Raw genomic sequence first — 72,089 nt, 5'->3', positions numbered from 1 at the left:
TATAAGGGTTAGAATTAGGGTAAAGACTTGATCAAAAAGTAACTTGATTGATTGAAAATTTTTTTGAAAGAGATTTAATTAAAATTGTATTCAAATAATTCTATTTTGGTCCCAATCTCTCTCCAATCAATATATTTGATTTACTTGAGCCCCAAGAGTGATCTTGTGACTGAAAAAATCAAATTATGCACCAATTTTATTTTATTTTATTTTCCTTGATTTAAATTGAATAAAATAAAAAAATAAAAAAATAAAAATCCAAATCATAAACCAACGAACTTCCTCGGCTCTCAAGGTGTTTCTTGGGCCTTTATATGATCCAAAACAAAGCCCCATAATTTAATTCATTATTTTTGGTATTTTACCTAATTTATTTTGAATTTAAATGAATAAACTTCAAATAAATATAAATAAAAAATCCAAAAATATGGGAGTGGTTTCATAGGTCCTTATTTGGGTCATATATATGTTTGAAGTCCAAATCCTAGGCCCATGTTCATGTACCACTCTTTGAGAAAAAGTGTCTTTTTGTTGACTTTTAAAAGGACCTGTATTGCTTTAGCTCATATCTCTCAAATGATACATTTTAGGCCAAGTCTTTAGAGATACAAAGTTCTAGAGAATTGCATTTCCTTAAAAATTAGCTTTGGTTGGACAATTTCTGATGAACCATGTGAAAGTTATGGCGTGTCAAAGTTTAGTAGATTTTAGTTCAAAAACCCTAATTTAGAAACTTTGACTTTTGATGACTTTGGAACTTTTCTTGATGAGTCATGATTAACCCTTGATCAAATGATGAATATAAATTCAAATCCTAGATGTTGACCAAAAATATTGAGTTTTGATTGTAAGTTGACCACAGTTGACTTTCAGGTAAATATAGTCGACTGTTGATCATCTGAGTAATTGACTGGGAAATCTCGTGAATCAAAGCTTGAAAATTGGTATGAGGATTATTTGAAGCATATGGGAAGCCATGAAGTCCACTTGAGGCCTTGGAAGTTCCATATCCTTGATGAAAAGCAAAACCCTAATTTAGAGGCCCTTGTTTAGGAGAGGCTTTGCCTAATGAAACTTTGAGCACTCTTGAGTAACTGAGAAATCTTTGACCATGAGGAGATCATCTTGATACCAGATATCTTGAAATGTGGAGGGAAATTTTCGGAGTATGACAGTGTCTCCAACGAAGAAAGGGTTTTCTTTTCGAAATGAACAAAGAAGGTTGATTTGGATAGTGCTCTCTTCCCTAGCAAGATTTTCACACCTAAATAGTGGATGTTATCGACAATTCGTCGAGTATATACTCCGGTGTTGTCATTCCCACCATGGTCATCTGTAGTACATGTCTGTTTGGTCTGCATGCACATAACACTCATTCATGCATTCATACATTCATATATTTATGCACATCATATGCATCTTGATTAATGAGATAAGATTATTATTCCCCAAGCAATGTCTTTACTCCTTCCATTTAAGTGTCAACTTTAGGCAGAAAGACCCTTAAATCTTGTGTTTCCCCAGAGAGTTTATTCCTCCTGGGAAGATCTCACTTTAGCTTATTCCTCTATCTATAGATAGAATGATTCCCCATTTTGAGCTTATTCCTCAGTAGGAAGTGTCTTGTTTGGTGTCTCTTTCCAACTTCGCCTTGGATTGAATTTCGTCTGCAGCAGATATAATCGTTTGGATCACCAAATCCCATAGTGCATTTATTTTTCATAAACTAAAAACTTGGGACCTGTTCATAGTTCCCTGGAGAGTTGGATTTATATCCCCAGGAGTTTCTACCTGACAACAAGTAATGGTCTCTTTATTTGAGTAGCTTGTATGTCCCTGATTTCCTTCTTAAACAAAGATGACAGTCTCTACGGAGAAATTGATAATCATTACGAATGGTTGGTCTCTCCAACGTCGAGACAGTTCATGTTAAAGATTATTATGAATGGTTGGTCTCTCCAGCGTCAAGACAGTTCGTGTTAAACATTATTATGAATGGTTGGTATCTCCAGCGTCAACGCAGTTCATATTGAAGTTTACTACCCTTTTGTGAATGGTTAGTCTCTCCAGCGTCTAGACAGTTCATATTAAAGTTGGTTCTTTCCTTTGTGAATGGTGAGTCTCCCCAGCGTATGAGACAGTTCGTTGATAAAGCCCATTGAATTCCTCCCCAAGCATGTGAAAGCAGCCCTCGGAGAAGATTGACCTTGTTATGTGAGAAACCATAACTTGGTGATGTGTTGTGTGCGAATCCATAACATATCTTTGTCATTGCGAGAGAATACGTAATTGACCCCTTTTTCTGAGAGAATCTAGAACCCCTTTTAAACCTTGTTGTGTGAGAATCCATAGCTTGGTGTTGTGTTATGTGTGAATCCATAACCTTTTCTTTGTGTCAGGAAAACTAATGTTTGCACCTGGTTCATTCTGTGAGAATATTGAATTTGCCAAAGTCTGTTGCATTGTTCTTCTCCTTAATAGTCAGAGACTGTATATCGTATATCCCTAGTGGATCTGTTTCCATTCTCCTAGTCCAAAGGAGGGGGTGTTGTTTGTCTGTTTATTCCATATAGAATTAAAAAAAATATATATCTGCATTCATATGATATCATGCATGTGGGCTCTCAGGGTCCAAAATTGTGCTATCATTTTATATTTAAGTCTCTCCTACCGTGCCGAGACGAAGATTCCATCTTCCCCTCATCAGGTATCAGGAACTTAAATAGGGGCAGTTGTTGCACCCCAATTTTTTACCACCAAGATCCCACCATATTCTGAATAGTAGGTCATCATTATTATCATTATTGTAACACCCTTCTAAATCCCACGGAAATTAATAAAATAACTCAGAGTAAAACATGAAAACAAGGGTGCCACAATTCCAATTATAACAAATTTATCATAAATTCATTGTCATGCTTTCACTAAGGAACAATTTGTCATAATACATAAACATCTCATGTTTACACAGCGGAAAATTCATCATACGGATAAGCATAACATCATCTATGCAATATCCCACATAATTTAATACAATAACAACACGATAGAGTATCATCATAAACTCTAATCTAACGTTTCCCCAGTGTTACAATATCAGAGCATGACACCGACACTATACTTAAACAAACTGGCCTATGAGCTATCCTCACCAGAGCCAAAAGCCGCTAGTCGCCAATCTGAAATCATCAAAGTAAGGGTGAGTCTCATTCACAATTAACAAATGTTATCGAATCATAAACAATAACACATCATAGTCACATTATTCATCCAATTTCATTATATTCAGATTGTCAGGGAGTACTTATCAACACACAACAACAATAGAATACATTATAAAAAGACATCACCATAACAATTACACCATCATCAAATATTATAACATTGGACAATCTTCCATTCATGTTATAATTATACACAACAACCTAATGCAAATGCAACTATATGCATGTGGTACCAAACATGGGATAACCCATCTCACCGATCCACCACCATAAAGATTCGGCTACTTCTCTCACCAATTCCACACAATGGGAATTAGCTACCGCTGTCCCACCACCATAAGGGATACAGCCCACAACATGATTATGAAATGCATGTATCAACCATAACATGCTCATCATCAACATTAATCAACCAGATATCATAATCATCAACCACCATAATAATCAACAGCCACACACAGTTATGTTGTTTCTCAACCATAATAAAATACATATTTTACATCAACAATATATGTATAACAAACACCAATTACAACCACAGCATCATAGCAGGTAAATCATTCATTATACAGTGCACAACAATAGCACCCCTCACAATCGCGTACCAAGTACAACAAAGCAACTCATCCACGATAGAGTATTTACCCCATCATTCATCAAAATACATGATAACCATATTTACCATGAACAACATCCATTTGTATAACAAACAGGAGCAATCATATTATACCAACACCATCATTGCACACATTCAATTATGCAAACAACAACCCATTGCACCTCATCATTTATGCAAAACAAGAGTAAACCAGATTTGAAGAAAACGATACTTTTCAAAATAAAATCAAGTTATTGTTGTTATATTTATTTTATGTGGTAGAACATTCAATTTAAGGAACAACGTCCAAAACGGCGTCTAAAACGGACTTACAGTTTGAAAGTTACACATTTTTACATTTTTCAAAGAAAATAATTATCGCTACAGCACGCGGCGCCACACACAGTTCGCGGCGCGTAACAAATAGAAAACACGCCTTCGCGGCGCAAACACAGGTTCGCGGCGCGGAACGAGAAAAGTTACGCCTTCGCGGCGCGCACCCACCTTCGCGGCGCGAACTGGCAAAAACCAGAGATCTCACATCGATTGACAGCATTACGGGATTCTTCCCAAAATCCCCAAAACCCAAATCAAGTTATATCATGAACCTCAAATACCACCATATCAGCCACATACATGTTATAACACAAATATAACACACAAAGAGGATCATTCAATCATCATAACAGCCATATAATTATACAATTCATCACGTCAAACAATTCCCATCAAAATCATCCCAAAACCCCAACCTAACATATAACCAATTGACACAAACAATGCATCTAAATCAGTCCCATCATCTATAATACGATAAAAGATGTTAACCGGAAGAGTCCCCCCTTACCTTAGCCAAAGATCTTGATTAGCCCTCTTCCTCTTCTGTTCCTCTTTCACGTATCAGCTTTCCAATCTCTCATCTCCTCTGCTCTGCTTTTCACGTTCCTTTTTCCTTTTTCCCAATTTTCCTTATTTCCTTTATTTTATGAAAACATAAAATAATTAGTAACGGGCTTACTCACTTAGCACCCCCATACTACTTATCTCACCATTCCAGCCCAATGGCCCTTAATCCATAATTCTCCAATAATTCAACAAAATACTAAATAATTCTAAATAATAATTTAATTTCCGATTAAATTAAAATTAGAAAATATGGGGTGTTACAACTCTCCCCCACTAAAAGAGTTTTCGTCCTCGAAAACATACCTCAAGTAACCAGCTCGTATAAGAGTCCTTTACCTGAGTCTCCAGCTCTCAATTAATATTACCATCAGTCAATCCCCAAAAATCCATCTGACATAATCAACAAGAAACATGTTTCATACATTCAAATCCCAGTTCTTACGTCGCATTTGGCTATCCAAAAATATACCACTCGCTATATCTCCCAAAGGTTAACAACAACAGAACATTGAGGTACAACCTATACAATACGCTCAACAACCGAGTAATGCAATTACACAATGTATAGTATGATCACACTTGATCAACAATACAGTAATGGATCCCTTCTACCGAACCTACCAACCTTAGACACGCTTTTCCATCTGAGCGATAAGGTAATACTTACACTTTTCACCAACCGCTTCCTTCAAGAAACCCAATACTCATATTCCTATACCATTGAATTCCAGTTATCTGACTCCTCTTAAGTCACACCAGTAATTATCCAACACGTTACATTCCGTTTTTCCGCACTACTCTGATTACTGATTACAATCATCTATACCAAATAGATTTCTGAGTTTCACCCGAATCCGACTCTCTTTACTCATTCGTCCAAGAATCATTCATCATCATTCATGGTACCATTTTACCACTCAGTAATACTTACTCGCACTCAAAAACAAATTCCTGCGTTACTACATCTATTAAACATTCCGGCCATCGGAACGAGTACGCACAAGTAGTTATAATCACACTCATCAGCCTCGATATACCATTGCTTACATACTAGTTCAAACCGAATCCCACTCTTCTTTAAGAATTAAATCCACTTCGTCCTTCATAGAGTGTAATTACTCATTATATCTGGAATTTACAATATCACCTTAATAACAACACAAAATTATTACAGCATCATATAGTATCAACTCTTCGTTTTAATTTCGCCGAATACATACTCGTTAACTACGTACAACCGTAATAACATTTTCATCATCTCGACAATTTTTCAAAAGAGTTATAATCCCTCGACACGACATCCTTACATCCACTGGATTCTAAATCCAACATATAGATCAATACATATTCTCTATGTAGGCTTCCGACATATTAATTCCTTGCTTCCCGCGAGTAGTACTCATAACACTACTCCACATCGCACTTTCGCTGCGCGACTCTGATTACCCGTTTTAAGTCATTTTCCCATCATGTTGCACTCTTCCATATTCACTTCTTCATAATTTCACACACATAGCGAGTGATTATTCTTCACGGCTTAGTATTCATCACATCTTATACCATTAAGGTAACAAAACAAGTTCATCTCATTTATATGATTTCCGTCTACTACCAACAAGAGATTAAGGGTGATCAAGTCCTCAATTTGTCAATAGATAGTCGTCATCCATATTTAAGCATAAACTGTCGTTACTACATAATAGTGTCCTTTCCGAGTTTGCACCCAACTCATTAACATCGTCGTAGTTCAATAATCCACTACGGTGTCCTTCTTCTAGAATATTCTTCCGAAGCTCAAAAACATCAGGAACACAATCCAATCATTAACCTCATTATATTATTCTCGTCGATTCTGAATTCACCGCCTTTACCTTGGTAATTCAAAGTCAACTTATCGATCAACTCACATCATCTTGCTGACCTTCTCTAATCTCGTCAAGAATGCCATTAGTCATCTTTAGCATACCCAATCTAACACTATTAGGAGTGCCTTCACATACCAACTCAAGTCTCAAAATTGTCCAATCAAATCCAACTCATTCACCATTAGCACCGACATATTTAAAGACTTCCTACTCAAGCAGTAACTCAACATTCATAACTCGTGGTTTTGCTCCAAATTCTATGACATCTTTCATGCCCAAATATCATCCCACTCAACATCTCAACAAGGTCTTCCTTACATTCAATAAGTGTCAGAAATTCTCTAAAATTCTTCTTTTATACTTATCGTTACATGGCCATCACAAATACGATTCCAATAGTTCTAAAGTTTATCCCATCTTTACTACTAATTCGCTTCTCACTAAAATCCATCGGTACTCAAATCATCTTTATTACCGAATATCTCATCGACTTATTCATCAACAACATGTCTTACTCAACTCCGTTCGAATGATCACGGTAGTAGGCATTCCTATTCAACAAATTTCACGCTTCCTTAACTGAATTCAGAATATCTTTTCATAGGATCACCTCTACTGTATTTATAACTCTCCCATAATGTAGAACATAATCCCCCCTCTTCATAGGTTCAAACGGCACGTTAATCCGACACTCGGAACTCAAGATATGAATTTTCCAATCGTTGTCCGAAAATCCAACACCGACATCATGCCCCGACACTCTCTATACGGTATTCTCAAATCTCTTCAAATGGCATATTCAATTCTTAAAATCACTTCTCAACAACCTTCTAATCGTTCCTTCAATCCGTTCAACACTGACACTGACATCCCGTGCAGTACCAATAAACAAGTCTAGTTATAAGAACAAGAGTAACCGTAACTTCGCCTCCTTCCAACGTCATCCTGTCACAATTAATTATGTTACAGCTGCTGCAACCATTTTTATAACAAATTTCATCTCGTTAGCTTTCCGACGCTTCAAACGGAACTCCATTCGGATGTCCAGAACTCCAGTTATGAATTTTTGAAGTTCCGCAGCTATTCAGCAATTTTCCTGCGTTTTGCTTACGAAAATCTCTCTCCAAAACTCATTCTCTTCAACTCTATCACATTCCAAACAGCCCCTTATCGTATCTCTTCACTTTCAAATATTCTTATGACTTGAGCAACACATCCTATCGCCGAAGTGCGATTTCTGAAACATTACAACATCAATCCTCTTTGCAACTTGCAGCTGACTCTCTTCCGAGGTGTAAGGCTACACAACTGACAACTTCGCAGCACACCAGCAGAGCTGATACATTGCAACTTTCTAATTTTCCTCTCCTACAAATAATCATCAATTGCATATAATCCTCCTCCTTCAAGATGCTCCAACTTAATTACCAGCCAAGTCTTAATTCCAAGTCACCTTCGATTCGGAAAACAACAACTCCAACAATGCTTGCATTGTTGCCAACAACAGCCGACTGAATCAATCATCTTACAACTGAAACATAACTGAGAAGTGAAACTTCTCCCCCACTTGTTTCAAACCAACTTCCACAACAAACAACAAAGTACCGACACTGATTCACTCACATGTCGCGTACCAAGGGATAATATGCCGACAGTATTCAACCGTCGTGCAACTCAACTGACTCGACAATTGGCCGGACGGACCGACCTGCTCTGATACCACTATTTTAACACCCTTCTAAATCCCACGGAAATTAATAAAATAACTCAGAGTAAAACATGAAAACAAGGGTGCCACAATTCCAATTATAACAAATTTATCATAAATTCATTGTCATGCTTTCACTAAGGAACAATTTGTCATAATACATAAACATCTCATGTTTACACAGCGGAAAATTCATCATACGGATAAGCATAACATCATCTATGCAATATCCCACATAATTTAATACAATAACAACACAATAGAGTATCATCATAAACTCTAATCTAATGTTTCCCCAGTGTTACAATATCAGAGCATGACACCGACACTATACTTAAACAAACTGGCCTATGAGCTATCCTCACCAGAGCCAAAAGCCGCTAGTCGCCAATCTGAAATCATCAAAGTAAGGGTGAGTCTCATTCACAATTAACAAATGTTATCGAATCATAAACAATAACACATCATAGTCACATTATTCATCCAATTTCATTATATTCAGATTGTCAGGGAGTACTTATCAACACACAACAACAATAGAATACATTATAAAACGACATCACCATAACAATTACACCATCATCAAATATTATAACATTGGACAATCTTCCATTCATGTTATAATTATACACAACAACCTAATGCAAATGCAACTATATGCATATGGTACCAAACATGGGATAACCCATCTCACCGATCCACCACCATAAAGATTTGGCTACTTCTCTCACCAATTCCACACAATGGGAATTAGCTACCGCTGTCCCACCACCATAAGGGATACAGCCCACAACATGATTATGAAATGCATGTATCAACCATAACATGCTCATCATCAACATTAATCAACCAGATATCATAATCATCAACCACCACAATAATCAACAGCCACACACAGTTATGTTGTTTCTCAACCATAATAAAATACATATTTTACATCAACAATATATGTATAACAAACACCAATTACAACCACAGCATCATAGCAGGTAAATCATTCATTATACAGTGCACAACAATAGCACCCCTCACAATCGCGTACCAAGTACAACAAAGCAACTCATCCACGATAGAGTATTTACCCCATCATTCATCAAAATACATGATAACCATATTTACCATGAACAACATCCATTTGTATAACAAACAGGAGCAATCATATTATACAAACACCATCATTGCACACATTCAATTATGCAAACAACAACCCATTGCACCTCATCATTTATGCAAAACAAGAGTAAACCAGATTTGAAGAAAACGATACTTTTCAAAATAAAATCAAGTTATTGTTGTTATATTTATTTTATGTGGTAGAACATTCAATTTAAGGAACAACGTCCAAAACGGCGTCTAAAACGGACATACGGTTTGAAAGTTACACATTTTTACATTTTTCAAAGAAAATAATTATCGCTACAGCACGCGGCGCCACACACAGTTCGCGGCGCGTAACGAATAGAAAACACGCCTTCGCGGCGCAAACACAGGTTCGCGGCACGGAACGAGAAAAGTTACGCCTTTGCGGCGCGCACCCACCTTCGCGGCGCGAACTGGCAAAAACCAGAGATCTCACATCGATTGACAGCATTACGGGATTCTTCCCAAAATCCCCAAAACCCAAATCAAGTTATATCATGAACCTCAAATACCACCATATCAGCCACATACATGTTATAACACAAATATAACACACAAAGAGGATCATTCAATCATCATAACAGCCATATAATTATACAATTCATCACGTCAAACAATTCCCATCAAAATCATCCCAAAACCCCAACCTAACATATAACCAATTGACACAAACAATGCATCTAAATCAGTCCCATCATCTATAATACGATAAAAGATGTTAACCGGAAGAGTCCCCCCTTACCTTAGCCAAAGATCTTGATTAGCCCTCTTCCTCTTCTGTTCCTCTTTCACGTATCAGCTTTCCAATCTCTCATCTCCTCTGCTCTGCTTTTCACGTTCCTTTTTCCTTTTTCCCAATTTTCCTTATTTCCTTTATTTTATGAAAACATAAAATAATTAGTAACGGGCTTACTCACTTAGCACCCCCATACTACTTATCTCACCATTCCAGCCCAATGGCCCTTAATCCATAATTCTCCAATAATTCAACAAAATACTAAATAATTCTAAATAATAATTTAATTTCCGATTAAATTAAAATTAGAAAATATGGGGTGTTACAATTATCATCATGCATATATCATTTGTTAACCCAAAAATGCAAAAAAATTGTTGTTTGTTACTTGTGTCCTAAGACAGGAGACTGATCAAGAGGAGACTAAGAAAAATTATGGTTTTGATGCCCACGGGGAAGTTCAACATTCTCCCATGACTCAAAGGGTTCTATCATCAATATAAGTCCAAGAATAGCCCAATTTAAGATCAACAACTCTCAAGATCACTTAGGGCCCCAAATTAGGGTTTTTCCACTAAAGGATTGACTTTTAATCAGGACATGGCTCCAATGCTCAAACCATGATTCAAGTGCATCCAAATCAACATTATAGTCCATTCATAACATTCATTTGAAGAGTAGAGCTTGATTCATGTGGAAATCACAAAACTGCAGTTCATTTGGAAAAAGTCAATTGTATAGGTCAACCTTTGACTTTTGAGAAAAATGGTCAACTATGAACTTTTGAGGATTCAAATCATCATCATATGATTATTGAAGACATTTGACCAAAGAAAATCAAGAAAATTCATCAAGAATAAAAAAGTCAACAAAAGTCAAAATTAGCGTTTTAAGTGAATTTGACTTAATTTTAGGAACTCCAAATTTTACCTACAAACTCAAAAATCTCCAAACATGAAAGTTGTAGATATTGATCAAACAAAAAACTCATCACATTCAACATTTCTTCAAAAAATGATTATTTTGAGAGATATGGAATTTTGAAGATTATGTTCAAAAACTTGGAAATTTTTAAGTGTTTTCACTTAGATTTTTCTTAACTTTATGGTCATTTTTCTCCATGATCCCAATGGAGTTGGAGAAAACTTTTAACAAGGGACTTGAAGTATGTAGAAAGGGATTTCCAAAGAGACCAATAGCATGAAATTCCATGGCTTGAGCTAGGAGATATGATTTTGTCAATATGGCTCCATGGACACTTGAAAATGAAGAAGAACATGAAGAAGTTATGAACCAAACTGGTTCAAATCTGCAAGATTCCTTGCTTACAGCCTATATAACTTGTTCAAGGCACCCAAATCAGAAGATTTAAATTGATTTTGAGCTATGGTCAAAGTGTTTTATGCATTATCCAAATTTCATTCCATTTATGTACAAAAGCTAAGACTTCCATTCTTGAAAAGTAAGCTTTATGCACAAAGTCAATGCATTGAGCTCCCAACTTGTTTTAATCTAATCACAAGCAACCCTAAAGCTCAGACACAACATGTTTAAAGTGTCTAACAACTCCAAACATGCTTGTACCACCCATTGGAACTATGGAATTCACATAACTTCATGAAGAAGCAAAAGTACATAACTTTCACATGTGATCTCCAAGTTCTGAGATTTTTCCCTCCACAAACCACAAATTATACCTATAAATAGAGGCCTTTGATTCTGAAAACAAACACACAAAAATTCTCAAAGTCATCCTTGATTCCAAATCCTCGTTTTTGTGTCATTTTCATTTTTATAGCCATTTTGAGTTAGAGAGTTTCTGGAAGTAAACCAACCCTTCCAACAACTTCCATACATCATTTGGAAGCTGTTGATCACCTCCAAACACTTCCCAAACACCCTAACCAAAAATCACTCTTCAACCTCCATTAAAGGTCCATTTAAGGTCTTAACCTACCAAAATCTAAACCAAACACATACCAACCAAACAAACACTTCAAACAGCTTCTAATCGTCATATAGAATCTATACAAAACCTTCAAACACTTGCTAAACACAAAATCACCATTTGTATTTTACCAAAAATTCACTCTTACGCCATGACTGAGATTTCACATTTGGCTCGTGCGTTTTCAGGCCTTTCACTTCAGATACCTTCTATATCATATATAGAAACTATCCAAGTCCCTGATCAAGATCTGTAACACATAGAACATTGAGTTCTAGCCATAACTTTTCTGTTTTGTAGGTGGTATCATGTTTGAATTTCCAAGCATTTCCTGGTCAGTCTAAGCATTCTAAAATCTTCCTTGAAGGTCCCTGAATGTGTCCAGATAGGTGCAGCACTTCCAAAATCCCTCCAAGCAAGAATTTGATCCTCACTTTTAGAGGTATTTTTCTGGAAATCGAGCATACTATTTTGAGCATTGTTTATTGCGTTTCTTGATACCATTGTGCTTAGAATCATGTAGGGAATAAAAGCCCTAAGCTTTTAGGGCCTGATTGTTTAATTTGAGCATTTAATTTAAAATTGATTTTTTAGGGTTCATACTTTTTTCCCTGAAACTCATGAGTTTAAGTGTGAATTAATAATTGTTAATCATTTGGTTGAATTTGTGATAAAATTTCAATAACTTAGTGTTTTACATTTTTAAATTTGGTGAAGATTTGAGTAAAATCAAAATCAACCATGGAGGTTGTTGTTGTTATTCTTCACGAAGAAGAAGAAGTTGGCCATGGCACCATCTTCAATTTTCAAAAAATAAGTTTATTTTATATTTAGTGGTTTGCGTTCATTTACGACTTCATCGTAATATCTCACTTGGTAACAATGCTTGTACTTAGCGCATCCCATAGGTCTGGGGTTCGAATCTCCCTCGCCCCAGACCTTTTGCTTTTATTTTTTTTATATTTTTAGCACTTGTTTTGATATTTTATGAACTTAAGGCATTATTATATCACCAAGCGCGTGTTGGCCTGATGTTCCATGTTTTTCGAAGAGTGTTAAAGGGCGTGGGTTCAAGCCCAAGTGACCACCAAACCCTTTTTTTAGCACTTGATTATTTTAGATTTTACTTAAACTTTGAAAAATCATTAAAAAAAAATAGTAAAATAAGTCTTTTAACTCCTTTTCTGTGTAATTTATTTATCTTTCATATTTTCATGCCATGTTAAAAAATCCCAAAATTATTTGATATTTTATCATTTAAAAATTATTCAAAAAACATGTCTTTTATATTGAAAAATCAACTAAAAATCCCTTTGTTTTGATTATTTCTTTGAAGTAACTTAGTATACTTTTGTATATATTTGTTTATGGTTAGAGTAGGATGTCTTTGACTTCTTCATGTACCCTTAGACCATTTCTCCTAAAGAATTTGGTATTTAATCATTAAAATTAATTAGGTTTAGGTGTTTATTTTAAAACCCTAATTCAAATCCCTAATTAAAAAAACTTTAGGTCTAAAACCCTAATCCAAAAACATGTTGATCTTTGTTTATCCATGATTAATTAGGCTTGTCACCTTGTACTTGGTTGTTGGTTTTAATCCTTGTCTTGCATTTAATTGTTTACCTTAATCATTATCTTGTTGATTTCTTATCACTTGTTATGCACATATGTTGTTTATCTAACCCCATGTTTAATCATCATATCAATCAATCATCATTCATACATGAGCTTGAAACAAAGGGTTTAGATATATCCATCTCTCTTATTTATTGATTATCATACTCACTTGTTTGTTTGTGGCACGTGATATCACACCCACACTTGAGGTATCCATTGTTGAATGCTTAAGTTTGTTGCTTTTGTCCAAAAAGATGAGAATGATATTGACTATAATTGTCAAGGTACTCAAACTCCCTTTCCAATATCTTTTATCTTGTGTTTAAAGTATTATTAAAGCTTTTTACCTTGTCTTTTAATGGTTTAGTATTGTTAAAGCTTAACTCAATCCTTTTGTTTTTGAAACCTTGGTACTAAGAATACAATTATTCCCCTTGAAACTATTCTTAGTCCATTGACCTTGTATTTTAAAGCTTGGTCCTCTTATTTTGAAACCTTGGTATTAAGAGTAGAATTATTCCCGGTGAAACTATTCTTAATCCATTGACCTTGTATTTTAAAGCTTGGTCCCCTTTTTTCGTGTGTTTTAAAAATTGTTAAGTATTTTAAAGCTTAACCTTTTAAAACTTGTTAGGTATTTTAAAGCCTAATCCTTTTTTAAAACATTTTGTTAAGTATTGTTAAAGCTTAACACCAAAAATATTTTGGCCACTTTGGCCCCCTTTTATTTTCCTTTTAAGAGGAACTACAAAAGCTCTCACTTCCCTTTTCTTTAAAAGGGGTATGTAGGCCTAAGATGCGATGTCTTATCGAGCTCACTTTTAAAAACTTCTTTTCCCATCCCCACCCTCTATTTAAACAAGTTCACATATGATTTTCAAAATGCATGTACAAACAAAAACAATACAATTTACAAAGAGGTTCCCATGGAGTACCATGGATAAGAGGGGTGCTTAAAACCTTCCCCTTGTATAAAAAACCCCCTTACCCAAATCTCTGATAAGTTTATTAGTTTTGATTTTAAAAACTTCTGTGGGTTTAATTTCGCTCTTTCTCCCATTCCTTTTGAAAATAATAAAGCGCGGTGGCGACTCTGTTTAAAATAAATGAGCTAAGTCCTTCCCATGACTTTAGTCTCACCAAATTCACTGCTACATACGTGAATGCTATTGAGTGAAATCATAAGAGTTGAATATAGTGTTAAGGAGAGGTTTGTGAGGGATGTCGAGAGTGTGGGGTTATTGTGCAGAGTTTTGGTTATTGGTGTTGAGAGGCTTAACGTTGAAGGTGGGTAGAAATTAGCAAAGGTATTTGAGGAGTGTTTTATGGTGATGATTTATGCAGAGTTTTGAGGTGAAAATTATCAGTTTCCTCCTCCCCTTCCTTGTGTTGTGAACCTGTTCTTTTATAGAGTAGAAGATCATAAATAATACTTGTTTGCTAAGTTTTCTCATGGCCATTTTCGTATGCTCTGCCTTTTCTTTTTCGTTGCAGCAGGTGTGGTATGAATAAGAATGGAGAAACTTTTGTCTGGTATGTGCATCAAGTAGGTGGTCTTGTGTAGGATTTTGTGCAGATGGGAGCAGGGAAACGTGAAGACCATTTTTTTTTGTTTTATTCTGATGTAATAAAACAATGTAAAATGGGATAAACATGTAACTTGGGCCTTATCAAAAATAACTCAAACTCTATTTTATTTGTAAATCTAAAATAAATTTCAATAAAAAAAACATTAATTCTAATGAACAAAATTAAATTAGAAATTAAGACACAAATTTCTTTATATCTTAAAAAAGAGATAATAATAACAACGACAAACAACCATTCTAAGAAAATATGAAACTTAGATAAATAAGCAAAGATGTGGATGTAAAAGCTATTTTTGTTGACCTTAAGTAGAAGTCAAGTTTTCTTTTCAAAATATGTAAAAATGTGAAGGCTAAAATGCGCTTGAAATACGAACGCGACATGATCACATGAATGAAATTTGTAGGACAAAAATTTGAGTACGACAAAATGCAACTGCAATAGCGCGTATTGCCTGATAACAATAAAAGGGTTTTAATGGCTTTTTAAGAAACAATTATGGTGATTTTCTGATGACTTTTGCAGACAACTTACATGACTCTTCCTCTCTTGTGGCCGAGTTCTCTGGAGTTATTCAGGCGATTGTCTTAGCAAAAGCTCGTGGTTGGAGTAAGCTTTGGGTTGAGATTGATTGCTTAATGGTTGTTAAAGCTTTCTCTAACCATTTTTTGCTTCCGAGTTGTTTAAGGAATAGGTGGATTGAAACCACCTCTCCGTGCAATTTCCATATTATTTTTTTATTCTATTCCTCTCGGAATTAGAGGGGATTTTGTAAATAATAGGTTAGAAATACCTTTAGGTTTTCTATTTTTTATGGAGTTTGGGTTTTCTCTCCTCCTGGATCGTGGAAGCTTGTAACACCTTTTGTTTTTAATATATAAGATATTATTAAAAAATCATTCTAATAAAAAATAAATATTATATCTTTTAATTTAAAAAAAAATTATTAAAGTAATCATTAAAATAAAATAATAAGTATTATTTTTTATTTTAAAAAAATCATTTTAAAATCATTTAAATTTAAATAATTATTTAATATAGTATGAATTGGCGAGTAAATAGTGTATTTTATGTACTATCATGAAGAATTGATACTCTATTCATCCATATTTTCCTTAAAAACAGGTTTAAACAAATATATATATATATATATATATATATATATATATATATATATATATATATATATATATATATATATATATATATATATATATATATATATATATATATATATATATATATATTACTTTTATTATCTATCTATATAACTCATAACTAATGCAATGTTTACAATATCTAAACTAGAGTTTATTCAAAAATATGGTTAATAGAATTGCTTTTCAAATATTAAAAATTTCCAAATAATAAATATTTTTTTCAGAAATAAAAAGTTTGAAAATTTTATTTTTGAAAAAGATAATTACTTTTTTTTTCATATGATTCTTTTTATAAAATTAAATAACTGGTTTTAAAGAAGTTTAAAATTACAAATTAGTTTATAAATATGACTGGTTCTAATCTAAGCAATGAATCTAATATTAAAACAAGTGATTTTTTTAATTTTCTATCTCTACGGTCTTAACAAATTATAGTCTATATCATGAATACAAATTCTAAAGAGGTAATCAAACGATTTAAAGAATTTTTCTTATTTTATTTTTCTATTTATATAATAATTAACCATACATTGTATATACATGTAAACAATGTATCAAACTTTTACAGCATAAGCTTAATCTCATCCACCAATACAAAGTTTTAAAACACATGTACAATGTATTTGATTTAAATTTTAAGAAATTCTGATATGAGTAAAAGAAATATATATTTTTAGAAAAATAATAAAGGCTTAATTGTAATTTTGGTCTCCTGTTTTTTTTTTTTTTGGGTTTTGGTCCTCCTATTTTAAAGTCCCAAAATTTTAGTCCCTATATTTTAGTTTTTTGAGGATTTTGGTCTCCTTACAAATTCAAAGGCAATTTTAAATAAGATGACGCTCATATTGATGATGTGTAAGTTCCAGTTCAGATGTGAAATATTAAAAAAAACTAATTTTATTTAAGATTTATGTTGAACATGTCATCAATGTAAGTTTCATTTCTTTAAAAATTACCTTCGGATTTGCAAGGAGACCAAAATCCTTAAAAAACTAAACTAAATAAACTAAAATACCGGATTTTAAAATTGGGGACCAAAACAAAAAATAATAATAATAATAATAATAATAATAATAGGGGGACCACTGCAACTAAGGCAATGATAAAAGATAAGTTCATTCACAATTAATGCACCTTAACAATGACAACATAAATTTAAAATAAAAATGTTGAAAATATAGTATATATAAGAAGCATAAAGTGCACTACAAATCATCATTTACATTCACATTTACCCACTAGCAAGAATCATGGAACCTTTGATTGTCTCTGATCAAATGTCACCAACATTTTGGTGTCTCATAGTCACATTACTTGCTTTTACACTCTTCATGAAACATCGCAGTAACAAAAGTTCTGAAAAACCAAAACTCCCTCCAGGTCCTTCACCTTGGCCTATAGTAGGCAACATTCCTGAAATGCTTGCAAATAGGCCAACGTTTAGATGGATACAAAAAATGATGAATGACATGAACACGGATATCGCATGCGTCCGTTTAGGTAGTGTTCATGTCATTCTAGTGAGTGATTCTACAATTGCACGTGAGCTATGTGTGAAACAAGATGCAAATTTTGCATCAAGACCTAGTAGTTGGTCTAATGAGTATGTTACTACTGGATATTTAACAACAGCACTCACTCCTTTTGGAGAACAATGGAAGAAAGTGAAGAAACTAGTTCTTAATGAATTAGTTTCACCTCTTAGACATCAATGGCTTCATGAAAAAAGGGTGGAAGAAGCTGATAACATTGTGCGTTATATTTACAACCAATGCACTAAAATTGGTGGTGGTGGACTTGTGAATGTGGGAGTTACTGCACAACAATACACTGGAAATGTTGTTAGGAGGTTGCTTTTGAATAAAAGGTACTTTGGAAATGGTAGTGAGGATTTTGGACCTGGCTTAGAGGAACAAGAATATGTGGAAGCAGTTTTTACTGTTTTGCAATATCTTTTTGCTTTCTCAGTTTCTGATTTCATGCCATGTTTGAGGGGCCTTGACGTGGATGGCCATGAAAGGATACTTAAGAAGGCTTGTAAGGTTATGAAGAAACATCACGATCCTATCATTGAAGATAGAATCCAACAATGGAAGAATGGGCAAAGGGCAGAGAAAGAAGATTTGCTTGATGTTCTTATCTCACTCAAAGATGATAACAACATTCCACTTTTGACTGAGCAAGAAATTAAGTCCAATGTTTTGGTATATAACTTACACTACTATTTTCATCTCATTTTAATTCTTTAAAGTTAAAACTTTAGGATTTAGGGTTTAGATATTTAATTATTAATTTTTATTATAAATAAATTATATGGAAAACCTCAGTACAAATAGAAGCTATAATTTATATTTAAGATAGTTTTTAAATTATAAATTTGATGTCTTGAAATTTTTGACAGGAATTGACACTTGCATCAGTTGATAATCCATCAAATGCAGTAGAATGGGGACTTGCTGAAATGATAAATCAACCTGAGCTACTAAAAAAAGCTGTAGAAGAATTGGACAATGTAGTTGGAAAAGAAAGGCTAGTACAAGAATCTGATTTTCCTAAACTAAACTATGTGAAGGCTTGTGCAAGAGAAGCTTTTCGTCGTCACCCGATTTGTGATTTCAACCTTCCACATGTTGCAATGAAAGACACAGTTGTTGTGAACTACTTTATCCCAAAAGGGAGTCATGTGTATATCAGGAGACAAGGAATTGGTCTAAACCCTAGAATTTGGAAAGATCCACTCAAGTTCAATCCAGAACGACATCTTAAGGTGGAAGGATATAATCTTAATTTGTCGGAACCTAGTTTGGACTTGGTAACATTTGGTACTGGAAGGCGTGGATGTTCAGGAGTCATGCTTGGAACTTCAATGACTGTTATGTTGTTTGCGAGGTTGCTACATAGCTTCACTTGGAGCGTGCCACCAAATATGTCCAGCATTGACCTTTCTGAATCTCATGGTGGAACCACCAAAGCTGTGCCACTTGTGGCAGTTGCAGAGCCAAGGTTGCCGCCACATGTTTATGGTTTATATTAATTTAGTGATCTCACCAAGTTTTGTGAGTTAATGAGTGCAAAAAAATAAATACACGTGTCTATGGTCAAACTTGTTATGTTATTTAATATTTTTGATTGAAAAATGTTCAAACTTGTTATGTTATTTAATATTTTTTACCTAAAAATAATAGTCACGTCAAAATTCGGTTATAAAAAAGGTGATTTCTTATCTACCAAACCATATATATTGAGTAGAGTTACCTAAATGAGTTGTCAAATATATAAATATCCATGGGTTAATTTTGTGTCATTAATATTACAAATTAATAATTCTAGTTAATTGCAAATTTACCCAAATGCCATTAATTATAGTTTTCATTTCCAATTTAATTTTGCTATATAAGAAGTGAATCAGTTAATGGCTAATAAGTTGTCAGAACAAAGTGTATCATCTTCTAATATTTGTAATAAAAAGTCGTTACTACTTTTTTCATTGGCAAGATATTTAAAAATAAATATTCATTAAATGCATGCTTATTCAATTCTTTTTGTCTCCCAACACAAATGCATCATACACAAATGCTTATTCTGTTTTTTTTGTCTCCCAAAACAAATGCATGCAACTCATTAAATGTAATCTGACATATTATGATGCATTGTCCCACAAAAATTGTACTTTCCAATGCATGCTTTTCGATTTCTTAATATTGTTTGGTCAATTCGCAAATCTGACACGTATTCACACAAATATTATGGAGCTCTTTCTTAATTGCATAAGATTCAAATTCCTTATTCTTTCTGTCTCTTTCAATGTGAAACCAAATTTGCATGCTTTTTATTTATGTTATTATATTATAGATTTAAGATATTTCTTGTTATTAATATTTTTGATGAAAATGGCCAACTATAAAAATAATAACTTATCATTTATAAATTATTAAATTAAATTAGATATTAAATAAATTAATTGAGTCGCCTATAATAAATTATAACCATTAATTTTTAAGGATAAATTAAATTTTATTATCATCACTAAATTTAACGTTTTAGATAATTCTTTAATTTTTTTAAGATAGTCATGCTTGGAACTTCAAAGACTGTTATGTTGTTTGTCAGGTTGCTACATAGCTTCACTGGGAGTGTTCCACCAAACAGGTCGAGTATTGACCTCTCCGAATCTCATCGTGGAACCACCAAATCTGTGCCACTCGTGGCAGTTGCAGAGCCAAGGTTTCTGCCACAAGTTTATGGTTTATATTAAGTTTGTGATATCACGAAGTTTATTCAATTAATGAGTGCAAAAAAAATAATGGCATGTGACTATGGTCAAACTTGTTATATTATTTAATATTTTTGACTGAAAAATAATAGCCACTTCAAAATTCGGTTATAAGAAAGATGAATTCTTATCTAACCAACCATATATGTTGGGTAGAGTTACCCAACAGAGTCGTCAAGCATATAAATATTTGTTGGTTAATTTTGTGTCATTATTATAAATTAATAGTTCTAGTGATTTGAAAATTTACCCAAATGCATTAATTATAGCTTTCATTTCCAATTTAATTTTGCTTTATAAGAATTGAATCATTTAAATGCTAATAAAGTGACAGAATAAAGTAAATTATCTTCTAATATTTCTAACAAAAAGCCGTTGATACTTTTTTCGTTGGCAAGATATTTACAACTAAATATTCATTAGATGCACGCTTATTCAGTTTTTAGTCTCCCAAAACAAATGCATGCTACTCATTAAATGTAATCTGACATATTATGATGCATTGTCCCAAGAAAATTGTACTTTCCAATGCATGCTTTTCGATTTCTTAATATTGTTTGGTCAATTCGCAAATCTAACACGTATTCACACAAATATTATGGAGCTCTTTCTTCATTGCATTAGTAAGATTCAACTTCCTTATTCTTTCTGTCTCTTTCATTGTGAAACCAAATTTGCATGCTTTTTATTTATGTTATTATATTATAGATTTAAGATATTTCTTGTTATTAATATTTTTGATGAAAATGAACAACTATAAAAAAAATAAATTATCATTTAGAAAGTATTAAATTAAATTAGATATTAAATAAATTAATTGAGTCGCCTATAATAAATTATAACCATTAATTTTTAAGGATAAATTAAATTTTATTATCATCACTATATTTAACGTTTTAGATAATTTTTTATTTTTTTAAGATAGTCATGCTTGGAACTTCAAAGACTGTTATGTTGTTTGCAAGGTTGCTACATAGCTTCACTGGGAGTGTCCCACAAAACAGGTCGAGTATTGACCTCTCTGAATCTCATGGTGGAAGCACCAAATTTGTGCCACTCGTGGCAGTTGCAGAGCCAAGGTTGCCGCCATAAGTTTATGGTTTATATTCAGTTTGTGATATCACCAAGTTTTTTCAATTAATGAGTGCAAAAAAATTAAGGCATGTGTCTATGGTCAAACTTGTTATGTTATTTAATATTTTTGACTAAAAAATACTAGCCACTTCAAAATTCGGTTATAAGAAAGATGAATTCTTATCTAACCAACCATATATGTTGGGTAGAGTTACCCAACAGAGTCGTCAAGCATATAAATATCCGTTGGTTAATTTTGTGTCATTATTATAAATTAATAGTTCTAGTGATTTGAAAATTTACCCAAATGCATTAATTATAGTTTTCATTTCCAATTTAATTTTGCTTTATAAGAATTGAATCATTTAAATGCTAATAAAGTGACAGAATAAAGTTAATTATCTTCTAATATTTCTAACAAAAAGTTGTTGATACTTTTTTCATTGGCAAGATATTTACAACTAAATATTCATTAGATGCACGCTTATTCAGTTTTTTGTCTCCCAAAACAAATGCATGCTACTCATTAAATGTAATCTGACATATTATGATGCATTGTCCCATGAAAATTGTACTTTCCAATGCATGCTTTTTGATTTCTTAATATTGTTTGGTCAATTCACAAATCTGACACGTATTCACACAAATATTATGGAGCTCTTTTTTCATTGCATAAGTAAGATTCAACTTCCTTATTCTTTCTCTCTCTTTCATTGTGAAACCAAATTTGCATGCTTTTTATTTATGTTATTATATTATAGATTTAAGATATTTCTTGTTATTAATATTTTTGATGAAAATGGCCAACTATAAAAATAATAACTTATCATTTATAAAGTATTAAATTAAACTAGATATTAAATAAATTAATTGAGTCGCCTATAATAAATTATAACCATTAATTTTTAAGGATAAATTAAATTTTATTATCATCACTGAATTTAACGTTTTAGATCATTTTTAATTTTTTTAAGATAGTCATGCTTGGAACTTCAAAGACTGTTATGTTGTTTTCCAGGTTGCTACATAGCTTCACTGGGAGTGTTCCACCAAACAGGTCGAGTATTGACCTCTCTGAATCTCATGGTGGAACCACCAAATCTGTGCCACTCGTGGCAGTTGCAGAGCCAAGGTTGCCGCCACAAGTTTATGGTTTATATTAAGTTTGTGATATCACCAAGTTTTTTCAATTAATGAGTGCAAAAAAATAATGGCATGTGACTATGGTCAAACTTGTTATGTTATTTAATATTTTTGACAGAAAAATTATAGCCACTTCAAAATTCGGTTATAAGAAAGATGAATTCTTATCTAACCAACCATATATGTTGGCTAGAGTTACCCAACAGAGTAGTCAAGCATATAAATATCCGGTTGTTAATTTTGTGTCATTATTATAAATTAATAGTTCTAGTGATTTGAAAATTTACCCAAATGCATTAGTTATAGTTTTCATTTCCAATTTAATTTTGCTTTATAAAATTGAATCATTTAAATGCTAATAAAGTGACAGAATAAAGTTAATTATCTTCTAATATTTCTAACAAAAAGTTGTTGATACTTTTTTCGTTGGCAAGATATTTACAACTAAATATTCATTAGATGCACGCTTATTCAGTTTTTTGTCTCCCAAAACAAATGCATGCTACTCATTAAATGTAATCTGACATATTATGATGCATTGTCCCACGAAAATTGTACTTTCCAATGCATGCTTTTAGATTTCTTAATATTGTTTGGTCAATTCGCAAATCTGACACGTATTCACACAAATATTATGGAGCTCTTTCTTCATTGCATAAGTAAGATTCAACTTCCTTATTCTTTCTCTCTCTTTCATTGTGAAACCAAATTTGCATGCTTTTTATTTATGTTATTATATTATAGATTTAAGATATTTCTTGTTATTAATATTTTTGATGAAAATGACCAACTATAAAAATAATAACTTATCATTTATAAAGTATTAAATTAAATTAGATATTAAATAAATTAATTGAGTCGCCTATAATAAATTATAACCATTAATTTTTAAGGATAAATTAAATTTTATTATCATCACTAAATTTAACGTTTTAGATAATTTTTGATTTTTTTAAGATAGTCATGCTTGGAACTTCAAAGACTGTTATGTTGTTTGCCAGGTTGCTACATAGCTTCACTGGGAGTGTCCCATCAAACAGGTCAAGTATTGACCTCTCTGAATCTCATGGTGGAAGCACCAAATTTGTGCCAGTCGTGGCAGTTGCAGAGCCAAGGTTCCCGCCACAAGTTTATGGTTTATATTAAGTTTGTGATATCACCAAGTTTTTTCAATTAATGAGTGCAAAAAAATAAAGGCATGTGTCTATGGTCAAACTTGTTATGTTATTTAATATTTTTGACTGAAAAATAATAGCCACTTTAAAATTCGGTTATAAGAAAGATGAATTCTTATCTAACCAACCATATATGTTGGATAGAGTTACCCAAAGGAGTCGTCAAGCATATAAATATCTGTTGGTTAATTTTGTGTCATTATTATAAATTAATAGTTCTAGTGGTTTAAAAATTTACCCAAATGCATTAATTATAGTTTTCATTTTCAATTTAATTTTGCTTTATAAGAATTGAATCATTTAAATGCTAATAAAGTGACAGAATAAAGTGAATTATCTTCTAATATTTCTAACAAAAAGTTGTTGATACTTTTTTCGTTGGCAAGATATTTACAACTAAATATTCATTAGATGCACGCTTATTCAGTTTTTTGTCTCCCAAAACAAATGCATGCTACTCATTAAATGTAATCTGACATATTATGATGCATTGTCCCACGAAAATTTTACTTTCCAATGCATGCTCTTCGATTTCTTAATATTGTTTGGTCAATTCGCAAATCTGACACGTATTCACACAAATATTATGGAGCTCTTTCTTCATTGCATAAGTAAGATTCAACTTCCTTATTCTTTCTCTCTCTTTCATTGTGAAACCAAATTTGCATGCTTTTTATTTATGTTATTATATTATAGATTTAAGGTATTTCTTGTTATTAATATTTTTGATGAAAATGGCCAACTATAAAAATAATAACTTATCATTTATAAAGTATTAAATTAAATTAGATATTAAATAAATTAATTGAGTCGCCTATAATAAATTATAACCATTAATTTTTAAGGATAAATTAAATTTTATTATCATCACTAAATTTAACGTTTTAGATAATTTTTATTTTTTTTAAGATAGTCATGCTTGAAACTTCAAAGACTGTTATGTTGTTTGCCAGGTTGCTACATAGCTTCACTGGGAGTGTCCCACCAAACAGGTCGAGTATTGACCTCTCTGAATATCATGGTGGAAGCACCAAATTTGTGCCACTCGTGGCAGTTGCAGAGCCAAGGTTGTCGCCACAGGTTTATGGTTTATATTAAGTTAGTGATCTCACCAAGTTTTTTCAATTAATGAGTGCAAAAAATTAAGACATGTGTCTATGGTCTAACTTGTTATGTTATTTAATATTTTTTACTTAAAAATAATAGCCACTTCAAAAATTCGGTTATAAGAAAGATGAATTCTTATCTAACCAACCATATATGTTGGGTACAGTTACCCAACTGAGTTGTCAAGCAAATAAATAGTTATAGTTAATTGCAAATTTACCCAAATGCATTAATTATAGTTTTTATTTCCAATTTAATTTTGCTTTATAAAAAGTGAAATATTTATTTGCTAATAAAGTGACAGAATAAAGTGAATCATCTTCTAATATTTTTAACAAAAAGTAGTTGCTACTTTTTTCATTGGCAAGATATTTATAACTAAATATTCATTAAATGCATGCTTATTTAGCATTTTTGTCTCCCAACACAAATGCATGCTACTCATTAAATGTAATCTGACATATTATTATGCCTTATCCCACCATATTTACACTTTCCAATGCATGCTTTTCAATGTTTGCACCTAGAACCGGCACTCTAATGCCAATTGAAGGATAAAAAAACACTTAGAAAGGGTGGGATTGAATAAGTGTAACTCAAAAACTTGGAAGATAAAAACAATCAACACAGTGATTTTTATCCTGGTTCGTTGTTAACCAAACTACTCCAGTCCACCCCTTTAGAGTGATTTACCTCAATGGAGGATTTAATCCACTAATCCAACTGATTACAATGGTTTTCCACTTAGATACCCTCTAAGTCTTCTAGAGTCTACAGATCACAACTTGATCACTCTAGGAATCCTTTTACAATCAATGTAAAATAAATGTTTACAAGAGTATAGATTTGCTTCTAATAAAGTTGTAATCACAACTATGATATTTCTCTTAAGTTCTATTCTTAACACTCACTAAGATATTACAAAGTTTGTGAGGTTGAAGATGAAGTTCTTTAACTTTTGATTTTGACGGTGTTTCTGTAAGCTTTGCGCAAGTGTTGTATATTACTTCTTATCATAACTTCTATATATAGGCGCTTGAGAGGAAATTACCATTGGGATGCATTTAATGCTTTGCGTGAATAGTACAACGCTGTATTTATTGTTTCACACTTTTGTCAACTACCTCGAGCCATGTTTTTGCTGCTTTTACTGACTTTGCCTTTTGTAGCTTCTAACGTTCCTTTTGTCAGCCAGAGATTTGACGTTACAGCCTTTCATCTTGTACTTTCTTCTGGACTCAGATTTGTAGATAACAACGTTTGAATATCAGAGTCATCAGCTTTGGTGCAGAGCATCTTCTGTCTTCTGACTTTGAAGAGCTTTGAGCGTGATACCATCAGAGCTCAGAGCTTGTTCTTCTGACTGCCATCTTCTGATGCTTTCCGGTTCATGTTCTGATTCTGCATGACCATCTTTTGATGTCTTGCCAGAGCATGTTCTGATGAAGCCGTCCAGAACTTTCTGAGTCAGTGCTTTTGAATGTTGATTTGTGCATACTCTCTATATATTTCCTGAAATGGAAAACTTAAAGGATTAGAGTACCACATTGTCTTATACAAAATTCATACTTAATGTTATCATCAAAACTAAGAATATTGATTAGAACATTTCTTGTTCTAACAATCTCCCCTTTTTTGATGATGACAAAAACATATATAATTGATATGAATTTGTATCCAGAATATCAGATGAACAAAGACAAATCCACAGATATAGCATAAGCATATGATTAGAGTGTGTGAATATGTCTCCCCCTGAGATTAACAATCTCCCCCTGAAATTAATACTAGAAGAGTTTATAAATAATAGACTTCCCTGAGTATTTTTCCATTTCAGTTGAGACTTTCACGTTGAACTAGAACTTTAGAACATTCAGAGCTTCTCTTCAAAGCATCCATTGGACAGCTTCAGAGCTTTGAATTTCTCTTTGAGATCACTTGTATCAGAGCTCTATATCTTCAGTCTTCTCTTTGAGACTTCTAGTATCAGAGCTTTGAGGTTATATCATTTCTATGCTTGCTTCTGGTCTTGAAGCTTCAGAGCACTAAGCTTGCTTCAATTCTTTAAGAGCTTGCTTTTCTTTAGAATTGCTTTTCCCCATGTATTTGCTTCTCATTTTGAGCTTTGTCCAGAATATCACATTCCTGCAAAAACTATCAAGAACATAAAACTTGTAAATAATTGTTAGGAATGTGGAGACTTAAGCCCAGCAGTTGATATTATAAATCAATTCAATTATCACATTTCTCCCCCTTTTTGTCATAACATCAAAAAGCATAAAAGATTCAGATGAAAGACGTACAGAGTGAAGAAAGAAAAAGATATTTCATTGATTAATCATCAGAAGAAAATACAAAAGCAGATGCAAGCAAACAGATGCAGAAACAAAGAAAAATCAACTAAGACACAAGACACACTACGACTGGCTAAACTTAGAAGGTAAGGCGGCCAGAAGGTTCTTAATCTCAGAAGTGTCTTCAGCTTGCTTCTTAGAGGTTTCTTCTTGGGTCTTCATCCAAGTTCTGAACTTTGCATTAGTGTCATCTTGCTTGTCCAGACGACTAGCCAAGCTTGCTTGATTCTGTTGGAGTTCCTTCATAGTGTTCAGCATAACAGAAACAGAAGGACCAGCAGAAGAAGCATCAACACTGTTTTCCAGAATAGGACGAATGGCATTAGCCTTAACCATTTGAACATCTTCATGATTTTCCTCAACAGGAATATCTTCAGCAGAAGTTCCTTCAAAAGGTAACCCTTTGAAAACAGGAATTTCAGGTTCTAGAGGGTACTCAACTTCTGGGTAAACTAATTCAAGAGCCTTTTCCAGAGGATTCTCCCTGAACCAGTTAAACAACCACTGAAAATCTCTAGTTAGAACCTTGTATGGATGTGGCTTCCACACAAAGATTGCTAGAGGATTTTCTTGTTCCAACTCATCAACAAACTGCTTCTCTTCCAAAGGCTTCCAGTTGGTGATGGGATGATAGTACTTGCCATCATCATACTCCAAAAAGAATCCAGAAGGACCAGGAGCAGCGGCCAAACAGTATTTCTGAAGGTCCAGAAAGTCATCCTGTATTTCTTCACCAAAAGCTCTTCAGAGCTTACCAGCAGCTACATGATCCAGCTTGGAGTCATGAGCAACCTTCAGAACTTCTAAACCTGTCCTAACCTTGTTATTTAATAACTCAAAACGTGCATCAACATAAGGTTTTGGAGGTTTTGTTCTGGGAGGTGAGATTGGAGTTTGTGGTTTGAGAGAAGAGATTGGTTTTTCTGGGTGAAAGAAGGCATATGGTTGAGAGTCTCTATCAAGAACGAACAATGTTTCTGAGGAGGATGATTTACGAGAGGATTCAGCTTCATTTTCTGAGTCTAAGACTAAGACAACAGGGTCAAAAGATGGTTTGGTTTTACGATTATAGGATTGCATGAGGTGGATGAAAGAATCAGAAAGAGAGGATTCAGATGAGGGGAGTTCGAATAACACAACAGTGTCAACATGATCATAGTTGGAATATGGAGGAGGTTGAGAAGTGGATATAATGGCGTGAGGAGGAATGATGGTGTTTAAAGGTGTGGGTTCAAGAATAGGTTCAGAAACAGGAGGTTCAGAATCAAGAATCGGTGAATTGCCTTTAGACTTGGGTGAAGAAGGAGGGGTAGAGACTTTGGTGGTTGGAGGTGGTTGGAGGTGGTTTTGCTGGGGCTTTTTCTGGTGAAATTTTTGGTGAAGCTTCTGTTTATAAAATATTTGAATTTAAAACAGGAGCAGAACCAGGTTCATAAATTACAATACCTGTAGGTCTTTTCTTCTTCTGAGGCCTAGCAGGACCTTCTCCAACAGTTTTCCTTTTCTTCTCCTTCTGCTTCTCCTTCTGTTCTACTTTCTTCTTTCCTTTCTCCTCTTCCTTTTTCTTCTCTTCCTTTCTAGATTCCTTCTGTTCTTTCTTCTTTTTTTCTTTCTTCTACTTCTGCTCTTCTTTTCTCATTTCTGGTAGGTCTAGCTTTCTTTTCGTCCTTCTTTCTTTCTCTTGCACTACCTTTGGAACTTGATTAGCAGTAGTGGCAAGTTTTTGCTTTCTTATCCATACAGGATCACATTCAGAACTGTTTGCCTTGTGCATAGCAATGTATTGGACAATAACTTCTGGAAGTTCATTTCTGAAGAACAGCTCAAAGTCAGCCAGAGCAGGAGCTCTTCTGGACCGAACTTCAGTGTTCACTTGGGGAGTAGTACCAATAGATTCAATAAAGCCCATCTTCTTCAGAGTATGAGCGTTCATAGTACTTCCAATTGTTGTATAAGGATCCTTGATAATTCCAGCTTTCTCCAGATCCTCAACAATTTTTGTTTGAACCAAAAGATCAGAGATGATTCTTTCAAAAGGAATAATGTTTCTCTTGTACTTAGTATTCTTCTTTCTGAAATTATCTCTAGATTTCGTCACATGCTGTCACATGTGGTTGAAGATGATGAGCGGAAGATCCACCTTTTCCTGTTTACCAATACAATACAGAATGTATTGTTGGTTCTTGCTAACATAGTTTGGAGAAACGGTTGCCTTTCTGTGGTAGATGCAACCCAGAAGAATCTTAGCCAAGATTCTGTAAGAAGGCTTCATTGCCTTAATTTATGTAGATTCTTTTTCGTTCTTGTAGATTTCTTCATACACAACCTCCCACTATGTTCTACCTGGAACGGCTCCAGAAACACCTTCAACGGTTTCCAACCCAAACAATTTCCTTAGAAGGTTTTTTGTAATGGAGAAACGTTCACCATGAACAATAGAGAGAATGGCCTTTGGCATGACTGTTGCATGAACCCCGAATTCTTTCACCAAATCTGGATAGACTGGTCCAAACAAACCATAGAAGAACGCTTGCCATCCTTGAAAGGTCATGGCCTCCTTCAGATGAATATCATGTGCTTCCAGGTTATCAAAATCAACCATCATTTCGCAGATAACCTCTAATTCATTCAAAGAATCGAACAAGTCTTCTGTGCAACAAGATGTTGTTGCTGTTGATCTTAATTTTGTTGTTGAGAAGATGAACCAACTTGTTTCTTAGAGGAAGAAGCCATTGAAGCACAACTGAGATTTCTTGGTTTCTTTTTAGGGTTTTTGAAAAGGGAGAAGAAGAGGAAGAAATGCATAAACAAGATGATGATGAATGCGTGAAAAGAGGGAAAATGAATGAGAGATGAGTTTAAATAGCCACGGATGCGAAACAAAATGCAATGAGATTATGAGAATCAACAGTTACAGAATGCAGCGAATCAAATTTGCATTTAATGCTGAATGACGTTAGTGGAGAAAACATGAGATTTGAAAAGATTTGCACATTTACCTAGGGCGGTGTCTCATCAACTACACACATGCTTGTCCTTTCAGAATGAACACGTGGTCATTATCTGGAATAGCTGGTGACAGTTGTTTTGCTTTAACAAAAATTCTGGATCATACTTAGACATATGAAACGATAGCAATAACAAAATCAGAGTATCTAAATGATCAACATATCCAGATCATCTGATAAGAAGATAAATACACATTTCAAATCTAATCCATATATCAGATCTTCTCATCCTTTTATTATGGGCATAAATCCATACTGATATTCTTCAGAATGAACTTAAACCTATCTTCAGCAAGGGGTTTTGTGAAGATATCAGCCCACTGATGTTCTGTATCCACAGAGTTTAAAGAAAGAACACCCTTCAAAACATAGTCCCTAATGAAGTGATGTTTAATCTCAATATGTTTATCTTTAGAATGTAGAATAGGATTCTTAGATAAACAGATAGCAGAAGTATTACCACAGAATATAGGAATGTTACTCTCATATATCTGATAAGCTTCTAGCTGACTTTTTATCCAGAGTATCTGTGTTCTACATCCAGCAGCAGCAACATATTCTACTTCTGTTGTAGAGAGGGCAATTGTGGCTTGCTTCTTACTATACCAGGAGATCAGATGACTTCCTAGAAACTGAAAGCTTCCAGAAGTACTTTTCCTTTCAACTCTATCTCCAGCGTAATCAGCATCACAATATCCTACTAAGTTGTAATCTTCAGATCTTCTATAGACTAAACCAACATTAGTAGTACCTTTCAGATACCTCAGAATTCTCTTAATAGTTGTTAAGCGAGATTCTCTAGGATCTGATTGGAATCTAGCACACAAGCATACACTGAATAAAATATCAGGTCTAGAAGCAGTAAGATATAGAAGAGATCCAATCATACCTCTGTAGAATTTCTGGTCTACCTTCTTGCTTACCTCATCCTTACCTAATACACACGTTAGATGCATTGGAATCTTTGCTTCTTTGCTTTCTGAAATGTTGAACTTCTTTAGAAGCTCTTTCACATACTTGGTTTGATGAACATAAGTTCCATAAGAAGTTTGATTAATCTGGATCCAAAGGAAATACTTGATTTCTCCCATCATGCTCATTTCAAACTCTGCATGCATAGACTTAGCAAACTCCTTTCCAAGTGTAGCATTAGATGTTCCAAATATGATATCATCAACATATATTTGACAAATTAAAATATCCTTTTTAAAGGTTTTACAGAAGAGAGTTGTGTCCACTTTTCCTCTAGTGAAACCATTATCCAGAAGGAAAGAACTTAATCTTTCATACCAAGCTCTAGGAGCTTGCTTCAGTCCGTATAATGATTTCTTTAGTTTGAAAACATGTTCTGGAGACTTAGAGTCTTCAAAACCAGGAGGTTGATGGACATATACTTCTTCATCTATACAACCATTTAAGAAGGCACTCTTAACATCCATCTGATACAGAGTGATGTTATTCTGAGTGGAAAAAGAAATTAATAGACGAATAGATTCTAAGCTGGCCACTGGTGCAAAGGTTTCTGTATAGTCAATACGTTCTTGCTGACTATATCCCTGAGCAACCAGTCTGGCTTTGTTTCTTAAAACTTCTCCTTTCTCACTCAGTTTGTTTCTGAAGACCCACTTAGTTCCAATGATGTTAAATCCTTTTGGTCTTGGAACCAGATCCCAAACATCATTCCTTGTAAACTGATTTAACTCTTCTTGCATGGCAATTATCCAGTCAGCATCTTCCAGACCTTGATCAACAGAAGTTGGCTCGATCAGAGATACTAGACCAAATTGACATTCTGCATTGTTCTTAAGGAATGCTCCAGTTCTGATGGGATCATCTTTCTTTCCAATGATAACATCTTCTGGATGAGCAGAGTTGAGTCTAGAAGATCTTTTGAGTGTTGGCTCTTCAGAAATTCTGAGATTCTCTAAAGAAGCTGCAACTAGATCTTCTGAAACCTTGCTTCAGGGTTCTTCTTGATCTGAGTTAGAGATATTTATATCTGCAAAATTCTCAACCTGCTTTAGCTTTTCAAGACTAAGCTTATCATCAAATCTGATATTGATTGATTCTTCAACTACGAGAGTTTCAGTATTGTATACTCTATAGCCTTTTGAGCGTTCAGAATATCCAAGTAGAAAACACTTCTGAGCTTTAGAATCAAACTTATGCAGATGATCTTTATTGTTCAGAATATAACATACACATCCAAAAGGATGGAAATAAGAAATGTTGGGCTTTCTGTTCTTCCACAATTCATAAGGAGTCTTATTTAGAATAGGTCTTATGGAGATTCTATTCTGAATATAACATGCAGTGTTAATTTCTTCTGCCCATAAATGCTTAGCCATATTGGTTTCATTGATCAGTGTTCTGGCCATTTCTTGTAGAGTCCTATTCTTTCGCTCTTGAAAATTCTAGTAATACACGCTCGATGTGAAACTGGATGCTAATATAAATTTATTATCAATTGTGGTATGTACTAAATTCATTACGTACCTGAATCCAGCACGTCCAATATAAGATATAATCCAAGGGTCGGGAGCATCCATCGGTTTTGCACAGGTCCAAAATCTAGTAAAATCCTATAAATAAAATATTGAACCATAAGTATTTGATTACCTTAACAAATAAATAATTGAATTGAGTAAACTTAAACTTACGTATTCGACAATGTTTGAAATAGTTCCTCGGTGTTCTTGACCCATAGTTATAAGAGATGTGTTTGCAGGAGTTACAGACTATTTGCTCTGATGAAAATTGTTTGGTGATGATGAAAATGAACAAGAATGTGCACCTATTCATAAACAAAGACAACCAATAAAAACATATAAATAAATTTGACAAGACATGTGCATGAAATGGTTGGATTTTGTACACAATGCAAGTCGTCAGGCCCACTGACGACAACACTACAAATTCAATTGATGCCGCCACCCCCTGGCGACTACTCTCCATTTTCATTATTATCGCCACCTAGGTTGGCGACTAGATCCATGCGTAGGTGTCACATGCATGGGACAGTCTGCATACATGCAAAGGTGTAAGGCTATTGTGAAGGAGTGAAAAACACTTAGAAAGGGGGGATTGAATAAGTGTAACTTCAAAAAATTAGAAGATAAAAACAATGAACACAATTATTTTTATCCTGGTTCGTTGTTAACCAAACTACTCCAGTCCACCCCTGACAAGGTGATTTACCTCAACTAAGAATTTAATCCACTAATCCAACTGATTACAATGGTTTTCCACTTAGATAACCTCTAGGTATTCTAGAGTCTACAGATCACAACTTGATCACTCTAGGAATCCTTTTACAATCAATGTAAAATATAGTTTACAAGAGTTTGAATGCTTCTAATAAAGCTGTAATCACAACTGTGATATTTCTCTTAAGTTCTATACTTAACACTCACTAAGATATTACAAAATGTTGTGAGGTTGAAGATGAAGTTCGTAAGCTTTTGAATTTGACAGCGTTTCTGTATATTTTTCTCAAGTGTTGTATTCAGCTTCGGATGAGAACTTCTATTTATAGGCGCTAAGAGGAAATGACTGTTGGGAGCATTTAATGCTTTGCATGAATAGTACAACGCTGCATTTAATGTTTCACACTTTTGTCAACTACCTCGAGCCTTGCTTTTCCTGCTTTTACTGACTTTGCCTTTTGTAGCTTCTAACGTTCCTTTTGTCAGTCAGAGATTAGACGTTACACCCTTTCATCTTTTACTTTCTTCTGGACTCAGATTTGTAGATAACAACGTTTGAATATCAGAGCCATCAGCTTTGGTGCAGAGCAACTTCTGTCTTCTGACTTTGAAGAGCTTAAGTGTGATACCATCAGAACTTCAGAGCTTGTCCTTCTGACTTCCATTCTTCTGATGCTTTCTAGTTCATGTTCTGATTCTTCATGACCATCTTATGATGTCTTGCCAGAGCATGTTCTGATGAAGTCATCCAGAACTTTCTGAGTCAGTTGCTTCTGAGCGCTGATTTGTGCATACTCTTTATATATTTACTGAAATGGAAAATGCAAAGGATTAGAGTACCACATTTTCTTATACAAAATTCATACATAATGCTATCATCAAAACAAAGAATATCGATCAGAACATTTCTTGTTCTAACAATCTCCCCCTTTTTGATGATGACAAAAATATATATAATTGATATGAATTCGTATCCAGAATATCAGATGAACAAAGACAATTATACAGATATAGCATAAGCATATAATCAGAGTGTGTGAATATGTCTCCCCCTGAGATTAACAATGTCCCCCTGAAATTAATACTGGAAGAATTTATAAATAAAAGACTTCCCTGAGTATTTTTCCATTTCAGTTGAGACTTTCATATTGAATAGAACTTCAAAACATTCAGAGCTTCTCTTCAGAGCTTCCATTGGACAGCTTCAGAGCTTTGAATTTCTCTTTGTAATCAATTGTATCAGAGCATTCCTTGCTTCTGATCTTGAAGCTTCAGAGCACTAAGCTTGATTCATTTCTTTAGAATTGCTTTTCCCCATGTATTTGCTTCTCATGTTGAGCTTTGTCCAGAATATCTCATTCTTGCAAAAATATCATAGACAGAAAAACTTGCAAATAATGTTAGGAATGTTGAGACTTAAGCCCAGCAACTGATATTATAAATCAATTCAATTATCACATTTCTCCCCCTTTTTGTTATAACATCAAAAAGCATAAAAGATTCAGATGAAAAAGACACACAAAGTGAAGAAAGAAAAAGATAATATTTCATTGATTAGAATCAGAAGATAATAATACAGAAGCAGATGCAAGCAAAATAGATGCAAAAACAAAGAAAACAAACTAAGACACAAGACAGACTACAACTGGCTAAACTTAGAAGCTAAGACGACCAGAAGGTTATTAATCTCAGAAGTTTCCGCGACTTGCTTCTTAGTAGCTTCTTCTTGAGTCTTCATAAAGAATCTGGACTCAGCATGGGTGTCCTCGTGCTTGTCCAGACGACTAGCCAAGTTAGCTTGATTCTGCTGGAGCTCCTTCATAGTGTTCATCAAAACAGAAACAGAAGAACCAGCAGATGGAGCATCAAAGTTGTTATCTAGAATAGGATGATTTGCATCAGCTTCAACCATTAGAACATCTTCATGATTTTCCTCAACAGGAATGTCTTCAGCAGGATGCTCTAGTCCTTGAAGAATTTCAGCCAAATTTTGTGGAGCAGAAGGAGTCTCAGGTTCTGGAGGGTACATAACTTCTGGGAAAACCATGTTAGGAGCCTTTTCAGAAGGGTTCTCCCTGAACCAGTTGAACAAAGCCTGAAAATCTCCAGTCAGAACTTTGTATGGATGTGGCTTCCATGCAACAATTGCCAGAGGATTTTCTTCTTCAAGTTCATCAACAAACTGCTTCTCTTCAAGAGGCTTCCAGTTGGTGATGGGGTGAAAGTATCTTCCATCATCATACTCCATAAGGACCAGGAGCAGCAGCTAAACAGTCTTTCTGAAGCTCCATAAAGTCAGCCTGAATATCTTTACCAAAAGCTCTCCAGCGCTTGCCAGCAGCAACATGATCCAGTTTGGTATCATGTGCAACCTTCAGAGCATCTAAACCTGTTATGACCTTATACTTTAATAATTCAAAACGAATATCAACAGAGGGTTCAGGAGGGTTGATTATGAGACGGGTGATAAGAGAGTCTGGGGTAAGAACAAAATAGGGTTCAGGTTCTCTAGAAAACAGAACAGAGGTGGTAGAAGAGGATAGAGAGGATGAAGAATCTGTTGTGGAGGTGGTTGAAGGGTCATTTAATGGTGAGATTGAAGAAGGAATGGAGGTGGTTGAGAAGATATTTTCAGAAGGAATTAGTGGAAAGACAACATTTAGAGGTTGGGGGTCAAGAGTTGGTTCAGAATGAAGTGGAAGGCTTCTCTTAGATGTGGTGGAAGAGGATGGAAGGTCAGAAGATGGTGGTCTTTTCTGAGGGTGAAGGTCAGAGGTAGAATGTAAACTAGAGGTTTCTACATTATCAATATCTTCTATGAGCTTCTGAAGATGTTCAGAAGTTCTAGGTACTTTGAGGGACTCTGTTGATACTTGTTCAGAATTAGTAACAGGTACAGAGTAAGAGATAATAATACCTGAAGGTTTGTTCTGCTTTTTGGCTTTCTTTGCAGCAGGACCTTCTTCAGAATCCTTCCTCTTCAGCTTCTTCTATTTCTTCTTCTTATCCTTTTTCTGTAATTCCTCCAAGGATGGAAGAGTTCTTCCACGAATCCACTCAGGATCAACATCTGAGTTTTCTTTAACACAGAATTCCAGATATAGTTTAACAGATTCTGATAATTATGCTTTGAATGACAAAGGGAAATCAGCAACAGGACTTCTTCTGGTCAGAATATCAGAAGGAGTTTTAGGAGTTGTAGTCACTTTCTCAATCAGATGCATTCTTCTCAGAGTCTGAGCATTCAAAATGCTTCCACAAACAGCAGTCAAATATTGAGTAGAGCCAACTGCTCTCAGAGTCTCAATCATACCACTCTTAGTCAGAATGTCTGATATCAATCTTCCCAAAGGAACGGTTCTCTTCTTGATCTTGGGATTCTTCAGACGTTCTCCTTCCCTTGATTCTTCAACATTAGTCTTCAGATGTTGAAACAGAATGTGAGGTAGATTGACTCTCATACCTTTTCTAATGCAGAACAAAGTGAATTTCTGATCTTGACTGATATAGGTTGCAGAGTTTGTTGATTTTATATGATAGAAAGATCCCAGAATGATCTTTGCCGAAACTCTATAGGAAGGCTTCAAATCTGTAGTGTGAGGAGAGCCTTTTCCAGAAGTAAACAACTCTTGGTCAACTTTATCCCAATCACTTCTACCAGAGAGAGCACCAGTGATTCCACCCATACCATCAAGACTATATAGTTTCCTTATCAGATTCCAAGAGACAACCACTTAATGACCTAGCACGAAGGAGATGATAGCATTTGGAGTAACAGTGGCATGAGTCCAGAATTCCTTAACCAATATAGGATAAACTGGTCCAATTAAATGTTCAAAGAAGTTTGCCCATCCTTGTACCAACATACCAGTTTTGATTTTGAACTCATGGGCTAGAAGATTTTCAAAATCCACCATAGTTTCACAGAGAACTTCTAGTTCGCCGTAAGGAATCAAGCATGTCTTCAAAGGAGTAGTTACAGATTTCTTTTGTTGTTCATGTTTTGAAGAAGAAATCTTGCGTTGAACATTTGATGAAGAAGCCATTGAATCACAACTGAGATTACTCGGTTTCGTAACTTTAGGGTTTTTGAAAAGAGAGAAAAAGAGGCAAAAATGCATAAACAGTGAACAGTTACAGAATGCAGAGAATCAAAACGCATTTAATGCTGAATGACGTTAGGAGAGATAACGTGAGATTTGAAATGATTTGCACAGTTACCTAGGGAGGCGTCTCATCAACTGCACGCATGCTTGTCCCTTCAGAATGAACACGTGTTCACCATCTGGAATAGCTGGTGACAGCTGTTTTACTTTAACAGAAATTCTGAATCAACTTAGACATATGAAATGTTAGCAATAACAGAATCAGAATATCTAAATGATCAACATATCCAGAATATCTGATAAAAAATTAAATAAGCATTTCAAATCTAATCCATATATCAGATATTCTCATCCTTTCATTCTGGGCATAGATCCATACTGATATTCTTCAGAATGAACTTAAACCTATCTTCAGCAAGGGGATTTATGAAGATATCAGCCCACTAATGTTCTGTATCCACAAAGTTTAAAGAAAGAACACCCTTCTGAGCATAGTCCATAATGAAGTGATGTTTAATCTCAATATGTTTAGCTTTGGAATGAAGAATAGGATTCTTAGATAAACAAATAGCAAAAGTATTATCTTAGAATATAGGAATGTTACTCTCATATATCTGATAATCTTCTAGCTGACTCTTCATCTAGAACATCTGTGTATTACATCCAGCAGCAGCAACATATTCTACTTCTGTTGTAGAGAGGGTAATTGTGGCTTGCTTCTTGTTGTACCAAGAGATCAGATGACTTCCCAGAAACTGACAGCTTCCAGAAGTACTTTTCCTTTCAACTCTATCTCCAGCGTAATCAGCATCACAATATCCTACTAATTGTATTCTTCAGATCTTCTGTAGACTAAACCAACATTAGTAGTACCTTTCAGATACCTCATAATTCTCTTAACAGTAGTTAAGTGAGATTCTATAGGATCTGATTGGAATCTAGCACACAGGCATACACTGAATAAAATATCAGGTCTAAAAGCAGTAAGATATAGAAGAGATCCAATCATACCTCTGTAGAGCTTCTAACCTACCTTCTTACTTACCACATCCTTACCTAATACACACGTTGGATGCATAGGAATCTTTGCTTCTTTGCTTTCTGAAAGATTAAACTTCTTCAAAAGTTCTTTGTTGCACCCCAAAATTTGCCCACCTATTTATTCCCCAGTTGGCCTTCACCTTACATTCATGTGCATACCTCATCTAGGTCATTCATCCATTGCATTCATCCATATCATGGTTACTATTCAGAATTGATAAGAAAAGAGCTTCTATGTGGGAAATTTCCTGGTTCAAAAGAGAAATATTTGAAGTCAGATTGTATGGCACCATCCCCATTGAGGTCCTCCTAAAATCAGGGTTTCATCCTCTCCAAGGCAAAGCTCGGATTAAAAGATACAAGCTTCAAATTCGTCAGGGTTTCCAAATTAGGGATTTGACCAAAGTCAACCCTATTGACTTTTGGTCAATATTTAATCAGAAGATGATTTTTGAGCATGAAAATATGTTTGCCTTGAGGAAATATCCCGTGGATTTATGTTGATTGAAGACTGATTGAGAATCAGATCAGAAACGGACTAATCGGGGAATTCTTTTGAAATCAGAAAAATCAGGAAATGTTGACTTTTTGGTCAAAGTCAAGGTCAACTGTCAAATATTGACTTTTGGTTGAGAATTGGTCAAGAAAAGTCAACAAAATAAATAAAATCAAGAAAATGTCAAAACTACCAAAAATGGCAAGATGGTTGAAAATGAGAGTTTCCATAAGAGGAAACTTTGATACTTAGAGAAATTTTGAAGACTTTGACAATGGCTAGACAGCTGACTTCATGGCTATTTTACACATGGAACTGGGCATAATTTCAGAAAGATTTCAACATGAAAAATCCTCAGATCGTAGCATGCTACAATTCTCTAGTTGGAAGTTTTCTCATTTGAGGCCTGGTTAGAGAGATAAAAGGATGGGAAGTTGGAAGAAACACACTGAATCTATGTTCAATACTTAGAAAAAATTTGAAGTTTTAAGATTGATTGATCAACACACTTTGTGGCATGTTTACACGTGGCATTTGGCATCATTTCAGAAGAGGGTCAACATCAATGTTGTTCATCTCATGGGGATGAACAACTTTGTAGTTGGACATTTCTCCAATTGAGGTTTGGATCAAGAGATATATTCATTGGAAATTTGCAAATTGTCACTGATCATGAGCCATAACCTAAGTCATGTTCCAGGCCCCACGCGGGCAATAGGTCGAACACATGGTGGGCCATCTTTGAAACTAATTTGTGAGCACTTCAAAAATGCTATAAGTGCAAACTTGGTGTCATTCTCTTCCTTGCCATGTCCTCTACTAAACAAGACAAGAATTATGGAAATTGGATGTGTATTGATCAAGATGTAAAGGTTCAAAGTCCTCTCTTCACTAAGTCATACGCTGCCAAAGACAAGGGTCAGAATCCATGCCATACGCAGTCATTTCATCGAACACGTGGCATACTGAATTCAAAGCTAATTTTAGAGAGGCGCAAACAATATATGGAGCCAATTCCAGTGCCATACGATTCCTTGCTATGTCTTCTCTCCAACGAGTCATGAATGGTATTAATTGGGCAAGTATGGGTCAGGATAGGGGATCTCAAAGTCACGCCCCTGAGAGGTGTATATTGGTACGAACATCAAGTCAGGCCTTGGGCCATGCATGCAAGCACCCATACCATGGTGCACCTCCAAGTTCTAGGGTACATTGAATGAGTTCCAATCATCTTCTCAAAACGATTCAAACATGAATCTTGGCCTATGCCATGACCTCTTTAATTTGAATGTAAGTTTGAGGCGGATGGTGGGTTGTAATGTAAGGCATGTGCTCTTGAAGTGGGTACATTAGCCCTTTGCTGCAGGAAGAAATGCCAACATAGCCATACGAGACATGCATGCAGGGAAACTTCACATCCACCATCCATTACCATAAAAGCCCATGCAGAGTCTGAGACTGAAAAAAGCTCATTGAAAACTTACTACAAATACCAACCCTTGTTCACTAAGTTTGTGAAAGAGAAGTCCCACTCCAACGAAACTCACACTATGCACACTCACCTCACACTATAAAACCAGAAGCACACTCTCACTTTAGGGGACGACTCATTTTTTCCAGATTCTTTCACATCTCACTCTCTTCTTTCACATCTCACTCTCTTCTCTCTCGTTGCTCTCTCTCCACCACAACAACATAACAAACCTCTCTCTCCATCATAACCAACTCCGGCGCCACCCTAACTAACTCCAACAAACTTTCATCACCATCACCACCACCACAATAACAACCTCCATTATCACCGATCATCTTCATGTCACTAGTTCTATAGCAAGATCTTCAACAACATCAAAACGGCAAGAAGCCTCCACTCTTTCAGAGCCTATGCAAGCATACACGAAGCTGTAAGTTCACGTCTCAGAGCATACGCATCTTCACCGTCTCATCATCATCTCCGAGGATTGAAGCTAAGGCGCGAGAGATAAAAGCTTTCTGAAGAACTCCGTTCGAGAACCTTTCCAGGTAAGATTTAAGAAAGTCTCTCATCATTATAGCATCACGTATAGGTCTTATGCATCTGGAATATACTCATTGCTTGTGCTTGAATCTCCTCCGTTCTTGAATCCTGTTAGTTCAGTGTGTATTAGTAGGAGCGTGTATACATGTTGAATCCGCTTGTTTGAGTATCATGAATGTGCAGAAGCTGCTCTCTATGCTTAGGTTGAGTTTTAACGGATTTCTTGATAGTTAGGATTTTACAAAATGAGTTCGGTTTGAGCGTTAGAAGAGGAATCAGTGAAAACCGAGGGTAGATCTGTGATCTACGTGGAAAAACGAGTGAGATGGTGGTGGTTTGGTGTTTTTCTGGGCATTTCATCTTATCGCCGGCGGCGGTGTTGAGTGAAGAAGGAGACCGGAGCAACTCCGGCTCCGGCGGCGTTTCGGTAAGATCCAGATCGGTTGCGCACGTGGCCTCCATGTACTAGCTCCCTTTCCATCTTTCTTGTTGTTTTTGTTTTATTATAATGATTAGTTGATGAGGTGGGGTAGTATGATTGGTTCAGATATGCCTTTGTTTGGCTAGTCACTTAAATTCAACTTGCCCCATTGATACCAGTTTGTGTCACGTTTTTTAGTCTGAATCCCAATAGCATGCATACAAAATGAAATAAAAAATGAAACAATAATGAATAATGATGAATCTGGGCCACGTTTCCTGTTTGGGCTTAATGCGTTTTAATTTCCACACCTCATGCTAATAGGCCCGTACGCGCTAGTAACAAAATCAGTTCATTTCTGGTTACTAATTCACCCCCCTGCTGACTAAAAAATGAGCAAACAAAAATAGTTCTTTTTATCTTATTTTCATTGCTTGTTATTTGAATTTTTGCCTAAATAAAAAAAATGATAAAAAAAAATAGTTTTTTAGTCAATTAGAATTTCTAGGAATAATTGTTTTAATTAGACTTTAATTGGTGATTTTCTTTGAATTTTGATTGGTTCTTGTAATAAAAATGCATAGTTCTTTTAGTCTTAATTCTTAAAATGGTTATAAAATGAATAAAAATTTTGCTTGTGAATATTTCTTTTTAGTATAGAATTTAATTCTTCTATTTTGTGAATATTTTCAATATTTTACAAATACCAAAAACGCCCCTAGTTGGTAAAACAACTTTTCTTAGTAGACTTTCCCTTAGATTTTAGTTTAGACTTAGACTAGAATAACAATTAGGATAGAATGCTTAGGTTAGTCGCCCCTTTTTCATTCTTTTTCTTTTTAACATTAAAACACTTAATAAGTACTCAAAATAAATTCCCTTAAAAAATACCAAGAAAACACCAAAAACATTAATAATCAAAGTGAAAATTCTTAAAAAGGGAATGGAAGCTTGAACATCCCTTGCTTAAGGGAATGTTCGAGTGCTTGGATCTCCCTTGCTTAAGGGTACCATTCAGGCGTAAGTTCTCAACTTCTAAAAAACATAAACCAAAGAGTAACTCGAGTTTCCCTTGCTTAAGGGATTTCCTCGAAACGCTCAAACTCTCTTCTATCTCTCGCCCTCGTGGCATTCTTAAGAACATGTTGAATCCATTCCATAATTAGGCGTATAAGTCTCCAAAGGTCGAGCATCGTGGAGTGCGACTTTAACCTCTGTTCAACTAAAAAACACCAAAACATAGAAAATCTTGAGCCGAACTACGGTCGCTCTGATTCCTTGTAAGGGATACGAAGGCATTGGGTCGCGGGGCCTAAGCGAGCACACTTGTAAATAATTCCTTTTTTTCCCCGTGTTTCTTTTGCATTCATTCGCATTTAGGTTTAGACATAGACACCCTTTAGATAGAAACAAACATAGGTGGATACCATCGAGTACGATGGGCGTGAGGGGTGCTAGCACCTTCCCCTTGCGTAACTGACTCCCGTGCCCTGTTCTCTGGTCGAAAGACCTTTGTTCTTATTCTGATTTAGGTTTCCTGGTATTCCTTTCCCTCGATGGGATAAATATATTAGTGGCGACTCTGATCCATTTTTCGCGGTAGCGACAGCTGGCGACTCTGCTGGGGAAAGCATTATGATACTTCTCCACTATGTGACGGCCAACCGCACCTCACAGGTGAATGACAGTTTCTTCAATACATGCCAAAAGATTAACCAATCATAGAAAACATCAATTGTTCATGCTCAACAGAGTCTTCAAGCCATGTGCCTCTTGCTAATCAATCCATGAGAGCCTCTTACTCTACGGAGTTCTCAAGTCTCTTGTACTTTGACATGATCCATCTATTCACTGATTCTCATCATGGAAACTTCCTTGATGTTTAAGCAAATGTTTTGTATGTAAAAGAATGTTAATTCTAAGAATGACAATTCTAATACAAATTTTATGCTAATCTTGAAGTTTAAACAAACTCTTTTTTTTATGAAATGAGGTGGCCACCTCTTGTGAATGAAATGTAAAGCGGGCATACAATACCAACATAGACATGTGTTACGCTTCATTGGGAGTCAGCTAAACTCTATCTCATCGGAGTGTGTCTTCGAAATAAACCTTACTTCAATTAGGACTTTTAGGGGTTGTAACTTGGCCGGGTTCACGGTTTTCAGAAACAAAGGATTTTTAGGCTCAAAATTATTTGGTGCCCACCCCCTTCGTGATGTTCTCCACTCCTAAGTTCAATTAACTCAACATGAGTGCTCATCCCTCACAAGGAATTTTTGAAACGGTTGAGGAATCAATGAGGTTTTTTGGACATGGCAGTCGCTCACCTTTTTATTCTTTTGATTCATTATCACACGACTTTGTTCTTGCTTTTATTTCATCATCATTTTTCTTTTTATTGCTATATTCTTTTCTTTCATCACTTTTTTTTTTCTTTTTTTCTTTTTTTTCTCTTTTTTTTTTGAACAAGTCGTGTGACCTTGTATTGTCTTTGATTCGTTGGAAGTGATTGCGACTGCCTCATTTCATGTTTGATGAAGAATTACCATTATGGTATCGTCATCTTTTGACCTCTTGGTGATAACACGATTTTATATCGTATATTTAGCCTAAAATCCATAGATATTTATAGCATTTTCCGTTTATTATGTTAATTTATTATGATATTACGCGTGTATTTGCTTTATTTCAGGTTTTTCACTTCAATTACGACTATTTGCGAAAAGGAAAGAAAATTGAGCTTAAATGACAAATATTTATGCCTAAAAGATGAAAAGAGAGTGCTGAAGTGAAAGAAGGGTGCAATTAGGACCCAAAGGCCCAAAAGAGACGAACCAGCCCACAAAGGAACAAAAATGCGTAGCCCAAACCATGCAACAAGTGGAGACGCACGTCTCCACGTTCTCTTCTGCCACGTCACCAAGAGGAGACGCCCGTCTCCAACTGCCCCTATTTTTCCTCCACTTGAGACGCACGTCTCAAGTCAGTCAAGAGCACTTCCTGAAGAAGCGGAGACGCACGTCTCCAAGTCCAGTCAGAAAAGCTCCCTCAATTCACGGATTCCAACTGCAAACCTCCTCCTATAAATAGGACCTGCTATCTCACTTCAATCTGCCCGATTTCCTGCCAACGAAGTGCTGCCGAAATTGTACCGCGTACTGCTTTTCCTTATTCTGTTTTCATTTAACCGTCTATTTTCTCACAACGATTTCTACACTGGAAATTGTTGTGAACTTTTCATAGATCTAGCCTTACGTTAGATTTATCGCTTTATTTTCCTTGTTTTTATTTTCTGCCATTTAAATTCCGAAGAACGATCCAGCCAACCTGTGGTGGAAGTTCGAGTACTTCAAGATTCAATTCAATCCAGATTTATTTTAATTCAGGTTTTTTTTATTTACCGCCTTATTTATATTATTTATCTGCATGATATATTATATGCCATTTAATATGCTTATTATTATGAACCGAACCAATATATGTATGTTTAATCGTATTAATATGTCTGGCTAAAATACTAAAGGTGTCGGTATGTAAAGTAAGTTAACCGTGGGGATCCGAAATAAATTGGCTTAAATTATGTTTTATTAATTATCACTTATTTTTGGTTTATATGTCTAGTTTAATTAGTAAGTCTTAAAACCAATAGAGCGAAAGTTTGAGGGATTAGGACGGTCAAAGGTTAAAATCAATAGAGCGAAAGTTTGAGATCTTTAACTGGATAGTAGACATAGGACATTAGTTTTAAGGACGGCGAAAGCGTATTAAAACTAATTGGAACTTATTTATTTTCAAAAATTGTTTTTACACTCGAGCGGGATGGCGAAAGCGTACGTTAGGGATATTAGCATGTTCCGAGTCAACAGAGCGAAAGTTTGAGATTAGGAGATTTAAATAGATAACAACCTCGTAAAATAGGCATTTTATTAATTACATTGGTTCCAAAAAGCTCTTCTAAAACCGAATGGGATGGCGAAAGCGTACATTAGGATTAGGATAGTAGTCTGAATCAACAGAGCGAAAGTTTGAGACGAGGATTTTTAATCAATTGGAATTAGTAAAGATTTTTAATTTAATTATGCAAAAGCCAATGAACCTTCGGATTGCCTTTAGTTAAACGAAATACATACTGATACCTGTCTTTTATTATTATTCTTTATTTTCTCACAATCACTTTCCCTTAGGAACAATCGAAATTTTAGTACTCCTAGCTTTACATAGTAACCTTAGATAACGGTAGATCGATTCATAGTCCCTGTGGATTCGATATCTTTTAAAACTACACGACACGACTGTGCACTTGCAGTTATCAGATTTATAGACACGTAAAGTCGCGATCAAGTTTTTGGCGCCGTTGCCGGGGACTATTTAAGTCGATATCGTAACTCACTGTTACACCGTAGAGACTAGGAAAATTCTTCCCTTTCTTTTTGAACGATTGTATGCCAAATACTCGTTCACAAGGAGGAGACTTAATACAACGAATTAACGAGATCGAACGTTTCATTAACGTTAAACGTCGAGCTCGCAACCTTCCCGAAGTAGCAGAAATTCCGATTAATCAGGAATTGAATTTTACTGATCAAATCAATCAAATCACCCCGAAGTTAGAGATGGCTGCTATTCGTCCTCTTAGAGACTATGCCGCTCCTTCACGCGCTGAACCGCATTCAAGTATCGCACCACCTGCGATTGAAGCAAACAATTTCGAACTGAAACCTTCACTGGTCCAAGCTGTTCAACAGAATCAATTCTCTGGAAGCCCTGTAGACGACCCCAATCTCCATTTATCCGTGTTCGTGCAATACGCCGACACTATCAAAGCCAACAACGTTAGTTCCGAAGCTATTCGATTACGCCTTTTCCCTTTCTCCTTGAGAGATAGAGCGAGAGCGTGGCTTCAATCCCTGCCTTCCAATTCCATAACTACGTGGGACGAATTGAAGAGAGTATTCTTAGCAAGATACTTTCCGCCTAGCAAGACTGCTATGCTTAGAGGTCAAATCAACGGATTTACCCAGAAAGATAACGAATCGCTTTTCGAAGCTTGGGAACGTTACAAGGACATGCTTAGAATATGCCCTCATCATGGACTCGAACCATGGCTGATCATCCATACCTTTTATGGTGGTCTCTTATATAACACTAAAATGACTATAGATGCCGCTGCTGGCGGAGCATTAATGGACAAACCCCATGATGAAGCATACAAACTCATAGAGAACATGGCACAAAACCATTACCAATGGGGAGGAGAACGCGCCGCTCTAGAGAAAGCCCAAACCAAAGGAGGAATGTACGAAATTAGTGGTATAGACCGCGTTAACGCTAAAGTAGACGCTTTAACTCAAAAGATCGAGAATTTAACCATCACTCCTTCAGCCACCGCTGCCGCTGTAGCACCTAACTGCGAGATTTGTGGATTGACTGGGCATGTAGTTGCTGAATGCCAACTCTTGACTGGAGTCCCATCTGATCAAGTAAATTACGCTCAAGGAAACCCTTATTCTAACACGTACAACCCTGGATGGAAAAACCACCCGAACCTTTCTTATAAGAACAACAATGCGTTGTACGCGCCTGGACAAGCACCTGTTGTACCACCTGGCTACCAAAAAGCGCCTGTAGCTGCTCAAAACACCCCTAGGAAGTCAAACCTAGAAATCATGATGGAGAACTTTATAGCTTCCCAACAACAAACCAATAAAGACTTCCTGAATCAAAACATCCACAATAGCGAGCAACTAAAACAACTATCGAACAAAGTAGATGCTTTAGCTACGCATAACAAAATGTTAGAAACTCAAATCTCACAAGTAGCTCAACAACAAGCACCTACTGCTGCCCCTGCTGGCACGTTTCCTGCTCAACCACAACCTAATCCTAAAGGACATGCGAACGCGATAACACTACGAAGTGGAACTAATTACGATGGACCCATAGATCCTAGAACCCAAAACGTACCCATGTCACAACAAGAGCCAAAGGAAACCCAAAAGAAAACAACCGACGAACAAACTGCTAAGACTAAAGAGAACAATAACGAAGTGGAACCCGAAAAAGAGAAACCTTATGTTCCACCCCCACCTTATAAGCCACCAATTCCTTACCCTCAAAGATTAGCCAAATCAAAAACCGAAGCGCAATTTAAAAGATTTGTAGAACTTCTGAAGCAATTAAACATAACCATACCATTCACAGAAGCCATAACTGAGATGCCTTCGTACGCTAAGTTCTTAAAAGAAATCTTATCAAACAAAAAGAAACTCGAGGATAACGAAACTATAACGCTTACCGCTGAATGTAGCGCTATCATCCAAAACAACATGCCTCCAAAACTGAAAGACCCTGGTAGTTTCTCTATACCCTGCGTAATTGGAAAAACCATCATAGAGAAAGCCTTGTGCGATCTAGGAGCTAGTGTTAGTTTGATGCCTCTTTCGACCTGTAAGAAACTCAATCTAGGTGAGCTTAAAGCAACAAGAATGTCTCTTCAACTAGCAGACCGTTCAGTTAAATATCCTGTAGGAATGTTAGAGAATATCCCTGTTCGTGTAGGTCAATTCTACATCCCGACTGACTTCATCATTATGGATATCCAAGAAGATTCTAACATCCCGATCATTTTAGGAAGACCATTTTTAGCGACCGCTGGTGCAATTATAGATGTAAAGCGAGGAAAGCTTACTTTCGAAGTAGGAGAAGAGAAAATAGAATTTATCCTTTCCCAATTCCTAAAAGCACCTTCTATAATTGACACATGCTGTTCTGCTGACATAATCGACGAGTGTGTCAAGGAAATAAAATCCGAACCAAATAAGGAAACCGAAACCCTAAGAATTCCTATGCCGCCAATTTTTGAAGATGACAACTGGCGTGAGGAATATCAAGATAACCACCTGAGTGAATGCTTAGCTTTAACCCCTGATCCTATACCTGGACCAAAGAAACCTGCTATAGAGCTGAAGACACTCCCTACCGATCTTAGATACGAATTTCTAGACGAAGAACTAAACCGACCAGTTATAGTGAACGCCAACTTAGGACGAACCGAGACTGAAAAATTACTTAATGTCCTAAGAAAATACCCTACCGCTTTAGGATACAACATATCAGATCTGAAAGGTATAAGCCCTTCTCTGTGTATGCACCGCATTATGCTCGAAGACGATAGTAAAACCTCTAGGGAACATCAAAGGCGAATAAATCCTATTATGAGCGATGTGGTTAAAAAGGAAATCCAAAAACTGCTAGAAGCTGGAATAATATATCCTATATCCGACAGTAAATGGGTTAGCCCCGTTCACGTCGTACCAAAGAAAGGAGGTGTCACTGTAATCACTAACGCAAAAGGAGAATCTGTAGCACAACGTACCCAAACTGGATGGAGAATGTGCATTGACTATAGGAAGCTAAATAAAGCTACCCGAAAAGACCATTTCCCTTTACCTTTCATAGATCAAATGCTCGAACGCTTAGCTAAACACTCACATTTTTGTTATCTGGATGGATACTCCGGATTTTTCCAAATTCCTATCCACCCTGACGACCAAGAGAAGACCACATTCACCTGTCCTTATGGTACATTCGCTTATAGACGAATGCCTTTTGGACTCTGCAATGCACCCGCGACCTTCCAAAGATGCATGATGGCAATATTTGCCGACTTCCTAGATGGAATAATGGAGGTCTTTATGGACGACTTCTCTGTCTGCGGAGGAAGTTTTGAAACATGTTTAGAAAACCTTGAAATGGTGCTTAGACGATGCGTAAGCGTAAACCTAGTCCTTAATTGGGAAAAATGCCATTTCATGGTTCGACAAGGAATTGTACTTGGACACATCGTATCCGATAGAGGAATCGAAGTTGATAAAGCAAAAATCGAAATTATCGAAAACCTTCAACCTCCCAAAACCGTTAGAGAAATAAGAAGTTTTCTGGGACATGCTGGTTTTTACCGACGCTTCATTAAGGATTTCTCTAAAATAACCAAACCCTTAACTGAACTACTCATGAAAGACGCCGAATTTATTTTCACAGATAAATGCACTGAAGCATTTCAAACGCTTAAACAAGCATTGATCTCTGCGCCAATTATGCAACCTCCCGACTGGAATGAGCCTTTCGAAATAATGTGTGACGCAAGTGATTATGCTGTAGGAGCTGTTCTAGGACAAAGAAAGGATAAGAAACTACATGTCATATATTATGCGAGTAGAACCCTAGACGAAGCTCAGATGAATTATGCCACGACAGAAAAAGAATTATTAGCTGTCGTATTCGCATTAGACAAATTCCGTTCTTACCTGGTAGGAGCCAAAATAATCATATACACTGACCACGCCGCCATTAGGTACCTCCTAACCAAAAAGGACGCTAAACCAAGACTTTTGAGATGGATCTTGTTACTGCAAGAATTCGACCTGGAAATTAAAGATAAGAAAGGCACTGAAAATGTCGTAGCAGATCACCTCTCTCGATTGGAAAATCTGAAACCCGAACAAGTACCAATTGACGATGATTTCCCTTATGAAAGACTCATCGCCCAATTAGAAGCAAATGAATTCGAACCATACCGTCCAAACTCTGAAACCGAGAAATTAGCTGAAATAGCTTTAGCCCGATCTGACGCACCTTGGTATGCAGATTTCGTAAATTACCTAGCTGCTGGTGTGCCTCCTCCTGATCTAAGCTACCAACAGAAAAAGAAATTCTTCCATGACCTAAAACATTACTATTGGGACGACCCACTCCTTTTCAAAAGAGGCCCCGATGGAATCTTTAGACGTTGTGTACCCGAGGAAGAGATAAGAAGCATAATAACACATTGTCATTCTGCACCGTGTGGAGGACACCATAGCACATCTAGAACCTGCGCCAAAATCCTTCAATCTGGACTTTTCTGGCCCAACCTGTGGAAAGACGTCCACTTTGCTATACTAAGCTGTGATAGATGCCAACGAACTGGAAACATTTCAAGACGCGATGAAATGCCTCAAAAAGGCATTCTAGAAGTAGAAATATTTGACGTCTGGGGAATAGACTTCATGGGACCGTTTCCGTCATCGTTTGGAAATCAATATATACTCGTAGCCGTCGATTACGTTTCAAAATGGATAGAAGCTATTGCTTCCCCTACGAACGATACACGAGTAGTTATTAAACTTTTCAAAAACGTCATCTTTCCTAGGTTCGGTGTGCCAAGATTGGTAATTAGCGATGGTGGTTCACATTTCATTTCAAGAATACTTGAGAAACTCCTTCGAAAATATGGAGTAAATCATCGAATAGCTACACCATACCATCCACAAACAAGCGGTCAAGTAGAAGTATCTAACCGCGAAATAAAACAAATATTGGAGAAAACTGTTGCTATATCTAGGAAAGATTGGTCAACCAAGCTAAATGAAGCTTTATGGGCTTATAGAACAGCTTTCAAAACTCCAATAGGAACTACCCCATTCAAACTCGTTTATGGAAAATCATGCCACCTACCAGTAGAGTTAGAACATAAAGCCTATTGGGCCATTAAGAACTTAAACCTAAACTACACTGCCGCTGGTGAGAAACGACTTCTAGACATAAACGAATTAGAAGAACTTAGACAAGACGCTTACGAAAACGCCAAAATCTATAAAGAGCGAACGAAAAAATGGCACGACAAGCGTATATCTAGGAAAAATTTTAGCATAGGCGATAAAGTGCTCTTATTTAATTCTAGACTAAAATTATTTCCTGGTAAGTTACGATCTAGATGGTCTGGCCCTTTCGAAATAACTAACATATTTCCGAGTGGAGCGATAGAAATCAAAGGAGAAACCGTCAAACCTTTTGTCGTAAATGGGCAACGTCTTAAGTATTACCATCATCTCGACTACGATGAAAACATCGAAGTTTTTAAACTTGACGAACTGCCCGCTCTTTCGAAAAAATAGTTTTCTATTTTTAAATCGTCGAGCTTACGACATTAAACAAAGCGCTTGGTGGGAGACAACCCACATTTATTTATTCTTCTATTTTTTTTATTAAAACTTTAATTTTTCTAATTTTTTTATTTTTATTTTTCATTTTTAAAACTTTATTCTATTTTTAATTTTTATTTTAATCATTTTTGATTTTTCATACATCTTATAATAATTATTATAATTATAACTACTATCTTGATTTGAGAAAATATTTCCGTTATAATTATATTTATTATTATAACTTGTTACCTAAGCTTACTTTTAACTTTTTATTTTATTTTAAATAAACACTAGCCTAATTCTAACTTATCCTAATATTTTCAACTTCTAGGTTTTTCAATTAACTACTAACTACGATGGAAGGAGTTGATAATATGGAAGTTGTGTTCCGTGGTAGAGGACAAGAAGCAAGATTCAACAAGCTGGCTGAAAGACACATGGAATTGACTTGCTATCCTCACCAACCAACTATGGTGAAGCTTGGTATCGAAGAAAGCATCCTACACCTGCTTAACCAAATCGGTTGGACTGGTTCTCACTTGTTCCGCAAGTTTAGCACTTATCGGAAGCTCACTCTGGAATTCTTGAGCTCCCTGACCTATCTTCCAAACTGTGGACAAGGACTGAAAAAAGGAGTTATTCTCTTTAGACTCTTTGGTATGGAGTTTAATTTCTGCATCCGAGATTTTGCTGAAATGTTAGAACTACCTCATGGACCTGATGCATACGCCCAAGTAGCTGAAGAAAATCTTCCATACTGGGAGCTGGAAAAATTCTGGGGGAAAATCACTGGAAATGATAACCCTGAAGAGAATGAATTTCAATCTGAGAATATCCACAATCCTGCTTTCCGCTACTTTCACAAAATCCTTGCTCACTATATTTTTGGCAAACCAGATAATGTCACTGAAGTTACAAGAGAAGAGTTGTTCATCATGTTTTGTACATCTCAGAATCGCCCGGTCAACGCCATCGCATTCATGCTTACAAACTTCGAGCGCATCACGCAAGACGAAGTTTCACCCATTAGGATTGGCGGATTTGTCACTATGATCGCTAATGCCATAGGAATGAGAGTGCCTTTGCTTAGATTGACACCTTTTGGTACCCATACCTCTATGGACATCAATTTCTGCTTTAATCGAGGTATCATCGGTAATCTTGGACCTGATCGTTTTGAATTGCTCATTGATAACAAAGTTTGGTATCAGTTCACCTTACCGAATCCTAGGACAAGTGTGCACAACCCTACCAACTGGCTTTACTATGGTCAGATTCCTGAGAGAGAGCCATCACCTGAAACTCCTCAAGCTTATGAACATTTTGATGAGGAAATGCCTGCATCTGAACCTGAAACACCTCCTGGTTATTATGAACCTCTTCCTGTTGATGAACCCATTCCTGATTATGAACCTCTTCCTATTGATGAACCTGTATCTGAGTATGAACCTGAAACTCGTTCTGAAGATTCCGTTGAAGATCACACTGTTGATATGACTGATGTCGAACTCGAGCCACAACAACCCGCTACGTCCACCGCATCGGTAAATCAAAGGATGCCCAATCTGAACACGCACGAACAAGCAATCAATGCACTACAACAAGATGTACAACATGTGCGCAACGAGCTTCACACTTTGCAAATGCATTTCTTCGATTTCATCGACACCGTCAATGCTCAGTTCGACGAAGTTTTCAAACACATTCAGTCTAATCAAAACAACAATAGACGTGGCTAGATGTTACCGTATTAGATTATTAGATTTTTATTTCTAGTTTTAGTAATTTCTATTCCTAGTTTAGATTTACATTTTTCTGCACTTTTGCTTTCTGCTTCTGTTAACACTCAGTACTGATTTAATTTTAAAATGCAATATTTTATTCACTATTGCTGTTGTGTTATAATACACTGCTATTAACTGCTATATATATTTGCCTGGCTATCACTCTTTGCTGTTAATAGTATTAAAATAAGACATTGTTCTGAACTGATGGACACTTTTTGCTGTTAATGGTATCTGCCAGCACTGTCTGGTCACCTGCATGCGTGCCCACTTGCCTGCCACAGGAGACGACCGTCTCCATCTGTGTGGGACCAGCAGATACCATTCTTGGGACAGGAGACGCACGTCTCCATGCTCTGCCCCAGCAGACTGACTGCCTGAGACGCACGTCTCCCAAGGCTAGCAGTCTGCATTTGACCACGCAGACCACTCTTCTCTCCCTCTTGAATTTTGAATTTGAATTTCAAAATTCATTCTCCTCATTCTTCCCCTATTTATTCCATTTAAAACCCATAAACCTCATTCATCCTCCATCATTCACCTCTTAAACTCCATTCATTTCCCATTTCTCTATTCTATTCAAACTTCAACCACCACCATTAATCCATTTTAATTCTCCATTAACCACACCATTTTCAAACCTCACTATAAAACCACACCACCACCACTCTTCTTCCTCACAACTATCATACCATCCTCTACTCTTCTACACTACATTTTTATTTTTCATTTCCATACTCACCATGCCTCCACGTTCATTAATCCGTGGTGAGCGTCCCGAGCGACCACCTCCCGACCTTTCAAACATTATCTTCCGAGATGATGCTCAACGAACAAAATATGTTGCTTTCTACGAACGTTCGGTTGTTCCCACAAAATTTGTGAACACCGAGTGTCTAGAAACTTTGGGTCTCATTGATGGTGTCACCCGTTTGCTCACTAAATCTAGCCTCCACCATCTCTGTACCGAACCCGTACCTACTTATGAGCCGCTCGTCTTAGAATTTTTGAGTTCCTTCAACTACGACACTCCCTCTACTCAACCGTTCTCAACCGGTAGCATCCAATTCCGGATGTTCAACCGTGAATATGCTCTAGATCAAGATGTCGTAGCTTCATATTTGCATTTTAATCATGCTCCAATTGCTCACCGCTCAATCTTTCAAGAACTCAATGGTCGATCCTGGGAGGATCTCGCTTTTGAATTTTGGTTCCATCTCACTGGAGAAAATCCTACCGGTTGGAGAGCTCTTCATGCTTCTCACATTCAAAACCCCGCTATACGTTATTTTCAACGTGTCTTGGGGCATATTATTTTTGCAAGATCCAACAACCACAAGGTAAACCAAAATGAATTATTTTTCCTTTACTGTGCGCTTAACAATATCCGTTTCAATGCCGCACCGTTTATGTTCCAACACATCCAAGGTTTAGTTAACGCCCCCGCTACAAATCCATTCTTGCTTGGAGGCATTATTACTACCTTGGCCTGTGCTTTAGGTCTTGGTGACGAGCTCCTATCACTCTCTCATCTCATGAAGCCTGCTCAGTCACTCGATCTCACTTACTGCCGCGATTCCCACTTGGTTTCACCCCGCCATGATGGCCGATACACTTTGGTCGTCAACAAAGTTCCTATTCCTTATGTCATCCTTCCTTGTCCTGAAAGAATTAACATCCGTTATGTTCAACGTTGGAGGCTTATTGAAGACAACCCTCAAGATGACCAACAAGAACATCCTAATGAACCTATGGATGCAAATGAAGAAGAACTCAACCAAGGGCAAGCTGATGTCAACCAACCTCCTCCAAACAACCCTCCTCCTATCACTCTTGAAGCCATGTATGCTGCTATTCAACGCCAAGATCAACTCGTTCAAGCTATGCAGACAAACCAAACTGAAACAATTAGGCTCATCCGAGAGATGCAACAGGAGCACCGTGACTATGCTATTAGGAACGAAAGTCAATACGCTGAAATTGCCACATATTTGCATGATCTTGACATTCGTGTTAATGACTCTCCTGATAGACGTCGCCGTGTTCGTACAAGAGGCGCGAGCAGTTCTCGAAACCGCAACAATGAGGAGTAGTTCTTATGCACTGAGGACATTGCATCATCTAAGTCTGGGGGAGTCGTATTATTTCTATTTCCTATTTCCTTTAGTTTTATTTTCCCCTTCAGTTATTTCCCTTCCTTGTAATGTTTTTCTAATTCAATAAAGAATATTTATGGAATTTAAGTCTTATATGTATAATTCCGTAGTTATTTCAATTTCTTCCATTTTCTTGAGCCATAAAAAAAAAAAATTTATTTTGCTCCTAAACGATAAACGCAAACCCCACACGTTCAAGAAATACGAAGCCACTCAATCACTCAACGCACCGAAACTGAATTAATCAATATCCTTATTGTCGCAACACTCTAAAACCCCCGAGTATACATAACCGATTTGAATACCCGTTATACCAAAACCATCGACTTTAAGTTTTGAAATAACCCTTAGTAGTTTATTCTAGCAGTCGGCACCGTCTTAGATACAAACTACGCAGAGAGTCGATGAATATAAGTGTATGATCCTCATAATAATTGTAACACCCTTCTAAACCCCCACGGAAATTAATAATTAAATCAGAGTAACATGCACAAGGGCGTCACAATTCATAAATAAAATAAACAACATCGGTCATATGTCATGCATTCACTAAGAGACATTTCATTATAACTCATAATTCATAATATATCATGTTGACACAGCGGAATAACATCATCAAGTTACATCACATAATCGATTTATTAATCCTCAAATAAATTAAACAAAAATGAGTTATTATCATAAACTAAAAAACAACGTTTCCCCCAGTGTTACACCTATCAGAGCATGACCCGACGCTAAACAACATATTGACTCATGAGCTAATCCTCACCGAGTCGGAGCCGCTATCCTCAATCTGAAAATATAGTGTAAGGGTGAGTCTCATTCGCAATTAACAAATATTATTGCATTATAAATAACAACACATCAATAGTTATATTATTCACCCAATCCATCTATATTCAGATAATCCATCATCACACAAAGCACACAATACCAATCATAACAATGAAATACATTCAGTCACGTTATCAAATCCATGCATATGAATGCAACTGACACTATGCATGTGGTACCAAACATCACCAGTGGAAATTATCCACCGACCGATCTATCATCAATTCAGATACGGCCCTGCCAGCACAAATTCCACACAATGGGAATCCTGCCCCTCGCTGAATCCTCTCATCATCTAGGATTCAGCTCATGTTTATGAATGCATGCAACATATATATAACATACTTTCATCGTTACCATTCTATGAGTAGCATCATCTATACTCATTTCATCATCATCATCATCAATACTAAGCATGTTCATATATACATTACATCATTCAATACATTCAATCACCATCACCATCATTACAGAACATACATGTATTACACTAATCATCATCATCAAAAGTAAGAATATACATGTATTCACATCTTCCAAAACAATTCAATCATCATTGTACAATTCTCAACAATCATCACATAATCATGTTTTCAAACACGTCTTATATTGTCACATCTCATCACATATGTCAACAATATATCATCCATCAAACGAACAAAGTATTCAAATCATACTCATATTATCACATGAAATATCTCATGAGTTCCATTACACAATCAAACAAGATCATCATACGAATCATGTTTAAAACATAGCATGTATTGTCATATCTCATCATATATATGTACAATACATCATTCATCAAACAATAAATTCATAATTCAAAATTAATTGAAAGCTACACCTCATTTCATCATTTAAACTCATAGGTTATCTCATAAGGTTCATCATACTCGAAACGGCACTAAAAACGGAGTTACGGATCAAAAGTTACGCATCATTGAACTTTCGAAGAAAATCATAAAACAGAATTTTTACACACAGAACCCATACGAGTATGGCACCTCCCATACGCTTCCATACGCGTATGGCCCAAACCCATACGCGTATCAGCCATCCCATACGCGAATCAACAGAACTAATTTTACACTGAGAATTTCCATACGAGTATGAACACATCCATACGCGTATGGCCTCATCCATACGCTCCCATACGCGTATCACCAAATCTCATACGCATTTCACCAGTTTTCTCCAAAAATATGCAATTTCGCACCAGTACGTTTTCCACTCGTTTTCACTCATAACAGGCTACGATTTTAAGTCTAAAACACCATCTTTTTACACATTAACATATGGTATTCATCCAATTTCATCAATCTATTATCCTATGTCAGTTTTACACATTAAAACCTAACTTTCTATCCAATTATTGGAAACCCATAACTCAGATTCAGTGTTTCATGGAAGAACGCAACAACACAACAATTGATATAATACCCACAACGTAAACATCAATTAACATACAATTCTATATAGAATTCACAGAGGTATTCATCAATTATTCAACTTCTATTAAAATTATTCCAAAACCTAACTCTGACATATGATCAAATTGACTCAACAACACAACCAAACATGCACTATCATCCATAATTACAATAAGAGATGGTAATTGGAAGAGTCCCCCCTTACCTTAGCCAAAGATTCTTGATTGGTCTTCTTCCTCTTTGGTTCCTCTTTACGTTCCTCAGCTCTTCTCTTCCACTTCTCATTTTTCACGTTCTGACTCTATTTCCTTATTTTCTTTATTTTATGAAAACATAAAATATTTAGTAATGGGCTTACTCACTTAGCACCCCCATACTACTAATCTCACCATCCGGCCCAATGGCCCTTAGTCCATAATTCTCCAATAATTCAACAAAATACTAAATAATTCTAAATAATAATTTAATTTCCGATTAAATTAAAATTAGAAAATATGGGGTGTTACAACTCTCCCCCACTAAAAGAGTTTTCGTCCTCGAAAACATATCCCAAGTAACCAGCTCGTATAAGAGTCCTCCACCTGACTCTCCAGCTCCCAATTAGCATTACCATCATTCAATCCAAAAAATCCATCTGACATAACCAACAGGAAACATGTTCCATAAATTCAAATCGCAGTCCTTACGTCGCATTTGACCATCCAAAAGTATACCACTCGTTATATCTCCAAAAGGTTAACAACAACAGAACATTGAGGTACAACCAATACAATACGCTCAACAACCGAGTAATACAATCACACAATCTATAGTATGATCACACTGATCAACACTGCAGTAATGCATACCATCTACCAAACATACCAACCTTAGACATACTCTTCCATCTGAGCGATAAAATAATACTTACACTTTTCACCAACTGCTTCCTTCAAGAACTCAATACTCATATCCCTATACCGTTGAATTCCAATTATCTGACTCCTCTTAAGTCAAGCCATCGATTATCCAACACTTTACATTCCGCTTTTTCCGCACTACTCTGACTACTCATCACAATCATCTATACCAAATAGATTTATGAGTTTTACCCGATTCCGACTCTCTTTACTCATTCGTTTCAAGAATCATTCTTCATCATTCATGGTACTAATCTACCATTTAGCAATCCTTACTTGCATCCAACAAAAACCAATTCCTGATTTACTTCCTCTATTTAAACATCCTAACCATCCGAACCAGTGCACACTCATCAGCCTCAATATACCATCGCTTACAAAATAGCTCAACTAAATCACGCTCTCTACTAAGAATGAAATCAACTCCGTCCTTCATAGAGTGTAATTCCTCATTATATATGTAATTTACAATATCGCCTCAATAACAGCACAAAATTATTACAACATCATATAACATCAACTCTTCGTTTCAATTTCGCCGAATACATACTCATTAACTACGTACAATCACAATAACATGCTCATCATCTTGGCATTTATTCAAAAGAGTTCCAATCCTCCGGCACGACATCCTTACATCCACTAGATTCTAAATCCAACATATAGATCAATACATATTCTCTATGTAGGCTTCCGACATATTAATTCCTTACTTCCCGCGAGTAGTATTCATAACACTACTCCACATCACACTTTCGCTGCGCGACTCTGATTACCCGTCTTAATCACCGTACAATATGTTGTACTCTTTCCTATTCACTTCTCCATACGTCCACACAACATGGTGAGTGATTATTCTCACGGTTTAATATTCATCACATCTTAAACCATTAAGGTAACAAACAAGCTTATCTCTTCTATATGATTCCCTCTACTACCAACAAGAGATTTAGGGTGATCAAGTCCTAAATTTGTCAATATTAGTTGAAAATCATATTTAAGCATAAACCGTCGTTACTACATAATAGTGTCCATTTCCGAGTTTGTACCCAAACTCATTATCATCGTCATAGTTCAATAATCCACTACGGTGTCCTTCTTCTAGAATATTCTTCCGAAGCTCAAAACATCAGTTACACAAATCTAATCACTCAACCTCATTACACCGTTCTCGTCGATTCTAAATTCACCGCCTTTACCTTGGTAATTCAAAGTCAACCTATCGATCAACTCAACGTCATCTTTCTGATCTTTTCTAATCTCATCAAGAATACCACTAGTCGTCTTCTAGCATACCCAATCTAACACTATTAGGAGTGCCTTCACATACCAACTCAAGTCTCAAAATTGTCCAATTAAATCCAACTCATTCATCATTAGCACCGACATATTTAAAGACTCCCTACGCAACACAATAGCACAATATTCATAACTTGCGGTTTTACTCCAAATTCTATTACATCCTTCACGTCCAAATATCATCCCACTCGGAATCCCAACAAAGTCCTCCTCACGTCAACAAATGTTAGAAATTCCCCACGATTCTTCTTTTATACTTATCGTTACTTTGCCATCACAAATACAATTCCAATGGTTCTAAAGTTTATCCCATCTTTACTACTAATTCACTTCTCACTAAAATCCATCGGCCCTCAAACCACTTTTATTGCCGAACATCTCATCAATAACATGTTCTACTCAACTTCGTTTCAAACAATCGCGGTAAGAACCATTCCTATTCAACAAGTTTCACGCTTCCTTAACCGACTTCACAATATCTTCTCATAGGATCACATCTACTGTATTTATAACTCTACCATAATGAAGAACATAATCTCTCCTCTTCATAGGTTCAAACGGCACATTAATCCGACACTCGGAACTCAAGATATGAATTTTCCAATCAATGCCCGAAAATGCAACACTGACATCATGCAGCGACACTCTATACGATATATCCAAAACTCCTCAATTGGTAAATTCAATTCTTAAAATTACTCCTCAACAAACCTTTTAATTATTCCTTCGATCCATTCAACACTGACACTGACATCCCGTGCAGTACCAATAAGTCTAGTTCTAAGAACAAGAGTAACCGTAACTTCACCTCTTTCCAACGTCATCCTGTCACAATTAAATATCTTACAGCTGCTGCAACCATTTTTATAACAAAGTTCATCTCGTTAGCTTTCCGACGCTTCAAACGGAACTCGAATCGGATGTCCAGAACTCCAGTTATGAATTTTCGAAGTTCCGCAGCTATTCAGCAATTTTCCTGCGTTTTGCTTACGAAAAACTCTCTCCAAAACTCATTCTCTTCAACTCTATCACATTCCAAACAGCCCCTTATCGTATCTCTTCACTTTCAAACATTCTTATGACTTAAGCAACACATCCTATCGCCGAAGTGCGATTTCTGGAACATTACAACAGCAATCCTCCTTGCAAACTTGCAGCTGAACCTCTTCCGAGACGTAAAGCTACTCGACTGACATCTTCGCAGTACACCAGTAGAGCTGACACATCGCAACTTTCCAATTTCCTTCTCTTACAATAACTGTCAATTACCTCTAATCATCTTCCTTCAAGATGTTCCAACTCAATTCCCAGTGAAGTCTTAATTCCAAGTCACCTTCAACTCGGGAAACAACAAACTCCGACAACGCTCACACTGTTGCCAACAACCACCTACCGAATCAATCTTCTTACAAATGAAACATAACCGAGAAGCGAAGCTTCTCCCCCACTTGTTTCAATCCAACACCTGCAACAAACAACCAAGTACCGACAGTGATTCACTCACATGTCGCGTACCAAGGGATAGAACACCGACAGTATTCAACTGTCGTGCAACTTAACTGACTCGACAATTGGCCGGACGGACCGACCTGCTCTGATACCACTATTGTAACACCCTTCTAAACCCCCACGGAAATTAATAATTAAATCAGAGTAACATGCACAAGGGCGTCACAATTCATAAATAAAATAAACAACATCGGTCATATGTCATGCATTCACTAAGAGACATTTCATTATAACTCATAATTCATAATATATCATGTTGACACAGCGGAATAACATCATCAAGTTACATCACATAATCGATTTATTAATCCTCAAATAAATTAAACAAAAATGAGTTATTATCATAAACTAAAAAACAACGTTTCCCCCAGTGTTACACCTATCAGAGCATGACCCGACGCTAAACAACATATTGACTCATGAGCTAATCCTCACCGAGTCGGAGCCGCTATCCTCAATCTGAAAATATAGTGTAAGGGTGAGTCTCATTCGCAATTAACAAATATTATTGCATTATAAATAACAACACATCAATAGTTATATTATTCACCCAATCCATCTATATTCAGATAATCCATCATCACACAAAGCACACAATACCAATCATAACAATGAAATACATTCAGTCACGTTATCAAATCCATGCATATGAATGCAACTGACACTATGCATGTGGTACCAAACATCACCAGTGGAAATTATCCACCGACCGATCTATCATCAATTCAGATACGGCCCTGCCAGCACAAATTCCACACAATGGGAATCCTGCCCCTCGCTGAATCCTCTCATCATCTAGGATTCAGCTCATGTTTATGAATGCATGCAACATATATATAACATACTTTCATCGTTACCATTCTATGAGTAGCATCATCTATACTCATTTCATCATCATCATCATCAATACTAAGCATGTTCATATATACATTACATCATTCAATACATTCAATCACCATCACCATCATTACAGAACATACATGTATTACACTAATCATCATCATCAAAAGTAAGAATATACATGTATTCACATCTTCCAAAACAATTCAATCATCATTGTACAATTCTCAACAATCATCACATAATCATGTTTTCAAACACGTCTTATATTGTCACATCTCATCACATATGTCAACAATATATCATCCATCAAACGAACAAAGTATTCAAATCATACTCATATTATCACATGAAATATCTCATGAGTTCCATTACACAATCAAACAAGATCATCATACGAATCATGTTTAAAACATAGCATGTATTGTCATATCTCATCATATATATGTACAATACATCATTCATCAAACAATAAATTCATAATTCAAAATTAATTGAAAGCTACACCTCATTTCATCATTTAAACTCATAGGTTATCTCATAAGGTTCATCATACTCGAAACGGCACTAAAAACGGAGTTACGGATCAAAAGTTACGCATCATTGAACTTTCGAAGAAAATCATAAAACAGAATTTTTACACACAGAACCCATACGAGTATGGCACCTCCCATACGCTTCCATACGCGTATGGCCCAAACCCATACGCGTATCAGCCATCCCATACGCGAATCAACAGAACTAATTTTACACTGAGAATTTCCATACGAGTATGAACACATCCATACGCGTATGGCCTCATCCATACGCTCCCATACGCGTATCACCAAATCTCATACGCATTTCACCAGTTTTCTCCAAAAATATGCAATTTCGCACCAGTACGTTTTCCACTCGTTTTCACTCATAACAGGCTACGATTTTAAGTCTAAAACACCATCTTTTTACACATTAACATATGGTATTCATCCAATTTCATCAATCTATTATCCTATGTCAGTTTTACACATTAAAACCTAACTTTCTATCCAATTATTGGAAACCCATAACTCAGATTCAGTGTTTCATGGAAGAACGCAACAACACAACAATTGATATAATACCCACAACGTAAACATCAATTAACATACAATTCTATATAGAATTCACAGAGGTATTCATCAATTATTCAACTTCTATTAAAATTATTCCAAAACCTAACTCTGACATATGATCAAATTGACTCAACAACACAACCAAACATGCACTATCATCCATAATTACAATAAGAGATGGTAATTGGAAGAGTCCCCCCTTACCTTAGCCAAAGATTCTTGATTGGTCTTCTTCCTCTTTGGTTCCTCTTTACGTTCCTCAGCTCTTCTCTTCCACTTCTCATTTTTCACGTTCTGACTCTATTTCCTTATTTTCTTTATTTTATGAAAACATAAAATATTTAGTAATGGGCTTACTCACTTAGCACCCCCATACTACTAATCTCACCATCCGGCCCAATGGCCCTTAGTCCATAATTCTCCAATAATTCAACAAAATACTAAATAATTCTAAATAATAATTTAATTTCCGATTAAATTAAAATTAGAAAATATGGGGTGTTACAATAATTATGTGTTCAGCTATAAGAAGAAATGTGCCTACTAAGTAAGGTGATCCTCACAAGATCATTTAACCTAACGGTCGCAAATCTCATATACAAAGAATTTAAAAACTCACTGTCGATTGGTTCAGAAGTCATCTGGTAATGAACTTGGTAGGAAGGACTATTGTCCGATTCCCCACAATCTACAAGTGAATGCTAAGGAGTATACCACATATTGTGCCAGAACTCCATGAGAAGGATCATAGTCACTAACCGACTACTCTGCTATGTGCGTGTCAAGATAATGGGCTTAATGTGATTGCGCGCGAATGAAAAGGGTGAAACATGATGACAAGTCAAATAGGTCGAGCTATAATGGCATGATTCGGATTGGTATGCATACTGGGAGTTGTTTAGTGTTGTTACTATAGGTTTATTGCTAAGATTCGTTACTTCCGAATAAAAACACTATGTAGCTAAGTATGACTGAACGACGTGGTGGAAGTGTGTTTCATTTATCTTTATCTTCTTATTTTGCTTGAGGACAAGCAAAGGTTCAAGTCTGGGGGAATTTGATAACACGATTTTATATCGTATATTTAGCCTAAAATCCATAGATATTTATAGCATTTTCCGTTTATTATGTTAATTTATTATGATATTACGCGTGTATTTGCTTTATTTCAGGTTTTTCACTTCAATTACGACTATTTGCGAAAAGGAAAGAAAATTGAGCTTAAATGACAAATATTTATGCCTAAAAGATGAAAAGAGAGTGCTGAAGTGAAAGAAGGGTGCAATTAGGACCCAAAGGCCCAAAAGAGACGAACCAGCCCACAAAGGAACAAAAATGCGTAGCCCAAACCATGCAACAAGTGGAGACGCACGTCTCCACGTTCTCTTCTGCCACGTCACCAAGAGGAGACGCCCGTCTCCAACTGCCCCTATTTTTCCTCCACTTGAGACGCACGTCTCAAGTCAGTCAAGAGCACTTCCTGAAGAAGCGGAGACGCACGTCTCCAAGTCCAGTCAGAAAAGCTCCCTCAATTCACGGATTCCAACTGCAAACCTCCTCCTATAAATAGGACCTGCTATCTCACTTCAATCTGCCCGATTTCCTGCCAACGAAGTGCTGCCGAAATTGTACCGCGTACTGCTTTTCCTTATTCTGTTTTCATTTAACCGTCTATTTTCTCACAACGATTTCTACACTGGAAATTGTTGTGAACTTTTCATAGATCTAGCCTTACGTTAGATTTATCGCTTTATTTTCCTTGTTTTTATTTTCTGCCATTTAAATTCCGAAGAACGATCCAGCCAACCTGTGGTGGAAGTTCGAGTACTTCAAGATTCAATTCAATCCAGATTTATTTTAATTCAGGTTTTTTTTATTTACCGCCTTATTTATATTATTTATCTGCATGATATATTATATGCCATTTAATATGCTTATTATTATGAACCGAACCAATATATGTATGTTTAATCGTATTAATATGTCTGGCTAAAATACTAAAGGTGTCGGTATGTAAAGTAAGTTAACCGTGGGGATCCGAAATAAATTGGCTTAAATTATGTTTTATTAATTATCACTTATTTTTGGTTTATATGTCTAGTTTAATTAGTAAGTCTTAAAACCAATAGAGCGAAAGTTTGAGGGATTAGGACGGTCAAAGGTTAAAATCAATAGAGCGAAAGTTTGAGATCTTTAACTGGATAGTAGACATAGGACATTAGTTTTAAGGACGGCGAAAGCGTATTAAAACTAATTGGAACTTATTTATTTTCAAAAATTGTTTTTACACTCGAGCGGGATGGCGAAAGCGTACGTTAGGGATATTAGCATGTTCCGAGTCAACAGAGCGAAAGTTTGAGATTAGGAGATTTAAATAGATAACAACCTCGTAAAATAGGCATTTTATTAATTACATTGGTTCCAAAAAGCTCTTCTAAAACCGAATGGGATGGCGAAAGCGTACATTAGGATTAGGATAGTAGTCTGAATCAACAGAGCGAAAGTTTGAGACGAGGATTTTTAATCAATTGGAATTAGTAAAGATTTTTAATTTAATTATGCAAAAGCCAATGAACCTTCGGATTGCCTTTAGTTAAACGAAATACATACTGATACCTGTCTTTTATTATTATTCTTTATTTTCTCACAATCACTTTCCCTTAGGAACAATCGAAATTTTAGTACTCCTAGCTTTACATAGTAACCTTAGATAACGGTAGATCGATTCATAGTCCCTGTGGATTCGATATCTTTTAAAACTACACGACACGACTGTGCACTTGCAGTTATCAGATTTATAGACACGTAAAGTCGCGATCACTTGGTAGGTGAAGGATAACCATTACGGTTTTGACTCTCCTCGACCTTTTGAAGGATAACCATTGTTGTATCCTCAGATGCATGTCATTTGTGAGTTTTGAACACTTGATCAAGTTAAATGAACACTACCCTGCCCCAGGGTTAAAATAAGGGTTTTCTCTGAACACAAAAGAAACTCCTACTTCAAGGCTCAAAGGGGTTAACGAGGGTCTATCTCCCTTATATCTCCGGTGTTTGGGAATTTGAAACAATGCCTGTACTACCGCGACATTCTTTCACATACTTGGTCTGATGAACATAAGTTCCTTCAAAAGTTTGATTGATCTGGATCCCAAGGAAATACTTGAGTTCTCCCATCATGCTCATTTCAAACTCTGCCTGCATAGACTTAGCAAACTCCTTTCCAAGTATAGCATTAGATGTTCCAAATATAATATCATTAACATATATTTGACAAATTAAAATATCCTTTTTAAAGGTTTTACAGAAAAGAGTTGTATCCACTTTTCCTCTAGTGAAACCATTATCTAGAAGGAAAGAGCTTAATCTTTCATACCAAGCTCTGGGAGCTTGCTTCAGGCCATATAATGATTTCTTTAACTTAAAACATGTTCTGGAGACTTAGAGTCTTCAAAACCAGGAGGTTGGTGGACATATACTTCTTCATCTATATAACCATTTAAAAAGGCACTCTTAACATCCATCTGATATAGAGTGATGTTATTCTGAGTCGCAAAAAAAATTAATAATCGAATAGATTCTAACCTGGCCACTGGTGCAAAGGTTTCTGTATAGTCAATGCCTTCTTGCTGATTATAGCCCTGAGCAACCTGTCTGGCTTTGTTTCTTACAACTTCTCCTTTTTCGCTTAGCTTGTTTCTGAAGACCCACTTAGTTCCAATGATGTTAAATCCTTTTGGTCTTGGAACCAGATCCCAAACATCATTCCTTGTAAACTGATTTAGTTCTTCTTGCATGGCAATTATCCAGTCCGCATCTTCCAGAGCTTGATCAACAGAAGTTGGCTCAATCAGAGATACTAGACCAAATTGACATTCTGCATTGTTCTTAAGGAATGCTCTTGTTTTGATAGGATCATCTTTCTTTCCAATGATAACATCTTCTGGATGAGCAGAGTTGGGTCTAGAAGATCTTCTAGGTGTTGGCTCTTCAGATATTCTGAGATTCTTTAAAGAAGCTGCAACTTGATCTTCTGAAACTTTGCTTCTGGGTTCTTCTTGATCTGAGTTAGAGATTTCTATGTCTACAAAATTCTACAAATTGCTTTGGCTTTTCAAGACCAAGCTTATCATCAAATCTGATATTGATTTATTCTTCAACTATAAGAGTTTGAGTATTGTATACTCTGTAGCCTTTTGAGCGTTCAGAATATCCAAGTAGAAAACACTTCTGAGCTTTAGAATCAAACTTATGCAGATGATCTTTAGTATTCAGAATATAGCATACACATCCAAACAGATGGAAATAAGCAATGTTGGGTTTTCTGTTCTTCCACAATTCATAAGGAGTCTTATTAAGAATAGGTCTTATGGAGATTCTATTCTGAATATAACATGCAGTGTTAATTGCTTCTGCCCAGAAATACTTAGCCATATTGGTTTCGTTGATCATGGTTCTGGCCATTTCTTGTAGAGTCATATTCTTTCGCTCTACAACTCCATTTTGGTGTGGAGTTCTAAGACAAGAGAAATCATAGGCAATACCATTTTCTTTGAAATAAATTTTAAAGAATCTGTTCTCAAATTCACCACCATGATCACTTCTAACCTTTATGATTTTACATTCCTTCTCTGATTGAATCTGAGTGCAGAAGTCAAAGAACACAGTATGAGACTCATCCTTGTGTTTCAAGAACTTTACCCATGTCCATCTGCTATAGTCATCTATGATGACTAATCCATATTTCTTCCCTCTGATTGATGCTATTTTGACTGGGCCAAAAATATCACTGTGCAGAAGTTCTAGAGGCCTAGAGGAAGAGACAACATTTTTAGACTTGAATGCAGGTTTTGAAAACTTCCCTTTCTGACATGCTTCACAAAGAGCATCTGATTTGTATTTCAAATTAGGGAGTCCTCTGACCAGATTAAGCTTGTTAATCTGAGAAATCTTTCTCAAACTAGCATGACCTAATCTTCTGTGCCAGACCCACTGCTCTTCGCTAACAGACAGAAGGCAAGTAACCTTTTGATTCTTAAGATCTGAAAGATCAATCTTATAAATATTGTTCTTTCTCTTGCCTGTAAATAGGATTGAGCCATCCTTCTGACTAATAGCTTTACAAGACTTTTGATTAAAGATTATGTCATAACCATTGTCACTTAATTGACTTATGGACAATAAGCTATGAGCTAATCCATCTACTAAAAGAACATTAGTTATAGAGGGAGAGTTACCAATGCATATGGTTCCAGAGCCAATGATCATGCCCTTCTGGTTCCCTCCAAACTTTACTTCTCCAGCATACTTAAGCACCAGGTCTTGGAACATAGACCTTTTTCCTGTCATGTGTCGTGGGCACCCAGAGTCCAGGTACCATGACATGTTTTCATTTGTATTTTGAGCCTTGAAGGAGATTTGCAAGAGGAATTATCTTTTCCTTAGGTACCCACATTCTTTTGGGTCCTTTTGGGTTAGTCCTTCTCAAGTTCTGATTGAACTGAGATTTAGCATGAGGTTTAACATAAGATTTTCTAGATTGTGTAGCAACCTGTTTTCTGGTGTGTGTGTGTGTGTGTGTGTGTGTGTGTGTGTGTGTGTTATGTGGAAACTCTTAGCATGTGATGTGTGCCTAATATCATGAGAGTGGTCGTACTTGAACTGATCATACAGAGGTTTGTATGTGATTTTCATCACATCAACAGGTTCAAGTTTATGTGGGGTTTCACCCTCATAGCCTATGTCAACTCTCTTGTTTCCACTTACACCATTTATCATAGAGGCTAGCTGACTTCTGCCAATACCTCTAGATAGAAACATTTTGAAACTCAAGTCATATTCCTTCAGAATATTGTTCACGCTTGGAATAGACTTTTATAAACTTGAAGATGATTCAACATCTTTAGATTGTTTTAAAACTTTTTCTTTCAGTTCAGAGTTTTCTATTTCAAGTTTCTTAGTTTCAGATGCAAAGAGCTTTTTCAACTTTTTGTATTTGATACTAAGTTGAGCCTTGATTTCCAGAAGTTCAGATAAGCTGGAAACTAACTCTTCTCTAGAAAGTTCAAAAAATACCTCTTCAGAATCTGAGTCTGATGTAGATTCTAATTCTTCATTAACAGTAGCCATCAGTGCTATGTTTTCCTGCTCATCTTCAGAGTCTGACTCTTGATCAGAAGAATCTGAGTCATCCCAAGTAGCCATCAAGCCTTTCTTCTTTTCAAATCTTTTCTTGGGCTTTTCCCAGTGAAGCTTTGGACATTCATTTTTGTAGTGTCCAGGTTCCTTGCATTCATAGCACGTCACCTTCTTCTTGGCAGATCTTCTATGTCCAGAAGATTCTACTTTTTCAGGCCTTTTGAAGTTCTTGAACTTTCTCTGCTTTCTTTTCCAGAGTTGCTTCACTCTTCCGGATATTAGAGATAGTTCATCTTCTTCTTCTTCTTCTTCTGATTCTGACTCTTCAGAATCTTCTTCTTCTTCAGCCTGAAAAGCGTTAGTGCATTTTTTATTATTAGATTTTAATGCAATAGAGTTACCTTTCTTTTGAGGCTCATTTGCATCCAGCTCAATCTCGTGACTCCTCAGGGCACTGATGAGCTCTTCAAGAGACACTTCATTCAGATTCTTGGCAATCTTGAATGCAGTCACCATGGGTCCCCATCTTCTGGGTAAGCTTCTGATGATCCTCTTTACATGATCAGCTTTGGTGTAGCCTTTGTCAAGCACTCTTAATCCAGCAGTCAGAGTATGGAACCTTGAAAACATTGCTTCAATGTTCTCATCTTCCTCCATCTTGAAAGCTTCATATTTCTGGATTAGAGCTAAGGCCTTTGTCTCCTTAAGTCAGAGTATGGAACCTTGAAAACATTGCTTCAATGTTCTCATCTTCCTCCATCTTGAAAGCTTCATATTTCTGGATTAGAGCTAAGGCCTTTGTCTCCTTAACTTGAGCATTACCCTCATGAGTCATCTTTAAGGATTCAAAGATATCATGAGTTGTTTCTCTGTTTGTTATCTTCTCATACTCAGCATGAGAGATATCATTTAGCAATATGGTTCTAGACTTGTGATGATTCTTGAAGTCTTTATTTTGAGCATCACTCATGGCTTGTCTAGAAATCTTGACACCTTGAGCATTCACAGGATGTGTGTAACCATCCAGCACTAGATCCCATAAGTCACCATCTTGACAAAGAAAGTAACTTTCAAGTCTATCTTTCCAATACTTAAAGTTTTCACCATCAAAAACTGGTGGTCTATTATAGCCATTGAAACTATTGCTTCCATTACCATTGTTGTTTTGTTCAGGAGTAGGAGTAGATGAATTTGTTTCAACCATTTTGACTTTGTGTTTTTCTCCCTGAATCTTTTGTCTAACACGGTTAAGTGCTTGCACCTAGAACCGGCGCTCTGATGCCAATTGAAGGAGTGAAAAACACTTAGAAAGGGGGGGTTGAATAAGTGTAACTTCAAAAACTTAGAAGATAAAAACAATGATCACAATTATTTTTATCCTGGTTCGTTGTTAACCAAACTACTCCAGTCCACCCCTGACAAGGTGATTTACCTCAACTGAGGATTTAATCCACTAATCCAACTGATTACAATGGTTTTCCACTTAGATAACCTCTAAATCTTCTAGAGTCTACAGATCACAACTTGATCACTCTAGGAATCCTTTTACAATCAATGTAAAATAAAGATTACAAGAGTTTGAATGCTTCTAATAAAGCTGTAATCACAACTGTGATATTTCTCTTAAGTTCTATAATTAACCCTCACTAAGATATTACAAAATGTTGTGAGGTTGAAGATGAAGTTCGTAAGCTTTTGAATTTGACAGTGTTTCTGTATATTTTTCTCAAGTGTTGTATTCAGCTTCTGATGAGAACTTCTATTTATAGGCGCTGAGAGGAAATGACCGTTGGGAGCATTTAATGCTTTGCGTTAATAGTACAACGCTGCATTTAATGTTTCACACTTTTGTCAACTACCCCGAGCCTTGCTTTTGCTGCTTTTACTGACTTTGCCTTTTGTAGCTTCAACGTTCCTTTTGTCAGTCAGAGATTAGACGTTACAGCCTTTCATCTTGTACTTTCTTCTGGACTCAGATTTGTAAATAACAACGTTTGAATATCAGAGCCATCAGCTTTGGTGCAGAGCATCTTCTGTCTTCCGACTTTGAAGAGCTTGAGCGTGATACCATCAGAACTTCAAAGCTTGTTCTTATGACTTCCATTCTTCTGATGCTTTCCAGTTCATGTTCTGATTATGCGTGACCATCTTCTGATGTCTTGCCAGAGCATGTTCTGATGAAGCCATCCAAAACTTTCTGAGTCAGTTGCTTCTGAGCG

The 72,089-nt window shown here is 36.0% G+C and overlaps 1 protein-coding gene and 1 non-coding gene across 2 annotated transcripts; one reads left to right on the top strand and one right to left on the bottom strand.

The window, feature by feature from the left end:
• Positions 1-17,729: 17,729 nt before the first annotated feature.
• On the top strand, positions 17,730-19,690 carry LOC131636929 (isoleucine N-monooxygenase 2-like). The gene is made up of 2 exons (XM_058907509.1): positions 17,730-18,696; positions 18,894-19,690. The coding sequence occupies exons 1-2, from the start codon at positions 17,743-17,745 to the stop codon at positions 19,524-19,526; spliced, it is 1,587 nt and encodes a 528-aa protein (XP_058763492.1). The 5' UTR covers positions 17,730-17,742; the 3' UTR covers positions 19,527-19,690.
• Positions 19,691-46,904: 27,214 nt separating this feature from the next.
• On the bottom strand, positions 46,905-47,011 carry LOC131636935 (small nucleolar RNA R71). Its single transcript, XR_009294220.1, has one exon. It is a non-coding gene; the product is annotated as a small nucleolar RNA R71 (small nucleolar RNA).
• Positions 47,012-72,089: the final 25,078 nt, after the last annotated feature.

Source organism: Vicia villosa, unplaced genomic scaffold, assembly GCF_029867415.1.
Source record: "Vicia villosa cultivar HV-30 ecotype Madison, WI unplaced genomic scaffold, Vvil1.0 ctg.001862F_1_1, whole genome shotgun sequence".
Lineage (NCBI taxonomy): Eukaryota > Viridiplantae > Streptophyta > Magnoliopsida > Fabales > Fabaceae > Vicia > Vicia villosa.
Note: the sequence above shows the minus strand (reverse complement) of the source record. Positions and strands in the feature narration are given on the sequence as shown.

Bases quoted from the DNA above. Each gene is read 5' to 3' on its own strand.
- LOC131636929 (XM_058907509.1), top strand. From the start codon at position 17,743: ATGGAACCTTTGATTGTCTCTGATCAAATGTCACCAACATTTTGGTGT. The intron at 18,697-18,893 runs GTATATAACTTA...AATTTTTGACAG, and splicing joins AAATTAAGTCCAATGTTTTG to GAATTGACACTTGCATCAGT.